The sequence below is a fragment of the Triticum aestivum genome, chromosome 2D (genome assembly GCF_018294505.1).
Source record: "Triticum aestivum cultivar Chinese Spring chromosome 2D, IWGSC CS RefSeq v2.1, whole genome shotgun sequence".
Classification (NCBI taxonomy): domain Eukaryota; kingdom Viridiplantae; phylum Streptophyta; class Magnoliopsida; order Poales; family Poaceae; genus Triticum; species Triticum aestivum.
The window spans coordinates 559,252,302-559,324,390 of NC_057799.1; the positions used below are offsets into that span (position 1 = coordinate 559,252,302).

General features: G+C 43.6%; 2 protein-coding genes across 5 annotated transcripts; one reads left to right on the forward strand and one right to left on the reverse strand.

The window, feature by feature from the left end:
* Positions 1-7,022: 7,022 nt before the first annotated feature.
* LOC123054496 (uncharacterized) lies at positions 7,023-33,327 on the forward strand. 4 transcript variants are annotated; one of them, XM_044478275.1, is made up of 5 exons: positions 7,023-7,554; positions 8,876-9,039; positions 9,170-9,315; positions 32,224-32,399; positions 32,592-33,327. In XM_044478275.1, the coding sequence occupies exons 1-4, from the start codon at positions 7,242-7,244 to the stop codon at positions 32,285-32,287; spliced, it is 687 nt and encodes a 228-aa protein (XP_044334210.1). In that variant the 5' UTR covers positions 7,023-7,241; the 3' UTR covers positions 32,288-32,399; positions 32,592-33,327. The 4 variants fall into 4 exon arrangements, 2 of the variants coding, with proteins under 2 accessions (XP_044334210.1, XP_044334211.1); XM_044478276.1 differs by having other exon boundaries at positions 8,879-9,039; XR_006426200.1 differs by having other exon boundaries at positions 8,856-9,315.
* On the reverse strand, positions 32,015-32,974 carry LOC123054498 (norbelladine synthase). Its single transcript, XM_044478277.1, has 2 exons — positions 32,685-32,974; positions 32,015-32,602 (listed from the first exon to the last, which is right to left on the reverse strand). Exons 1-2 carry the CDS (start codon positions 32,872-32,874, stop codon positions 32,301-32,303), a joined length of 492 nt encoding a protein of 163 aa, XP_044334212.1. The 5' UTR covers positions 32,875-32,974; the 3' UTR covers positions 32,015-32,300.
* Positions 33,328-72,089: the final 38,762 nt, after the last annotated feature.

The following is a 72,089-nucleotide window of genomic DNA, read 5'->3' on the forward strand; positions in this document are numbered from 1 at the left end:
TAAACCGCTCCTAGTGCCTCTCAGCTAGCGAGGTGGGACTAAAAAACTGCTTAGCTAGTAAGAAACTCTAGTACCGGTTCGTGCCACGAACAGGTACTAAAGGTGCTCGTGGGGCCACAGCCTCATTAGTACCGGTTCGTGGCACCAACAGGGACCAAAGGGTGGAATTGGTCCCGGTTCGTGCCACCAACCGGGACCAATGGCCTTGCACAGCGGCGTGGTGGTGAGTTTAGTCCCACCTCGCTAGCTAAGAGAGAGCCGCACCTGTTTATAAGGTGCGGTGCGCCTGAGCTGTCGAGCTCCTCTCTAAAGCAGGCTTACGGGCCTAACCTCTCTGTACATGCCTGTGGGCCTACTGGGCCTTCTGCGGGCCTGAATCCTGGCCCATGGATGGGTTTCTAATCGTATTCAGGCCGTGGTGGCCCAGTAGGTGGCATAATTTTTAATTTTTGGCCTGTTATTTTTCATGCATTTACTAATTATTTTGAGCTATAAGACCCTAAAATTGAAAAGCATTTCAAATGAACTCTGAAAAGGTTGAAAGTTGGCATGGTATCATCATTTCATCCACATAGCATGTGCAAGAAAGTTGAGAGGGTTACGGCAAAAACTAGATGCACTTCTTGTACAAAACGGACAATGGTATCATACTCGTCTATTACAAAGTTGGCATGGTATCATCATAATAGTTGCGGGAGAAAGTCTTCACTTTTTCTTCGCTTGTGTCATTTGCTTATTGCGCCGTAACCATGGATAATCTTCATCGTTTATCAGGATGCTTGGGTCAGCCTTGACTTTGAAGGGAGGAATTTCATGAAACTTTTCATAATCTTCAGACATGTCTGTCTTGCCCTCCACTCCCACAATGTCCCTTTTTCCTGAAAGAACTATGTGCCGCTTTGGCTCATCGTATGATGTATTCGCTTCCTTATCTTTTCTTTTCCTCGGTCTGGTAGACATGTCCTTCACATAGATAACCTGTGCCACATCATTGGCTAGGACGAACGGTTCGTCAGTGTACCCAAGATTGTTCAGATCCACTGTTGTCATTCCGTACTGTGGGTCTACCTGTACCCCGCCTCCTGACAGATTGACCCATTTGCACTTAAACAAAGGGACCTTAAAATCATGTCCGTAGTCAAGTTCCCATATGTCCATTATGTAACCATAATATGTGTCCTTTCCCCTCTCGGTTGCTGCATCAAAGCGGACACCGCTGTTTTGGTTGGTGCTCTTTTGATCTTGGGCGATCGTGTAAAATGTATTCCCATTTATCTCGTATCCTTTGTAAGTCAATACAGTCGAAGATGGTCCCCTGGACAACGAGTACAACTCATCACAAACAGTGGTGTCACCTCTGAGACGTGTTTCCAACCAACTGCTGAAAGTCCTGATGTGTTCACATGTAATCCAGTCGTCACACTGCTCCGGGTGTTTGGAGCGCAGACTGTTCTTGTGTTCATCGACATACGGGGTCACCAAGGTAGAGTTCTGTAGAACTGTGTAGTGTGCTTGAGACCAAGAATATCCGTCCCTGCATATTATTGAGTCCCCCCTCCAAGCGTGCCTTTTCCAGTCAGTCTCCCCTCATACCGCGATTTAGGGAGACCTATCTTCTTAAGGCCAGGAATGAAGTCAACACAAAACCCAATGACATCCTCTGTTTGATGGCCCATGGAGATGCTTCCTTCTGGCCTAGCGCGGTTACGGACATATTTCTTTAGGACTCCCATGAACCTCTCAAAGGGGAACATATTGTGTAGAAATACGGGCCCCAGAATGACAATCTCGTCGACTAGATGAACTAGGACGTGCGTCATGATATTGAAGAAGGATGGTGGGAACACCAGCTCGAAACTGACAAGACATTGCGCCACATCACTCCTTAGCCTTGGTATGATTTCTGGATCGATCACCTTCTGAGAGATTGCATTGAGGAATGCACATAGCTTCACAATGGCTAATCGGACGTTTTCCGGTAGAAGCCCCCTCAATGCAACCGGAAGCAGTTGCGTCATAATCACGTGGCAGTCATGAGACTTTAGGTTCTGGAACTTTTTCTCTGGCATATTTATTATTCCCTTTATATTCGACGAGAAGCCAGTCGGGACCTTCATACTGAGCAGGCATTCAAAGAAGATTTCTTTCTCTTCTTTCGTAAGAGCGTAGCTGGCAGGACCTTCATACTGCTTCGGAGGCATGCCGTCTTTTTCGTGCAAACGTTGCAGGTCCTCCCGTGCCTCAGGTGTATCTTTTGTCTTCCCATACACGCCCAAGAAGCCTAGCAGGTTCACGCAAAGGTTCTTCGTCACGTGCATCACGTCGATTGAAGAGCGGACCTCTAGCTCTTTCCAGTAGGGTAGGTCCCAAAATATAGATTTCTTCTTCCACATGGGTGCGTGTCCCTCAGCGTCATTCGGAACAGCTAGTCCGCCGGGACCCTTTCCAAAGATTACGTGTAAATCATTGACCATAGCAAGTACGTGATCACCGGTACGCATGGCGGGCTTCTTCCGGTGATCTGCCTCGCCTTTGAAATGCTTGCCTTTCTTTCGACATTGATGGTTGGTCGGAAGAAATCGACGATGGCCCAGGTACACATTCTTCCTGCTTTTGTCCAGGTATATACTTTCAGTGTCATCTAAACAGTGCGTGCATGCGTGGTATCCCTTGTTTGTCTGTCCTGAAAGGTTACTGAGAGCGGGCCAATCGTTGATGGTTACAAACAGCAACGCGTGCAGGTTAAATTCCTCCTGTTTGTGCTCATCCCACGTACGTACACCGTTTCCATTCCACAGCTGTAAAAGTTCTTCAACTAATGGCCTTAGGTACACATCAATGTCGTTGCCGGGTTGCTTAGGGCCTTGGATGAGAACTGGCATCATAATGAACTTCCGCTTCATGCACATCCAAGGAGGAAGGTTATACATACATAGAGTCACGGGCCAGGTGCTGTGATTGCTGCTCTGCTCCCCGAAAGGATTAATGCCATCCGCGCTTAAACCAAACCATACGTTCCTTGGGTCAGCTGCAAACTCAGCCCAGTACTTTCTCTCGATTTTTCTCCACTGCGACCCGTCAGCGGGTGCTCTCAACTTCCCGTCTTTCTTACGGTCCTCACTGTGCCATCGCATCAACTTGGCATGCTCTTCGTTTCTGAACAGACGTTTCAACCGTGGTATTATAGGAGCATACCACATCACCTTCGCAGGAACCCTCTTCCTGGGGGGCTCGCCGTCAACATCACCAGGGTCATCTCGTCTGATCTTATACCGCAATGCACCGCATACCGGGCATGCGTTCAGATCCTTGTACGCACCGCGGTAGAGGATGCAGTCATTAGGGCATGCATGTATCTTCTGCACCTCCAATCCTAGAGGGCATACGACCTTCTTTGCTGCGTATGTACTGTCGGGCAATTCGTTATCCTTTGGAAGCTTCTTCTTCAATATTTTCAATAGCTTCTCAAATCCTTTGTCAGGCACAGCATTCTCTGCCTTCCACTGCAGCAATTCCAGTACGGTACCGAGCTTTGTGTTGCCATCTTCGCAATTGGGGTACAACCCTTTTTTGTGATCCTCTAACATGCGATCGAACTTCAGCTTCTCCTTTTGACTTTCGCATTGCGTCCTTGCATCGACTATGACCCGGCGGAGATCATCATCATCGGGCACTGGTTCCTCTTGATCTTCAGCAGCTTCCCCCCTTGCAGCATCATTGGGCACATCGTCTGGTTCCTCTTGATCTTCAGCAGCTTCCCCCGTTGCAGCATCACCGTATTCAGGGGGCACATAGTTGTCATCGTCCTCTTCTTCTTCGCCGTCTTCCATCATAACCCCCATTTCTCCGTGCCTCGTCCAAACATTATAGTGTGGCATGAAACCCTTGTAAAGCAGGTGGGCGTGAAGGATTTTCCGGTCAGAGTAAGACTTCGTATTCCCACATATAGGGCATGGACAACACATAAAACCATTCTGCTTGTTTGCCTCAGCCACTTCGAGAAAATCATGCACGCCCTTAATGTACTCGGAGGTGTGTCTGTCACCGTACATCCATTGCCGGTTCATCTGCGTGCATTATATATAATTAAGTGTGTCAAAAACCATTACAGAACATCATGAATAGATAATTAAGTGACCAAATTAATAGAAGTTCATCATCACATTAGAACCAAAGTACATACATAGTTCTCATCTAACAACATATATATAGCTCTCCAGAGCATCTAATTAATTAAACCATACATTGAAACTATGTAAAACATTTCAATGCGAAAACAAATGCGATCATAATCGCAACCAAGGTAACAATTGATCCAACGGCATAATGATACCAAGCCTCGGTATGAATGGCATATTTTCTAATCTTTCTAATCTTCAAGCGCATTGCATCCATCTTGATCTTGTGATCATCGACGACATCCGCAACATGCAACTCCAATATCATCTTCTCCTCCTCAATTTTTTTATTTTTTCCTTCAAGTAATTGTTTTCTTCTTCAACTAAATTTAACCTCTCGACAATAGGGTCGGTTAGAATTTCCGGTTCAACCACCTCCTAGATAAATAAAATCTATGTCACGTTGGTCGGTATATTTGTCATAAACAATAAATGAATCAAATAGTTATAAAAAGATAATATATACCACATCCGAATCATAGACAGGACGAGGGCCGACGGGGGCGGATACCAAAACCATCGCACTATGTAATAAGAAGGAATAAAATAGTAAGAAAATTAGACAAGTATCTATCTAAAGTAAGAATTTTTTTCTTTCAAAAAGAAGATAAGAACAAGAGGCTCACCACGGTGGTGCCGGCGACGAGATCGGCGCGGGCGGTCGACGGCGGTGAAGACGGGAATGGGACGTGACGGGCCGCTAAACCTAGACAAATCTCGAGGAAAATGGAGCTTTGAGGTCGAGCTTCGAGAGGACAAAGCTTAACTAGTGTGGCTCGGGCATTTCATCGAACACCTCATGTGCATAGGAGGTGAGCTAGAGCACCACAAAGCCCTCCCCTCGCCGGCCAGAGAAAAACAGAGCACTGGAGTGCTCTGCTCGCGGGCGAGGGGTATATATAGGCACCTCATTGGTCCCGGTTCGTGGCATGAACCGGTACTAAATCCGGGCCTTCTGTCCCGGTTCATGCCAAGAACCGGGACCAATGGTTGTGGGCCAGGAGCGAGGCCCATTAGTCCCTGTTCGTGCCTCGAACCGGGACAAATGGTTCCATACGAACCGGGACCAATGCCCACGAGGCCCCGGCCGGCCCCCTGGGCTCACGAACCGGGACGAATGCCCCCATGGGTCCCGGTTCGTGACTGAACCGGGACTAATGGGCTTGCCATGCCCGAACGAAAGCCCTGTTTTCTACTAGTGCTATGAGCACCTCCGAAAGACTGAGCCGGCATATCATATTGAAATTTACGAAGTCACCGTAGGCACCTCGTCGTCGACGGGAACGTCTCCTCCCACTAAAAGCGCATCGCAGGAAATCCTGAAATAAATTCATGAATAAATGCGAGCACCAGGATTTGAACCCTTGTGGGCTGAGGATACCACAATCCCTCTAGCCATCTAACCACATGTTGGTTCGCAACATGCATGCATGTTGACAGGTTCTTTTTCTGTTTTTAATAGTTTGGATTTATTTTTGAGATTAATTGTTTGGATCCTTGACGCATCAATAAAAATCTTCGAGTTAGGGATGGCACCCGCAGGGTATGGGTACGGGTGGAGCTACCCCATACCCTTACCCGTCCATCGTGAGTTTACCCATCACCCATACCCATACCCGTCAAGGGTACAATTTTTTCCCATACCCGTCACCCGACAGGGTATATGGGTACCCGCGGTAAAAATACCCGCGTTTGCAACACATCAGTTGAGTAGAAAATAGTTGTAAAAAGCAACATATAATCGTAAATTATTAATAGCAACACATCTTAAACAACAATGTACAACAACATATTCTCATAAACAAAAGTACTTGCCTATAAAGTGACATATAAAAATGTTAAACAACAACACATAATCATAAATAACAACATATATGCATACACTTTAAGTTCGCGAAATCATGATAAATTATAGAGATAATTTGAATACACATTAGAGTTTTTACCTAGCGTGATTAGGAGGGGAAATGAATACATTGGGATATTAACGGAAACCCACCTGTCAACATTTTAGATGGTTACATGGTACGCGGGCATGGGTTATACGATCCCATACCCGTACCCTCTCTACCCGATGGGTATGATATTTTCCCATTTAAGTACCCATGGGTAATTTTTTGTCCCATACCCTTACCCTAATAGGGTTTTTACCCACAGGGTACACGGGTAATGGGTACCCATTGCTATCCCTACTTCGAGTCTGTAACGTGAACTGGTTAGTGTGTGCACATGCCTTTGTTGTCCGAACTATGCATATATTGGGTTTCTGTTTTAAGGTTGAATTTGACTCGTCTCAACAAAAAGTTAAATTTGACTCTATTTATGTCCATCACGAACTCATACTGACGGGCTACTAGGACACGAAAACTAACTGGAAACAAACACCATACCACTGACGGAGCTAGACTGAAGAATTTTTCTGGAGGTGCTTAATTAGAAAACGTATAGTCTTTGGCCCCCTCAGAATGTGTTATAGTTTCCTTTCGCCCCTCCATGGACAAGGATTGGGTAATGTTGGACTACCATATATACACATATTATGACACACACAGCGAAAACATATATCACATCTAGTAAAGTAAATATAAAATAATTTGTCTTCAAGCGATATTGATCCCGGTAGTCAATATCGAAACACAGGGCATGGGTATGTGTTTTTTCCCGTTGCAACACACGGGCAGTTTTCCTAGTAAAATAAAAAAGAAAAAGGAAAACGAAAGGAAAACCAGTCATGGAGGATTAACAAAAAAGAAGGAAACCAGAAAGAATCGTGAAGAAAAAAAAATTACGTTTTCTAGCTATTTGGGCTGGCCCATATGCGGTCTGTTCGGCTAGTAGGAAAACCCTATTTGCCGTTCGAGCAGAGCAAGGGATTCGTCAGGCGGCGGCGGCTCGCGAGTACGAGCTCGACGGCGGCTGACCATCGTCGGGTTCGGGAGTTGGAGACTCGCAAGTACGAGTACCCACGTGGGTCTGTAGATCGAGAGAGCAGTCAGGCGGCGGCGACTCGCGAGTACGAGCTCGACGGCGGGTGAGCATCGTCGGGTTCGGGAGTTGGAGAGGATGAGGGGGAGGCGGCGGCGCGGCGGGCGCCTGGGGTCTCGGCATCCGACCTCAGGTCCAAGCTGCCGACGGAGGCTGTTGCGCCGCGAGCACGCTGAGCCTGAGGTAGCTGGACGACGGCCAGAGCGATGCACGAGGAGGCGAGCCCGAGGGCGTCTTCGTCCAGATCTCCTCACGCCGGTGCGCATGGCGCCTCCTGCCGCTGGTTCCGCCTGCCGATCGCGACGCGGTAAACGAACAGAGCATGTGCTCGCGGCGGAGGATGCTCTCTCGCTCCCGCGGAACGCTCGCCTCGCCCGCCACCACGGACAAGGTAGACACCCTCCAACAGCGTTATCTTGTTGCTTCCCAGCTGTTTGCCGCGTGATGCTCTGCTGCTGCTACTGCTGCTAATTTGCCCCGCTGGAACTCACAAGGAAGATATAAATTTTGTGACTAAAGCATATTTGATCAGCTGTCCTGTTACAAAACATAGATTTTTTCTAGCATCAGGCAAAGAATCATAATGTGCACTCAGTTCACACAGCACACACTCTTTTTCTTTAGGGAAACATATACGTAAGTTGTGATTTGAAAGGACTATCAATCTACATAAATCATGGCAAAGTTTCCTACATTTTTCGGAGCGGGTTCGTTGACGAGATTCAAGATACAACCTGCTGCTGCTAATTTGCTGTAGTGCTGTTTTAAAGATGATGATGACAGATTACCACCATCAAGCATTGCTAATGACGAGGTAGAATTTTTTTTAAGTTGGTAGCCAATGGAAAAAGCAAATCAGCAAGAGTTCTACTTCTGATTAGATAAATGCCAGAAATGGATTATTTCTTTAGATTATGAACTTAGCACGTTGAGAAATACAACAATGTGTAGAATGTGAAGTTCAAAGAATGGCTGAAGATCATTATGGACAGGCTCAGCTTGCACCATGTCACTTGATTCGTCTATTTAGGTGGTGATGTCAGAAGAAGGTAAATTGTTAAGTTTTCAAGTAGATTCTCATACGGTGTCTACCTGGGTATAGTTAGTGACATGTGTTATCAGTAGATTCTCATACGGTGGCCAACTATCTGTTCCTGAACGGTTTGTGGCAAGATAGTGGGAAAACACATCAGTTGTTCCAGCACTTATGATGAATGTTGCCCTCCTGAGAAGTTGAGCAGCTCTTCTTGGTCCGACTAATCTTTGGAGGTTTCTTCTGTTACGCCATAGGTCCTCGACTTGATTGGAAAATGATAGTGTATTCTATCATGGAGAAAAAAACAAAAACACAGCTAGCTAATTAGTACGTAAAATACTGGCACTGAATAATCGGAATAGCTTGATTTATTGACTAGCTATCCACTCTTTTGTGATCTTGCAACTAATTGAATTTGGTGAATGTTATTTCTGTATGTAATTGGCATGTGCTAGTAGAATGTTACTCCCTTCACATATATAAGATGTTCTACCTTTTTTTCTGATTCAGATGTATATAGATGCATTTTAGTGTGTTTGTTCATTCATTTCAGTCCGTATGTTGTCCATATTGAAATATCCAAAACATCTTATATTTGTGAACAGAGGGAGTATTTCTTTATGTAATTGGCAAGTTCTGGTGGAAAGTGACAACAGAAATTTTCTTGCTATTGCAGCAGGCAACAAAATGGAGCATATTCCAGAAGGATTTATTTTGCACATAAAAGTGATGGCTTGGGCCTTCGGCACCATGGTGGCATCAGTTTGCACGTTGTCGCTCCACTTGTATTGCTGGTTGCACAGCAACTTGCTTCCAGTACAAAACACAAATTTGGATGAGGTTTGTTCAGTGCAACCTGCTTCTAATTCCTTAGCATTAATGCTTCTATTGATATTGCAGATAGTGAAAATTTCCCTAGCGTTGTGCGACTGCTGCTGTTGCATTTAAATCGGTTTGTCCAAATCGACAGTCCAAGGCTCCAACCGATGCAGTCGCGACCCCACCTCTATATCAGCTCACCACCCAACCAGTTACACTCAGTTATGTGACAGTTTTGATTCATTCTACAGAATTATTGGAACTCTGGAATGACCAAATCCCTATTCTGCTTCAAAGGTAATGATTCTGTTTTATCAACCACACTAAATTTATCCACAAGTGATGTTTACGACATGGTTATCTATTTCACACATTCTTATTCTATGTATATTGTGATTATATTTTCTTTTCCTTAGTTGTGTTGCTGTTCAGTTGACTGTTAGGTTTACGGTTATTTCCCTCGCAAAAAAAAGGTTATGGTTATTTATTCCAAAAGAGAAAAGCATGTTTCTTTGTAGGAGACTATCTGCTATATAGACTTGAATTTGTAATGTTTCTTTTACAAACATACGATGTTATATAGTGTAGACACGGGCCTAGACATCTAGCCAAACCTACCTATAGCATTTCTAAAACGATATAATTATAATGGTTACATGTAAATTACGTGTGTAGATTTATCCCTTTTTTTTCATACGCCTTACTTGGTAGATTATGAAAATATGGTGTGATGTATAAAAGTTTATGGTCAACGCTAGTTTAGTGTTTGGGTCAAATTATTATTTGAAAGTAGGGGTTAAAGTTTGCTAAGAAAAAAGCAGATTATTATTTGAGATTGATTGAGTATGACTATATCCCACTTGGTCTTGTTTCCATCAAAAGTGTGTCCCCACTTCGTTGAAGAATACAGCTACCATTTTGGTAGTGGGCCTAACTCATCTCAGCGGTTTTGTTTGGGCCTCATTCCCTAATACGCTAGTAATCGTTTCATTTCCCATATTTCCCTTAGTCTCGCTCCCAATCACTTCACAATCCAAGGAAGGGAATGCCAGCAGCCATGGCGGCAGTGTCCCCTTCGGCCATTCATGCCACTTGAGAGGATGAAGACTTCGACGACATCACGCGAGAGACATCGGTGCAAGCGAGGTTGCCACCATCCTTGTTGCGACGACAATGCCACAACGGAGGGTAGAACGGGATGGTGGGTGACGGCATTGCGGAAGGAGGTGCCGACTACTCATCTGACCCAGGGAAGCAACAATAATGTGTAATGTTTTAGTCCCGTACTGCTACTAAATAAGGATCTCGGCCGAGAGAATCTAGAGTATGGTGTATGGTCTAGAAAAGGAGCAAGAGTGCACTCGAGCATGTTTAGGGGGAGGTATGTTCGGGGCGGAGGCCACAGGGGGGAGCTATGCCCGGCTGGATGACCATAAAGGGTGAGGGCGAATTCCTTCTTTTAAGTATAAAAATATACTCTCGTTGTTCACTAATACGAAATGTTTTGGATATTTTAATATGAACTACGTACAGAAATGAGTGAACAAAACACACTAAAACGTGTCTATATACACCTGATTCAGAAAAAGTTAGAACATCTTATAATAGTTAATGGACGGAGTACTAGAGAATAAAATCCTTCCCTAGCTAATGGTGCATCAACAACACCGAGTTTGAAGAGATAGAGGAATTATTTGATCCTGCACATTGGAGCATATGAAGGAAGCATCGACACCAATATGCTTGGCGAGCTATGTTGCACGGGGTCATGCACAATACTGATAGCACCTGTACTCTCTGACAACAGAGGAGTAGGTGTAGTGATAGAAACAAAAAAAATCCTTAAGCAACCATCATATGCATTTGTTGTCAAAAGAGCCATTGTTTGCAACTCAGCCTTTGCACTAGAAGGGAAAAGCGCAATCTGTTTCTTTATCTTCTAGGCAATGAGAAACCATCAAGAAAACACAGTAAGTAGAAAGAGACGAGCGAACTTGAGCATAGGAAGAAGAGAGACGGTGAGAGATATTTCCACGAAGATATTGTAGAATGGGGTGGGGGGGGGGGGTGGGGGGTGACTCAAGTGGATAAAAGTGGGAGCAAAGACGAAGTGACTTAGAATGAGAACATGATATGAAATGTCTAGACGAGTGACATCTAAATAGACAAGACTCCCAACAAGATGATGATAGCGCGTCAGATCAAACAAAGGTGGATGTTGAGCTCCATGGGAGTTTCATGCCACTTGAGAGGATGAAGGCTCTAGCAACATCGTGCGAGAGGCATCGACGCTAGCGAGTTTGCCACCATCCTAGCCACGACGACAATGCCGCAGAGCATATAGTAGGAAAGTGGAGCGACGACGCCGCGGGAGGAGGTGCACTCGAACGGGGGGCACTGCACTGCAGTTTGTTTCTTCTTTCGGGCAAGTGCCAGGCAGATAAACAAGGCTTGCAACAAAATGTCGATAAAGCGCCAGATCGGACAATAGGTCAACATCACTAGCAGGGAGGTGAACATTGAGCTCCATGGGAGTCTCAACATGCGCTCATTAGTAAGAGTAGTGCTAGTAAGAAGATCCGAAATTATTACTTTTGAGCAAGAAGGGACCTCAATCCCAAGAAAGTAGTAGAGAGGGCCAAGACAAGACATAAGAAACTGCATACTAAACATGCCTTAACAAAGGCAAATATACTCATGGTCTGTGTCAGTGATGATCATGTCATCAACATATAGAAGAAGAGTCCTACCAGGAGCAGAAAGGAGGACAAACAACGTCGGATCATGAGCACTCGATGAAAACCAGCAGCAACCACCATAGAGGCAAAACGCTCAAACCAGGTGTGAGGGGCTTGCTTAGAGCCATAGTGAGAGCGATGAAGACGACAAAGCATGTCGTAAGGAGTAGAATACCCAGTGGTGGCTGTATGTAAACCTCCTCATGCAACTCACCATTAAGAAATGCATTCTTAACATCAAGCCTAGACACAGATCAGTGGCGAACAGAGGCCACAATAAGAAGTGTGCGAACAGTGGTCAACGAAAGTCTCATCGTAATCAGGACCATGCTCCTGCTGAAAGCCATGACCCACAACACGAGCTTTGTAACGCCCAAGAGAACCATCAGAGTGAGTCCTAACCTTGTAGACCCACAAAGTGATGGGACGAACACGAGGAGGAACATAAACAATATCCCACGTGCGGATGCGCTCAAGAGCAGTAGTCTCCTCTGCCATCACAAGGTGCCATTTGGTATGAACAACATCACAGTAAGAAGTTGGCTCAAGAACAGCATCGCCAACGCTTGGAAGACACTGACGGTTAACATGCCAAAGCAGACGAGGACGCAAGCCATAAGTAGGCTGAGACGGGGAAGATGGCACATCGGTAGACGCATCCACAACACGTAGACGTCCTGTATAGAAGTTAGGAAAAGATGGAAGAATACGAGCTGGAATCATCAGGATAAACTTAGGTGATGGAGACAAGGAAGCCACCAGTGATGAAGGTGTAGAATCATGTGATAAGTGAGGGAGGAAATCATAGGAGATGTTGGCGTTGGTTCTACAATAATCAGAGAAGAGTGTCGGGAAAATTGTGGAAAGAGATATACTCCACTTAAAAGGCCGAAGATGGACTCAACAAAAGTCAAATCCCGAGAAATAGGCATCCGACGACCAACAAGATCCCAACAACAATATCCCTTATGCTCATCGTTGTATCCTAAGAAGACACACTCAACAGACTGACAAGTCAGTTTGGTGCGTTCACGAGGGGCAAGAAGGACATAGCAAACACTACCAAACAATTGAAGCGTTGAATAAACGATCAAATAGACGCTCGAAAAGGCGTCACCCTGCAGAGCAGTGGATTGTTAAAGGTTGATGAGATAGATGGAAGTGGAGACAGACTCAACTCAAAAGTGCGGCGGAAGAGAGGCGGTGACCATCAACGGACGAGTCGTCTCAAGAAGGTGACGATGCTTGCGCTCAACCACGCCATTCTGAGCATGAGCACCGGGATAAGAGAACCAAAGTCTGCTCAGAAAGGATTCCACCAGAGCCATCATAGAACACACGAATAGGCGTAGAGAACTGAGTGTGAACCATGGCAGCAAAAAGTTTATAAGACCTCACTACAAGAAGAAATAAAGTATATCCAGGTGTGTCGAGAGAAGTTACTACCGGAGGCAAAGGGAGATGGACCCCTGAGATCATATTGAACAAGGTTGAAAGGACGCCGAGACACTGTCTCGCTATGAGTATAAAGTAACTAGACCATGGACTAAAGACATCATTGGAGACAGATCCAAGAAGACCACGTCGAACTAAGGATGAGAGATCACAAGTGACCCAAGGGGATGATGCCAATCCTGAAAATAACTGGTAGACAAGGCAACAAAGGCAGATACTGGTGGCGGTGGCAGCAGAGGGACTTGATCCAGCATCCACGTGCCTGTGCACTCTTCGTACCCCATCGATCTGGCTTGGCGCTCTTTTCCTGTTTGCGGGTTGTGGGTCACGCACTTGATTAAGCACCCCAAGTTCTCCTACTGCGCCCTTGGCCTCGACTTTAGGTAGCGCCTGTCCTCGGCTCGTCCCGTGCATAATCCGGGTACGCGTCGACTGTCCGAGCTCCTGCTCACCATTGGTGGTGCTCGAGCGTGCGGTTATGGTGTCGCACACAAAGGGAACACGGGATGTGGGATTGAGACAGTACTCATAGCAACTCGCAGCAAGGCAAAGAATGCCCATCCAGACTAGCAGGGAGCAAAAGTGGGCAGAAAGGTGGACGTTGACTCTGTAGGAGTGAGTCTCAACAGTGTGCTCATCAGTAAGAGCGGCACGAGCAAGAAGATTCTGGATATACTTCTCTTAGGAAATAAGGAACAATCTCAAGGAAGTAGCGAAGAGGACCAAGATTCAGAAGTGACCTTATCACTAAGAGCAGCACGAGCAAGAAGATCCTGAATGTACTTCTCTTGGGAAATAAAGAAGAGGTAGAAGAAACCTCAGTTCCAAGTAGTGAAAGGGACCAAGATCAGACATTAAATCTATTCACTAAGACGAGCCTTCAAAAAGGCAATGCACTCAAAGTTGTTGGTAGTGATGATCATGTCATCGACATATAGGAGCAAAGCTCGACCACGAGCTTAAAGATGGATATAAAGTGAAGGATCATGAGCATTTAGCAGAAACTAGTCGCAGTCATCGTTGAGACAAAAAACCTCAAACCATGCACGAGGGCTAAAGGCATAGAGAGAGTGACGAATATGGCAGATCATGCCATCAGGGAAAAATATCTATGTGGTGGCTACATGTAGAGCTTCTCAAGCAACTCACCATTAAGAAAGACATTCTTGACATCAAGCTAAGAGACAGACCAGTGGCGAGCAAACACCACAACGAGAAGTGTGCGAAGAGTGGTCATGTGGGCCATATGAGAAAATGTCTTGTCGTAGTCATAGCCATGTTCCTATTGAAAGCCACAAGTCACAAGACGAGCTTTGTAAGGCAAGGGAACCATCAGAGTCTAAATCTTGTAGATCAATTTACAATATACAAGTGATGGGTTGAGCATGAGGAGGAAGGGAAATGAGATCCCACGTGTCAGTGCGTTCAAGAGCAGCAATCTCCTCTGCCATCGCATGCCGCCATTTGGGTGAACATGGTGTCACAGTAAGTTGTATTGAGAAGAGCAGCTCCAGAACACCCATAGTGATCAATAGGTGGAAGCGGGCAAGTGCAAAAGCTAGGTTGAGCTGGAGGCAGTGCGTTTCCAATAGAAGGAGATATAGTAATGGGGGTAGATGGCTCATCGAAAGATGAAGCATCAGAAGAATCCACAAGATGCAGACAACTAGTGTAGTAAAGAAGAGGATGCGGGGGAATCACCAGGGAAGTCTTAGGGGACGAATGAGGTGGGGAAGCCGCAGGTGACGATGGCGTGGGGTCTACAACAGTAGTACAGGGAGACACATTGGAATGGATGTAGGAGGGCAAAACATGAGTGATAGGTGTATCGGAAAGCGTTACGAAAGAAATATCCTCAATGGGAGAGGCCGAAGGAGAGGATGTACGTGGATAGAAAGAACGGGACTTGTCAAAAGTCACACCCTGAGTAATGCGCATTCACCGTTTGATAGGATCCCAACACTCATAGCTCTTGTGCTCATCAACGTAACTAAGAAGACACATTCCATAGACTAAGCAGTCAGTTTGGCGCGTTGGGGGGGGGGGCAAGAAGAACGTAGTAAACGCAACAAAACAAATGAAGCGCTCAGTAGCCATGAGAACGACCAAACAGACACTCGATAGGAATGTCACCTTGCAAAGCAAGGAAGGCTGACTGTTGACGGGGTAGGTGGAAGTAGAAACAACTTCAACCCAAAAGTGAGGTGAAAGAGAGGTGTTGATCTTCGATGCATAAGCCGCCTCAAGAAGTTGACGATGCTTACACTCAGCAAACCATTCTGAGCATCAGGACCACAATATGAGAACTGAGAAAGTGTGCCCTGCTCAGCAAGGAATCCGCACAACAAATGATAGATGAACTCACAAGCAAAATCTTCATGGAAGACACAATTAGGAGTGGAAAACCCGGTATGAAGCATGGGGACGAACTTCTTACTGATAGATAAGACCTCACTACAAGAAAATCATACAATATATCCATGTGTGTCGAGAGAAAACATCTATAAAGATAATATAGTGGCGATGGCCTCTTTTTGAGGCAAAGGGAGCTGGACCCCAAACATCAAAATGAACAAGATAGAAAGGACGAGACACAATCTCGCTATGAAGATAAAGTAATTGAACCTGTTTGCCAAGCCGACAAACCTAACAGTCTAAAGACACCGCTAGAGACCGATCCAAGAAGACCACTTTGAACTAAGGATGAGAAACAAGAACCACACAAGTGACAAAGATGATGATGCCACAAAGAGACAGTAAACGAAGTAACCAAGGCGGAGAGACTGTCGACGGTGGCAGCAAAGTGACCAATCAAGCTCCCAGAGGACCTTGGAGTTACAACGACGTTGGCCAACACAAGTAAAGCATCCATCTGAGGATCCTAATCAGAACAATAGTTAAACTAAAGAATGACTGTACAACCAAAGTCGACAATCTGACCACCTAAAATGAGCTGCATGGGCCAAGGAATATGAGCGAAAAAATTAACATGAAAAGACCACTTCGAACTAAGGATGAGAAACAAGAACCACACAAGTGACACAGGCGATGATGCCACAAAGAGACAGTAAAAGAAGTAACCGAAGCGGAGAGACTGGAGACATTGGCAGCAAAGGGACCACCTGGGAGTTACAACGACGATGGCCAACACCAAGTAAAGCATCCATCTGAGGTTACTAATCGAAACAAGAGTTAAACTAAAGAATGACTGTACAACCAAAGTCGACAATTTGACCACCTAAAATGAGCTGCATGGGCAAGGAATATGAGCAAAAGAATTAACATGAAAAGACGAAGTAGTAAGAGTGCCTCAACTGTCGACTTGGAGGGAAGTTCCATCAGTAGTAAGAACATGAACATGAGAATCTGAAGGTCAAATAGCTGACAAACTCGAAGAATCATAAACTATTTGAAAATACGTCCAGTACCAAGGATTCATAGAGATGTACTTGGTTGTGTAAAAGTGGTCACTCGGTACTAGAAAAATCAATAGCAAAACTTGTTGATGGATAACCCAAAGAATCAGCTAGTAGACATGGAAGTCGCCTAATCTCCAGTGTAGTCACTGTCTCAACTGAAGAGGTTGCCGGAGAAATATTGTGCGACGAAGCTAGAAGTAGCAAGTAGGTGTTCTGTTAAAGATCAAACACCCAAAAGTATTTCTCTTTTTTTCTTTGTTTAGTTAGTTTGGTTTTTTTATTGTTTTCTTTTGTGTTCCTTTGTTTTTTTGCTCCCTATTGTTTTTTTGTTTGTTTGTTGTTTGCTTTTAAAAGAAAGCCTCCTTTCGTTCTTTTGGTGTTTTTAAGTTCTTTCAAGAAACAACAAAAATATTTCTTCGTTCTCTTTGCTTTTTCTTTGGAAGTTTATTTGATTGCCTCTTTGTTCAAACTTTGGAAATCTTTTATCTTTGCGTTCTTTTTTGCCTTTGATAAAAACCAAATATTCTAAATTACTTTTGTTGTGTTTCTCTGGGTTCTTTGCATTTTATGTTTCAAAAAATTCAAAAATATTTCTCTTTCGTCGTTCTTTTGTTTTCTATTGGTTGTTCTTTTTGACTTTTCTTTATTGTTTCTTTAAGTTGCAAAACCCAAAATTTCCAAAAAGATTTTTCGTTTGCATCTTATTGAGTCCCAAGTGTTTGTTGTGTTTTTTTACTTCCTATTGTTTGTGTGTTATTTTCTTTTGAAAGAAACCCAAAAAGATTTATTTTTTCCTTTCGTTCTTTTGAAGTTCTTTGAGAAAACAACAAAGATATTTCTTCGTTCTTTTTGCTTTTTCTTTGGTAGTTTATTTGATTTCGTCTTTGCTGAAACTTCGAAAATCTTCTTTTTGCGCTCTTATTTGCCTTCTTTGAGAAAAGAAAAAAAATCCAAAAATATTTCTGAAGTGTTTTTTTGAGTTCTTTTTTGCCTTTTATGTTTCAAAAAATCCAAAAATATTTCTTTTTCTTTGTTCTTCTGTTTTCCATTGTTTTCTTTAGGTTGTTCTTTTTGGCTTTTCTCTGTTGTTTTCTTTTTGTCGTTTCTTTCGTCTTTGTATTTAAATTGCAAAACCCAAACATTCCAAAAAGATTTCTCGATTGCGTCTTATTGAGTCCTAATTGTTTCCATTGTCTTTTGGTTATTCTTTTGGGCTTTTCTTTGTTGTTTTCTTTTTGTCGTTTCTTTCGTCTTTGTGTCTAATTGTAAAACCCAAATATTCCAGAATGATTCTTGTTTTCATCATATGGAGTCTTAATTGTTTGAAATTTTTTTTGCTTCCTATTTTTTTCTTTTGTTTGTTTGTTGTTTGCTATTAAAAGAAACCCAAAAAGATTTGATTTCTTTATCTTTTTATTCTTTTGATGTTATTTGATAAAACCACAAAAATATTTCCTCGTTCTTTTTTTCTTTTTTTTGGATGTTTATTTGATTGCCTCTTTGTTTATCTTTGAGAAAAGCCGAAAATTCCAAAATCATTTCTATGTGTTTCTCTTAGTTCTTCTTTGCCTTTTATTTGTTAGAAAATCCAAAAATAAAATATTTTCTTTTGTTGATCTTTTGTTTTCTTTTGAGTGTTCTTGGCATTTTTTGATGTTTTCTTTTTGATGTTTCTTTCGTATTTGTGTTTAAGTTGCACACGTTCAAAAAAAGTTGCAAAACCCAAAAATTCCACAATGATTTCTTGTTTGAGTCTCAAGTGTTTGTAGTGTTTTTTTGCTTCCTATTGCTTCTTTTGTTTTTTGTTCTTTGCTTTTAGAAGAAACCCAAAAAGACTTCTTTGTCCTTTTGTAGTTTTGTTCTTTTGAAGTTCTTTGAGAAAATAATAAAATATTTCTCCGTTCTTTTTGCTTTTCTTTTGGATGTTTATTTGATTTCCTCTTTGTTGAAACTTTGGAAATCTTTTATCTTTGCTTCTCTTTGCATTCCTGTTTGCCTTATTTGAGAAAAAACAAAAATTTCAAATTATTTTTGTTATGTTTCTTTGAGTTCTTTGCCTTTTATGATTTAGAAAATCCAAAAATATTTCTCTTTCGTTGTTCTTTTGTTTTCCTTTATTTTTTTGGCTGTTCTTTTTGGCTTTTCTCTGTTGTTTTCTTTTTGTCGTTTCTTTCGTCTTTGCGTTTATTTATGTTGCAAACTTACAAATTCATTAAAGATTTCTCGTTTATGTCTTATTGAGTCTTAAGTGTTGAAGTGAACCAAAAATATTTCTGATTGGCTGTTATGTGCTTTATTGTTGAACTAATGAAAAGACCAAAAATATTTCGCTTGTCTTCTCTTTTATACAAATTGTCCAGTAGTAAAACCTGCAAAACCTATCGATGGAGAACCAAAAGAAGCAGCTAGCAGACACTGAAGTCGCGTAATCTCGAGTGTAGTGAGGAGCTCAACTGAAGAGGTTGACGAAGAAGCACAAGGCTATGAGTAAAAAAAACCTAAAAGAAGTAGGTGTCGAAGTCGTGCAATCTCTGTTCCTCGTCGATCCGGTTTGGCGTCCTTCCCCTGGTTGCAGGTTCTGTGCCACGGACTTGATGTTGCATCCCATGTTCCCTTTGGTGGCCCTTGGCCTCGGTGACAGGTAGCGTCGTGCACACATCCTGCGGGATAAGAGTAATGTTGAGGAAATCACTATCTGGTAACTGCTCGCACAACTTGGGAGTAGTGATTAATCGTTGAATCGGCCTATTAACTGGATTAACCGGTCAACCACTAATTAGTGGAATTTTCAACTCAATAGAAGCAAATTTTGTATGGAGGGAAAATCTACATTGCAAATAGGAGGCAAATGGCACCGTTTTCTTTTCTCAATAGACCACAAACATGTATACAGCAACAATCATCCATGTGGGCATCAAAAGTCATCAACAAACATGTATACAACACCATTTTTTGCTAAATTCAGCCCGTGTCGCAACTCTAAGAGATGGTGGCCTCCGTTAAGGGCATCTGAACGGGTCGGTTGCCGTAGGTGGTACGTCACAAAGGTATGTCACGAAGGAGGGGAAGTAGCGGTGCGTAGAGGGAGAAGAGGAAGCGGCGACACACAGGGGAGGAGGGGAAGTGGTAGCACGCCGCGAGGACTTGGTCAGCCGCCATCTAGGTCGGGAGGGGATGAAAGGAGCAAGAGGGGTGACAGGAGGGCTAAACCCTAGCTATTTAGGAGCGGGAGGGTTTATCGGCCAAATAATTGGGCTTTGTTTGCCCACAAGTTAACATGCCAACAACGATTAATCAGCCTGACAATAGATTAGTCGGTCTAACCGACCATTTAATCGGTCTGGCAAGTTAACGCGATGAATATGTGTTATTCAAGTCGGCCACCCGATGAGTAGCGATTAACTGGCCAGTTAACCGATTAATCGGGTGAATTCTTAAACAGTTGGTTAGACATTGCGGTCCGGCTGCCCCTGCTCTTGCTTCGCCGATAGGTGGTGCTCGTGCATTCGGCTATGGCGCCCACCAGGGGAACACGGGTTGTGGGGTCGAGACAGCGACAGAGCAACCCGTAGCCAGACAAAGGATGCTCAACCGGATTGACTGGGAGTGGGGCGTGCACGAGGGGTGTGGTGGAGGGGTGAAAAAGCCGTCGGGAGCGGACCGCCGCCGCCATTTAGCTTTTGAACCTGGAGTTGAGCGGTGAGCGGATGGCGACAGGGGAAGCGAGGAAGGCCGGAAGAGGGCATCGGGAGGAGAAAGGCATCATCCACCCTACGTTTGCGTGTTAGCCGCGACGACGTGCGGTTGTGGGCAGATCCGGTGTCTGCACGTGGATCTACTACTCGGGATGACATGACATGCTTGTTGAGTGAGGTGTCACAACTATTGGGCCGTGTGGGTGGGTTTGGAGAGTCTGTGTTGTGCTCCAGTTAAGCCTTCATGAAGAAACAGACCAAGTGTAAATCAAAAGGCACATATTGAAGAGTAATAATATGACCCTGCACTCTGGAGTGCATGAAGGAGGCATCGACATTAATATGCTTGGTGAGCTCATGCTTCATATGGTGAAGTGCAATCCTGATAGCAAATATACTGTTTGGTGTGACAAGAAAGGAGTAATGTAGTGATAGAAACACCAAAATCCTCAAGGTCGTTAATGAACGACACCGGGTTTGGAGAGATGTGTCGTGCTTTGTCTGAGTCTTTGTGAAGAAACGAACCAAGCGTAAATCGAAAGGCACATACTAAAGAGCAATTATCTGATCCTGCACATTGGAGCACACAAAGGACATCAACACCAAAATCCTCATCGTCTGACAAGAAAGGCGTGGGTCTAGTGACAAAAACACCAAAATCCTCAAGCAACCATCGTAACCAAGTCACCTCTGTTGTCAATAGGGTTATAGCTTGCAACTCAGCCTCTGCACTCAAAAGGGAAAAACACAATCTGTTTCTTTGCCTTCCAGGCAATGAGAAAACCATTAAGAAAAACACAGTAAGTAGAAAGGGATGAGCGAACTTGAGCATAGGATTAAGGGAGAGACGGTGAGAGGTAGTTCCACAAAGATATCGTAGAACAGGGGGGGAGGTGACTCAAGTGGATGAAAGTGGGAATAGAGACAAATTGACTTAGAATGAGAATGTGATATGAAATGTCTGGACGAGTGACATCTAAATAGACAAGACTCCCAACAAGATGACGGTAGCGCGTCAGATACAACAAAGGCTCATTGTCGAAAGCACAAAGGTGGACGTTGAGCTCCATGGGAGTGTCAACAGTGACCTTATCTCTAAGATCATCACAAACAAGAAGATATTGAATGTACTTCTCTTTGGGAAATAAAGAAGCCATCAGAGGTAGAAGAAACCTCAATTCCAAGGAAGTAGCAAAGAGGACCAATATCAAAACATAAAAACTATTCACTAAGACGAACTTTCAAAAAGGCAATGCACTTAGAGTTGTTGGCAGTGATGGTCATGTCATCGACATATAGAAGCAACGTTCGACCTTGAGCTGAAAGATGGATATAAAGTGTAGATCATGAGCATTTGGCAAAAACTAGTCGCAGTCATTGCTGAAACAAAACACTCAAATCGGACGATACGGGCTAAAGGCATAGAGAGAGCGACGAAGACGCCAGATCGTGCCATCAGGAAAAAGATATCTAGGTGGTGGCTACATGTAGACCCTCTGATGCAACTCACAATTAAGAAAGACATTCTTAACATCAAGCTAAGAGACAGATCAATGGCGAACAAATATCACAGCGAGAAGTGTGAGAAGAGTGGTCATGTGGGCCATATGAGCAAATGTTTCATCTTAGTCATAGCCATGATCCTGTTGAAAGCCACGGGTCACAAGACGAGCTTTCTTATGCAAGAGAACCATCAGAGTCTAAATCTTGTAGACCCACTTACAAGATACAAGTGATGGGATGAGCATAGGGAGGAAGGGAAATGAGACCCCACGTGCCGGTGCGTTCAAGAGCAACAATCTCCTCTGCCATCGCATGTCGCCGTTCGGGATGAACATGGCGTCACGGTATGTCGTATTGAGAAGAGCAGCGCTAGAATACCCATAGCGATCAATATGCTGAAGCGGGCGAGCGCAGAAGCCATAAGTAGGTTGAGCTAGAGGCAGTGCATTGCTAACAGAAGGAGATATAATAGTCGAGGGAGATGGCTGATCGAAAGATGACACATTAGAAGAATCCACAAGATGTGGATGACTAGTGCAGTAAAGAAGAGGATTGGGGGGAATCACGGGGGAAGTCTTAGGGAATGAACGAGGTGGGGAAGCCGCAGGTGACGATACGTGAGTGATAGGACACATCAACACGATTATGGTTGGTGAGTTCATGCTTTTCAGAATAGCGCGCAATATTGATTGCATTTGTACTGTCTGACAAAGGAGGAGTAGGTCTAGTGACAAAAACATCAAAATCCTAAAGCAACCATCGTAACCAAGTCACCTCTGTTGTCAACAGAGGTATAGCTTGCAACTTAGCCTTTGCACGCAAAGGGAATAGCGCGGTCTGTTTCTTTGTCTTTCGGGCAATGAGAAAACCATCAAGAAAACACAGTAAGTACAATGGGACGAACAAACTTGTGCATAGGAATAAGAGAGAGACGGTGAGGTAGTTCCACAAAGTGGATTAAAGTGGGAGCAGAGACAAACTGACTTAGAATGAGAACGTGATTTGAAATGTCTGGACGAGTGACATCTAAATACAAGACTCCCAACAAGATGACGGTAGCGCGTCAGATCAAACAAAGGCTCATTGTCAGAAGCACAAAGGTGGACGTTGAGTTCCATGGCAGTGTCAATTAGCGATCAATAAGCGGAAGCGGGTGGGCGCAGAAGCCATAAGTAGGTTGAGCTGGAGGAGGTGCGTTGTCAACAGAAGGAGACATAGTAGTCGAGGGAGATAGCTCATTGAAAGATGACACATCAGAAGAATCCAAAAGATGTGGACGACTAGTGTAGTAAAGAAGAGGATGAGGATGAATCACCGGGGAAGCCTTAGGGGACAAATGAGGTGGGGAAGCCGTAGGTGATGATGACGTGGGGTCTACAATAGTCGTATAGGAAGACACATTGGAATGGATGCACAAGGGCAATATATGAGTGATAGGTGTATTGGCAAAAGCTAGGAAAGAAATATCCTCAATGAGAGAGGCCAAAGGAGAGAATCGACGTGGATAGAAAGGACGAGGCTCATCAAAAGTCGCACCCCGAGGAATGCTTAATCCGCCGATCGATATGATCCCAACACTGATAGCCCTTGTGCTCATCAGTAACCTAAGAAGACACATTCAATATACTAAGTAGTCCTTTTGAGGGGCAAGAAGAACGTATTAAACACAACAAAACAAATGAAGCACTAAGTAGCCACAAGAACGACCAAAAAGACACTTGAGAGGAATATCGCCCTGCAAAGCAAGGAAGGCTGACTGTTGATGAGGTAGGTGGATGTACAAACAACCTCAACCCAAAAGTGAGGTGGAAGACATGCGTTGATCTTCAATGCATAAGCTGCCTCAAGAAGGTGACGATGCTTAGCAAACAATTCTTAGCATCAGGACCATGACAAGAGAACTAAGGAAGTGTGCCCTGCTCAGCAAGGAATCCGCGCAACAAATGATTGATAAACTCGCAAGCAAAATCTGCATGGAAGGCATAGATAGGAGTGGAAAATTGGGTATGAAGCATGGCGGCAAACTTCTTACTGATAGATAAGACCTCACTAGAAGAAAAGCATAAAATATATCCATGTGTGTCTAGAGAAATCATCTATAAAGATAATATAGTAGCGATGTCCTCCTTTTGAGGCAAAGGGACCTGGACCCCAAACATGGAAGTGAACAAGATCGAAAGGACGATGAAACACAATCTCGCTATGAGGATAATGTAACTTAACCTGTTTGCTAAGCCGACAAACCGACAGCCTAAAGACACACCGCCAGAGACAGATCCAAGAAGACCACGTCGAACTAAGGATGGGAGACTAGAGCCACACAAGTGACCAAGACGATGATGCCAAAAGAGCCGGTAAATGAAGTAACCAAGGCAGAGAGACTGGCGGCGGTGGCAACAAAGGGAAGGTTAAGCCAGATAAGCTCCCAGAGGACCTGGGAATTACAATGTTGAGGGCCAACACCAAGTAGAGAGGATTCTAATCAGAACATGAACATGACAATCTGGACGTCGAATGGCTGACAAACTGGAAGAATCATAAGTTATATGAAAATTCTTCTAGTACCAGGGATCCATGGAGATGTACCTGGTTGTGTAAAAAGTGGTCACTCGGTACAAGAAAAATTAGTAGCAAAACCTGTTGATGTTGAACCAAAAGAAGCCGCTAGTAGATACTGAAGTCGCCTAACCTCTGGTGTAGTCAGGGTCTCAACTGGAGAAGTTGACAAAGAAGTACCGGGCAATGCAACTAGAAGTAGGAAGTAGGTGTTCTGTTAAAGATAAAAAACCCAAAAGTATTTCTCGTTCTTCTTGTTTGGTTTCATTTGGTTTTTTTATCTCTTTCTTTTGTGTTCTTTATGGTTTTTTTCCTCCTTATTGTTTCTTTTGTTTATTTGTTTGCTTTTACAAGAAACCACAAAACATTTCTTTCTCGCTTTTTTCTTTTGAAGTTCTTTGAGAAAACAACAAAAATATTTCTTCGTTCTTTTTTTACTTTTTCTTTGGAAGTTTATCTGATTGCCTCTTTGTTGAAACTTGGAAAATCTTTTATCTTTGCGTTATTGCTTGCCTTCTTTGAGAAAACCAAAAATTTCAAAAATATTTCTGTGTAGTTCTTTACCTTTTATATTTCAAGAAATCCAAAAACATTTCTCTTCCATTTTTCTTTTGTTTTCTTTTGATTGTTCTTTTTGGCTTTTCGTGCTGTTTATTTTTTTCTTTTGTCTTTGTGTTTAAGTTCCAAAACCCAAAAATTGCAAAAAGATTTCTGTTGTGTTTCGAGTGTTTAAAGTGTTCTTTTTGTTCTTTTTTCTTCCTATTTTTTCTTTTGTATGTTTGTTTGCTGTTTTCTAGAAACCCCAAAAGATTTCTTTGTGCTTTTGTTCTTTTGATGTTCTTGGAGAAAACAACAAAAATACTTTCTCGCTCGTTTTGCTTTTTCTCTGGAAGTGTATTTGATTGCCTCTTTGTTGAAACTTTGAATATGTTTTACCTTTGCTTGTCTTTACGTTCTTGTTTGCCTTCTTTAAGAAAAAACAAAAGTTCCAAAAATATTTCTGTTGTGTTTCTTTAAGTTCTTCTTTGCCTTTTATGTTTCCAAAAATCCAAAAACATTTCTCTTTCGTTGTTCGTTTGTTTTCCTTGTTTTCTTTTGGTCGTTCTTTTGGCTTTTCTTTGCTATTTTTCTTTTCATCATTTCTTTTGTCTTTGTGTTTAAGTTGCAAAACCCAAAAATTCGAAAAGATTTCTCATTTGCTCTTATTGAGTGTCAACTGTTTGAGGTGTTCTTTTTGTTTTTTTCTTCCTATTTTTTCATTTGGATGTTTGTTTGTTGTTTGCTTCTAAAAGTAACCCCAAAAGATTTCTTTGTCCTTTTGTTCTTTCGAAGTTCTTTGAGGAAACAAAAAAAACATTTCCTCGTTCGTTTTGCCTTTTCTTTGAAAGTTTATTTGATTGCCTCTTTGTTGAAACTTTGAAAATCTTTGATCTTTGCTTCTTTGTACACTCTTGTTTGTCTTATTTGAGAAAAAAAATTCCAAAAATATTTCTGTTGTGTTTCTTTAAGTTCTTTTTTGCCTTTTATGTTTCCAAAAATCCAAAAAATATTTCTCCTCCGGTGTTCTTTTGGTTGTTCTTTTTGGCTTTTCTTTGTTGTTTTCTTTTTGTCGTTTCTTTCGTCTTTGTGTTTAAGTTGCAAAACCCAAGAATTCCAAAAGATTTCTCGTCTGCTTCTTATTGAGTCTCAAGTGTTTGAAGTGTTCTTTTTGTTTTTTTCTTCCTATTTTTTTCTTTTGTTTGTTTGGTTGTTTGTTGTTTGCTTTTAAAATAAACCCAAAAATATATCTTTGTCCTTTTGTTCTTTTGAAGTACTTCGAGAAAACAACAAAAATATTTCCTCATTCATTTTGCTTTTTCTTTGGAAGTTTATTTGATTGCCTCTTTTTTGAAACTTTGAAAATATTTTATCTTTGCTTCTCTTTAAGTTCGTTTTCCTTCTTTGAGGAAAAACCAGAACTCCAAAAAATATTTCTATTGTGTTTCTTTAAAGTTTTCTTTGTCTTTTATGTTTCCGGAAATCCAAAAATATTTCTCTTCCATTGTTTTGTTTTCTTTTGGTTGTTCCTTTTGGCTTTTCTTTGTTTTCTTTTTGTCGTTTTTTTGTCTTTGTGTTTAAATTGCAAAAAACCCAAAAAATCCAAAAAGATTTCTCCTTTGCTTCTTACTGAGCGTTAAGTGTTTGAAGTGTTCATTTTGATTTTTTTTCTTTCCTATTTTTTTGTTTGTTGTTTGCTTTTAAAGGAAACCCCAAAAGATTTCTTTGTCCTTTTGTTCTTTTGAAGTTCTTTGAGAAAGTAAAACAAAATTCTCTCTTTTTCTTTGAAAGTTTATTTGATTGCCTCTTTGTTGAAACTTTGAAAATCCTTTATATTTGCTTCTCTCTGCGTTCTTGTTTGCCTTCTTTGAGAAAAAAAACAAAAGTTCTGAAAATATTTCTGTTGTGTTTCTTTGAGTTCATCTTTGCCTTTTATGTTTCAAAAATCTGAAAATATTTCTCTTTCCGTTGTTCTTTTGTTCTCTTTTGGTTGTTCTTTTTTTTTTCTTTGTTGTTTTCTTTTTATCGTTTCTTTCGTCTTTGTGTTTAAGTTGCAAAACCCAAAATTTAAAAAAAGATTTCATGTTTGCGTCTTATTTAGTTGAACTGTTGTTTGGATCACTCATCGAACTTCCTCACTGTTTGGATGTTAATCCCCTCTTGATTATTTCTTTGTTTTTATCAAATTTTAGTCCTTGATGATTCTCACTTGGATTATTTGAGGTTCTCTAGAGACTAAGATTATCACATATGTTTAAGCATTAGCAACTTATCTGTTTATCAATCTTCATTTGTATGATCTCTCCTTCTATTTAGTTTCTTCTTCATGTACGTTTTCAACAATTCTGGTTTGCATTTGTGTCCTTTTGCCTAGAAATTTGGATTATACATCTTAACGGGAGCGTCTTCATGATGAGTTAGGATTATAGTTATCCTATTTCATTTCTTTGTCTTCAGGGTTTAACTTTGTCATGAATTCTAATTTGGATTTGTTGGTGTTCTTTGAAAATTGGAATTATAAGGGTTGGTAGACTTCGATGATCTCGTTTTGGTATGTATGTATGTTTTCTTTGGATGCCACAGAAACGGAGGGTAGTAGTCACGTAGAGATGAACCAATGGTTGGAGAGGTTTTGTTTTTGTTAATGGCTAGTTTGACTTTGATGATCTCATTTTGGTATGTATGTCATCTTTGGATGCCAGAGAAACGGAGGGTAGTAGTTCCGTAGAGATGAATCAATGGCTGGAGTGGTTTTATTTTTGTTAATGGCTAAAATTTGATTTGTCATGGTTCAACGTTTTTTTTATTTGGTCAGATCTTGGATGATGTTTTGGTGTTGAACTAGTTTGATTATTTGGATTATAATCCCTTTTGATTACTTGTTTGCATAGTATAATTTAGTCCCTTATGATTCTTACTTGGATTATTGGTGGTTCTAAATACGGCTTGGCGGGAGCAACTTATTTGTTAATCTATTTTGGATGAACTAATGTTTATTTAATTTGTTCTCAGCTTTCACCTTGTATGTATCCCTTGCATATGTAGGGTTGGGTACTCTCCGATATGCATAGAGATCAGGTTCTTCAAGGCCATCATCATATTCTTCACCTTCTAAAGATTCATCTTCCTCCTTGTTGCCGCCATCGTCATTTTCCTCCTCTTCAGGCGGTGCGGCGGTCTTCCCCTTGGTAGGAGCGCGGCGAGCCGCAGTCACCTTCACTAGCTCTAGCTCGAGCAGTGCTGCCATCGCTGGGCTCAGAGCTTGCCCAAGCAGCAAAGGTATGGATAGGAAGGCGGCGAAAGCCGCGAACTACTGCAAACATCAACAAGTCAAGGCAGGATGAAGAAGAGAAGAAAAGCCACTATGAATCTTAAGGCCACACGGCCCCGGGCTCGAGAACACTTACGTCACTTGAGGGTTGGCAGCGCTAAAAGGCTCCATTGCGACAGTGAGCGGAATTTTGTTTGACCCTAGATCTTTTAGGGTGTCGATGCGGGCTCGCAGCTCGTCGTTGCCGAGGTCTTGTGCCGTTGCCTGAGTCGGATTTTAAGGCCCCATGTAAAGATACATGGGGTGAGTCCGAGTGGCTGGACTCGCCGCTCGAGATACGTCTCCAAGACTTGCTCCTCGGTTAGCCCGCGGTCGATCAGGCTCTCCACCGCGTTGTTCAGCCCCCGGGCATTGCTGGATGTCTTCTTCATCGGCTTCCAAGATCTCTCAGATGCTTGGGTGGCTCATTGATGAAAGGCAGCAGATCTCCCGCGAGCCCCGAAGCATAGAACCCTTATGCCAGTTGTAGACTGACTTTGCCAAAGCAATCTTGAAGTAGTTCGATTCAAGCTGGAGCTGGAGGTTTGGCGCCTTCACCAGGTCGCGGATATCATCGCCATTCCTCTAGACCTTCACCAGGAAGTAGTATCAAAATAACTCGAAGTTTGGGTTCGTCCCGAGGAAGCATTCGCAAAGGGTGATGAAGTTGGCGATTGGAGAATGGTGTTGGGTGTCAAATGATGCAACTGACACCCGTAGGAGAACAGAAGCCCGCACACAAAGCTGTGCAGCGGGAAAGCCAAACCTCGACAAAAGAACTGCTAGTGCAACACTCGCTTGTGCCGACCGGTGCCAGGATGGCCTCGGCCCCCGCCGTCCTCCATTGAAGTACCTCCCAAGGCAGCTGAAAGTCGTCTTGAACCAACGCAGTGGAGAAGAACCACTTGTCTGTGGTCTCGCCCGCCTCCTCGTTGGCGGAAGCGTTGTCCTTCCACTCGTCAGCGGTGGTGGCCTTCGGAACGCTCCGGCCACGACCTCGACCGCGGTCTCCCTCGACTCGCACCATCAGCGGCTCGCTTGGGTGGAGAAGGAAAGAAAGGGAGGGCTCGAGGAGCAAGAGCTTGCGACAATGGCGGTTCCGACGGGGGAGGGAGAAGCAGTAGCGGAATCTACGAGATGAACAGAGGAAGTGGGGAAATCTCTCTCTCCCCCCTCTTTGTATCCCACCGGGAAACCCAAGCAACGGCTTTGGTAGGTCGACAAGTGCCCCATTTCCTTTGCGGTTTTCCACTACGCAGGATGTGGGCGCGGAGATCCAGGCATTATCATCATGATACAACGGCCAGAGCGGAACCGACTGGCCATCTCCCTATCTTTACGACAGTGATGACGGGATGTGACAAAGCGAGTGGCAGCGACGCCTAGGTTCCTATGGCTAGCAATAAATGATTTGAAGAAGACTGGACACTGGAGGCCGCGCAACCATGAAGCTGTGAAGACGCGACCCCGGAGGCCGTGCAACCGTGAAGCCGCAAATTGCAAAGACGCAGACCGTGAAGCCATGAAGGTGAAAGATGTAAAACCGCTAGATCGCGGCACCACAAAATCAGGAGCTACGAAGCCATAGAGATGCGTCGCAGGAGGCCGCGTGATACGTAGATTTTGAGGTCGGGCTACCGGGAGATAGGCTGTCTCCATCACTAAGAAAGAGCCTGCCTGGATTTCGTTCTCAAGGCAGCAAGACTCCACAACTCCAGACAAGCTCGGGCGCTACCGACGGTACAATATACCGAGGGTGGACCGTCCGCCGGGAAGCTCGAGACTTGGCTGGCTTCAGGGCCCAAGAGGCCTAGCGGCAGCCTTACCCAGCGATCGGTCCAGGGGTCCAGGCTTGCAGATAAAATTTATCCTTGGCGTGCAAGCCAAGAAGCTCTCACAGTGAGGTCGCTTAGGATCCCTAGCAACCCTAGCTCTCATCCCCTTTATAAGGCGAGGCTAGGGGTTGTTCGAGGCATCTGTTCCATTGCCCAGACCTCGGTAGCATTCATTATCCTCCACTTGTAACTCCCTCGCATGAGGTGCTCCCACATCAATCCAAAACAAAGCAGGAGTAGGGTATTACCTCGATCATGAGGCCCCAAACCTGGGTAAAAACCGCGTGTGAACTCCCTTTACTTCCGACTACGGTCTCCACCCTAACGGGGGCACTGACGGTTTTCTGCACCATCACTGGTACTCTGGTAGTGAGTTGGAATCTGTTTAAATCGTTTGGTTAGCAATCTATCTCTCGAGGTTCGGTCCATTATATATTTATATGTACCCTTGATCCCCGTGTTCGTCTTCTGCGCCTGTCGGTTGCATGATATATTTAGGAAGTTAGAGTTATGGATACAAACCTTGGAATGCTTAGTAGAACTAAAACCGAGTACATAATGTGCGGTTTCAGTACTACTAGGTGTGAGGAGGAGGAGGTTAGCCTTGATGGGCAGGTGGTGCCTCAGAAGGACTTTCGATATTTGAGGTCAATGCTACAGGAGGATGGGGGTATTGATGAAGATGTGAACCATCGAATCAAAGCCGGATGGATGAAGTGGCGCCAAGCTTTTGGCATTCTCTATGACAAGAGAGTGCCACAAAAGCTAAAAGGCAAGTTCTACAAGACGGCGGTTCGACCCACAATGTTGTATGGCGTTGAGTGTTGGCCGACTAAAAGGCGACATGTTCAACAGTTAGGTGTGAGGGAAATGCGTATGTTGAGATGGATGTGTGGCCACATGAGGAAGGATCTAGTCCGGAATGATGATATACGAGATAGAGTTGGGGTAGCACCTATTGAAGAGAAGCTTGTCCAACATCGTCTGAGATGGTTTGGGCGTATTCAGCGCAGGCCTCTAGAAGCTCCAGTGCATAGCGGTCGGTTAAAGCGTGCGCAGAATGTCAAAAGAGGTCGGGGTAGACCGAATTTGACATGGGAGGAGTTCGTTAAGAGAGACCTGAAGGATTGGAGTATCACTAAAGAACTAGCTATGGACAGGGGTGCGTGGAAGCTTGCTATCCATGTGCCAGAGCCATGAGTTGGTTGCGAAATCTTGTGGGTTTCACATCTAGCCTACCCCAACTTGTTTGGGACTAAAGGCTTTGTTGTTGTTGTTGTTGTTGTTGTTGTTGGTCTCGTGGGCAAAACTTTGCTCCGTAACTGAGTCAGGTCAGTGCCTTTTCGATGGTTTGTTCGATTCATTTGTGTTGGCCTCCATGCGTTGGTTGCAAGACTGAATCGGGTATGTGGAGATCATGTCCAAGGGGGTTTGAGGAAGGTCTGATTTGAAGGGCCATCGCCCTGTGGTCTTCTGTTCATGAGTTCCATCATTCATCATTTAATAGGAGGTGGATTCAGTGTCCTGATTGATTCTTATTGTAGCAGTTGATCTTGCTTTTGGTATGTGTGTATGTTCTCCTTTACTTGCAGCAGAAGCAGGAGGGTAGTAGTTCTGCAGAGATGAATCAAAGGCTGGCGAGGTTTGGTTTCTGTTCATGGCTGATTTGATTCGTTACGGTCAACTGTTATTTTCATTTGGTCAGATCTTCTCGAATGTGGTGTTGAACTACTCATCAACCTAGAACTTCGTGATTGTTTGGATGATATAATCCCCTCTCGATTCAGCTTCTTCATTTGCACAGTACAATTTAGTCCATCTTGCCATCAATCTGAGTCATATATATCTTGTGTTTATCCGGCTTAACTGGTCATAACTGCAAAATGCATATGCGTGAGAATATTTTCCAAAATTCCAAGTATGTGATGATACATAATGAAATCCGTGGTACTTTTGTAATCAAACCTTCATTAACCAAAACAAGTTAAGGTACATTTCTTCGAGAAAAGGAGCATCAAGGCTCCCAACTTCATTTTCATGAAACTAATAAAGTTAAGGTACATGGACCGTGAAATATCTATATATCAACTATGTGATATTCATATGATCAAACATACTATCCTAATATGTTTGATCATTGGTCATTTATTTTTTCAGGGAAAACACACAACGTGGAATCAGACATTATTTTTCTCAAAGCATTGATACACTTTTGCTCTGAGCTGTTGCAAGAATTAACTGCTCTGAGCGATCTTCTGCTCCTTGAGGTACCCTGCAAATTTCTCAGCAGTTGCAGCCAGAGGTCCGGTGCTGACCATAGCTTCAAGCCCGGGGTGAGTTTCATAATTTATCTCATACACAATGGTCGATCTTATCACTGAAGAACTGGGTCCTTTGGCGATGATCTCGAACCTGACCATGTAATAGAGGAACCCGAGCTTCAGGATGTCTCCGTCAATCGTCTGCGCTTCCTTGATGTAGTTCTCATTGTCGACCTTGATGAATTTCTCCCTGTATGTCTCCAGGCCAGGGATCCCTAGCAAAAGCAGCAAACCGTTACTCGGTCAGTATACACGTGGAGGACTTCAGGATTGAAGGGTGGTTTCTGGATATCTCACCTGGAGCGAATGTGAGCTCCAAGATGGTGCCGACGTCGCCGTCGCCGCTCACGAGCTGTATCTTGGCGAGCACCTGCGGGAGAAGCTCGGGCAGCAGCTCCGCTGCACGGAGCGTGCCATAGAGCCCCCATAGGTCGGCGGCGGGCACATCGGCCTCGAACTCGTGAACCTTGTTCTTCCTCATCGCCATGGACTTAATGGACTGTGAGAAGGGAAGTGTCTGTGAACCAACAAGAACAAGCTGAAGCAGTTCAGTGTGTGTGACTGTGCGTACAACTGATTAACTGTATATATAGGCAAGTCGGGTATGAGTTATGACAAGTGAACACGGCTTAAAGTCTTCGCTCGGAATCTCGAAGGTTGAGATGCCACGGTGACAACGAGGGGCGCTCTTTTGGCTGGAGTTATCCTGGCATTGTTTTGCCTGAAGTTAAATATTGGGTGGTTTCCCTTGGAGGCAAATAAAGTATTTGCGTGGTTTGCAGGCCTGAAGTTTACTATATTATATTATGCATTTTGGCCTGCCAGGACCAGTGGACAAAGCGATTCTCTTCCTGTAAGCCCCTTTTTTATTCTTTCTTATTTTGGAGAACTGATTCCCATGTAAGCACTTGGTTCTTGCCAACATGTCTGATTTATTATCTGTCTCCATCGTTTGCCGATTTGTTTACTGTTGCTTTGTTATCATGGAAACCAATCATTTGTGCGTCACTGTGATCCTCATGTGCTGGCCGGCTGCCGTTCATGTGATTTTGTTAGCCAATCCTGGCGCCATCATTTGCTCCTAATGTCAGCTCCTCATCTTACTAAATGTAGCACGGTACGATACTATGCTGTGCAGGCTGGACTTGCGGTACGGCAATGCGAAAAATATTTGGTTGATTCGCCGCGGCGATCTGGGGCCTTCTTTTTCATTGATTCTAGAGAGATTTGAACCAAGGGTAAGGTAATATAGTGTTTGAGGCCCTGCCCTTAATTGCTCCATCACGAATGCTTGGCGCCGAAAGCAAATTCCCTTGCCCACTCTAATTCCATGGTCTCAAAATTGAGCATCTCCCAGAGGCTAGCAGAGTGCTCCATTCACCGCTAGCGCTCCTTTCACCGCTGGTGGCATGCCGTTGATGGTGGCGGCAGCCGGTGAGGAAGATGGAGCCAGCAGCCGGCGATCACCATCACGGGAATTTTTTTTGACGGGAAGGCATATTTTATTCATCAAATAATAGTTACATAGTCTGCTAACAATTTCATGATAAAGTTTGGAGGAGAGTCATCCCAAACAAAGGGTTTATTTGCCCGTCCCCATCCAGCGTCATCCCAAACAAAAGGGTTATTCGCCCGTCCACATCTAGCTAACTCATGAGCTACATAATTTGATTCTCTAATACAATGCTCAATAGTAACCTTTCCGAAGTCTACTAAAATACTACGGCAATCTTCTAGCACCGGCGCTGCCACCATGGAATGTCCTGTATTTTGATTAAGAGCATCCACCACCATAATATTATCCGTTCTCATCACCAAATTAGAGCATCCAGTATTATGAGCTAATTTGAGTCCCTCGAGTAGCGCCGCTGCCTCGGCTGAGACGACATCAGCTACATGTTCTAACCTTGCTGTTGAAGCTCTTATGAAAGTTCCCCTTTGATCATAGATAACTGCTCCACATGCACCGATATATTCGCCCACTGAAAAAGATGCATCGACATTCAATACCTGCTGTCCTGCATGGAAAATCGGCCACTATTGTTTTCTGGAATGACCTTGCTTGTCCCTGTTGCACGAGCATAGTTAAGGGCCAACGCAATAACAGCAGGAGCTGTTCTTTCTGCAGTTTGTACATCCTCGCCTCTGAGTAGCTACCTTCTTTGCCACCAAAGATACCAACAGACAGTTGCGACAAGTTCTGGTAATTCTACCGGTCCAGTGTATGTTCGCTGGTACCAGTCGTCACACAATATAAACTCCAGCATAGCTGCTCCAGACCTATCTCATAGTGGCAAAAGAAACATCCGCTAAAATCCCAAACAAGTCCCAAACTTTCTTCGATCTTTCACACGTGAGCAAAAGATGTGCTATGCCCTCCGCCCCATGTTGATAAATTGGGCACTGTGATATATTCCGCACATGACGATTTGCTATTACATTAAAGCATGGGATGGAATTATGTAAGCATCGCCATAAGAAAATTTTGATTTTTGCCGGTACCATTAAATTCCACAATTTCTTACACACCGGACGAGGTGTCGAGGAAAAGTTCATCCACCCCATATTATTTGGATCATAATTTGCTTCCCACTGTTTGTAATATGCTGAATGTACCGTGAATGTTCCACTCTTCGTTAAATGCCATGAAATATAATCCTCTGTATCCTCATGGAATAAGGGTATTTGCAAGATGTGCTCCTCATCAATATTCCAGAAGTTTCCCCGCACTAGCATCTCATCCCATTCTCCTGTTATTGGATCTATTAACTCACATACTCTGGTGAGCAGATTACCACACACTGTAATGACTTTCCAGCATGCACTATTTGGAATCCAACAATCATCCCAAATATTTATTTTATTTCCATCTCCTACTCTCTAGATGTAAGCTATTTTGAATGTTTGAATGCCAGCCCAGATACTTTGCCATACATAAGAGGAACCCATCTTCCGCTCACAGTTTTATATAACACACGAGCACAAAGGGACCCATAATTATCAATCAATCTCCAACATTGTTTGGCCAACATTGCCAAATTGAAACTATGAATATTCGAAAACCTATGCCTCCTCTCTCTTTAGGAACACACATCTTTCACCAAGCAAACCAACACATCATTCGTTGGTTCTCCTCGTCTCCCCATCAATATTGCAACATTGCATCTGTGATCCCATTGCAAATTTTCTTTGGGAATTTAATACACTCATCGCATATGTTGGAATGGCTTGGGTCACCGCTTTCAACAAGGCCTCCTTTCCTCCATAGGAGAGAGTTCTCTCCTTCCATCCATTCACCGGCACGGGATTTGTTGCTGCACGCTATGGTTATGTATTTAGTTTTTATTTTGGGGGGAAGGGATTTATCCATGGTTTGTTTACAAAACCATAGATGTTCTTACAGAATATGTAAAACGAAAACAATTCTGGAAACCATCTGTTTCAACAGTGGGGCAATATATATCTGGTATCCCACGTATATGAACATCTCCTTTTAGGGAGATGAAAGTTTCATTTCACCTACAATTAATGCATGAAAAATATTTAAAATTACATGAACATCTTGTTTGAAAGACATGAACAATTTTTGAAACTACAAAACATTTCTTTTTCAAGTACATGAACATTTTTTCAACTCGAAAAGAGTACATGATTTTTTTAAATGTATGTCAATGTTTTTAAATTAACTGCATTCTAAAAGAATACTCACATTTTTTCGAATTTCATGAAAAAAAGTAGAATACACTAATCTTTTCCAAAAGTTCATAAATATGTTATTTCAGTATGGAAGAATATATTTTCTAGCACAAGAATATATTTGATTATTTCCATGATTTAAACCTATTCTAGTTTATTTATTTTTATCCAAATTCTAAAATAAAAATGGACCCCGATAGCATTTCATTCCGAACAGTTTTTCATGGCAATTTTAGTTGATGCGAGGTGGCAACTATAGTTGTGAAGACATGGCAACTTTGTCCCCGTTCATTCTTTTGTCAGAAATTTCCATGTTCACCAACCTCGCGTGAACTAAAGTTGCCATGAAAAACGTTCGGGTTGCCATACTTAAAATCCAAACGTTCCAGATTTATCATTTTCGATAAAAATAACTATTTTCTAACGGGTCACACCAATTGTGGTCCATTAAACTGGGCTGCCGGTGATGGGGCGTTAATTCCCACACAAAGTGGTATATAGCGGGCACATCTATATAATGTCGCGGCGTCTATTTCTCGCATTAAGCGAGACTACTGGTAACTCTCGCATTGAGCGGTAGTGTTTAAAAAAGCTGGGCTGCCGGTAATGGGACGTTAATTCCAGCACAAAGCAGTATACGACGGGCGCGTCTATATAATGTCGCGGCGTCTATTTCTCGCATTAAGCGAGACTACTGGTAACTCTCGCATTGAGCGGTAGTGTTTAAAAAAGCTGGGCTGCCGGTAATGGGACGTTAATTCCAGCACAAAGCAGTATACGACGGGCGCGTCTATATAATGTCGCGATGTCTATTTCTCGCATTAAGCGAGACTACTGGTAACACTCGCGTCGAGCGGTAGTGTTTAAAAAAAGATAGAAGAAAATGAGGCACCCCAATTTCGATCCCAGGTCTCTAAAGCGTTGTCCAGTGCTCCTGGCCACTAGGCTACACTCAACCTCATGTTAAAGTAGTTGGGCTTGGGTGGATTGTACTTGAGCCATAAAGTAGCTGGTCGCTGTAGGAACGAAGTATGTCTACAAGAGGGGGCGGTGAAAGGGAGTTTTAAAATTTCTTCGGAAATATCAAAACTCTCGGAACCCAGCAACAGAGCGAATGTAAACATAGTACAGTGAGCGAATACAAACTAACGAATGTAAACTAAAAGCATGCATCGAGACAAATCACATGAGTGAAACAGTTCGAATGTAAATGGGTGAAGCAAAGGTAACCAGTGATGCTCAATGGCGACAAGGAATTTGGTAGACCAGTTCGCCCTTTTGCACAAGGACTACGTCTGGTTGGAGGGGTTGTGATTTAACACAGAAGATAAACTCGCTTCGCCTTATTCTCCTCGACAATTGGTTCGTCAACCAATGCCGATCACTCGTGGTAGATACTTGAGGCGATCTCCGAACCTTTACATACTTCTTATTCGAGAACCACAATTACTCTTGGTCTCTAAAGAAATTGACACCTAACCGTCTAGAGAGTTTGCAGCTCTCAAGAGTAATAGGCGGAGCATACTAGACTTAGATTCGAGTGATGTTGAACCACTATCTAAGTTTTCGGCTCTAGGGGTTTTCTCTCGGTGGATTTTAAACTCAAATCACTTTGGAGAGGGGGGTTGCTCAACAATCTTCTCACAATCAACGGAGCAGCCATCGGACAACGCCGGTGCGGGGTGGCTATTTATAGCCGCAGCCTTCCCTGGTGGGAAATGACCATTTTAGACACTCGGTCCAGCCAATGGACAACCGACACGTTTACAACGGGCGGATTTCAAGAGCAACGTTAACATTACTTGAGGACTAAGTAATGCTAACTCCTCGGTCAGAGACAAATCTCTCGCAGTGAAGAAGATCACAATTTCTTGCTGTCAAGTATTTGCTCGGAACACAAAGAGATTTCTCTCGCAACTTTCATAGGATTTGGGTTTAGCATCAGAGAATCAAAGCTTCGAACGCTATAGCTACACCCCTCTTAGTAGAACGGTGGTCCTGTGACTCAATAAAGAGAAGAGAAACAACGAAATATAGGCTACATCTTCACTTCGTCTTCAATCTTCTCGGTCGCAGTCACTTCCTTCGGACGGGCACCGAACCATTTGTTTTGGGTCAACAATTTTTGAGGGGTCACTCTTGTCATCATAATCTTCGGTGATAACCTTCACTGCCACGCAGGGGATTATCTTCGTCGTTTGAATCAAACTCCTCTTGACTCTAGGGACCTGTTACTCTGTGTGCACTAGCAAACACATAAGTCCTATATTGTTTATGTCAACAAACTTCAAAACATAAGGAGGCAAATTATTACACCAATAAAATTATTAGGTTTTTCTTGTCCTATATTGTTTACTTGTCTTTCTCCATTTTCTTTTAAGTTATTAGGTTTTTCTTGCTTTTTTTCGCTATTTTGTTCTTTTTTTCTTCTTGATTTTTTCATAGTTTTTTGATTTGTTTCTTCGGTTTTAATTGTTTTCATGTTTTATTTTGTTTCTTTTACACTTTCTTCTCCGGTTTAGTTTAGTTTTCATTTTTTTTAATTTTATTTACATTTGTTTCTTTTTTTTTCATTTTTTGTTTGGTTTCCCTTTTTCTTCTCCATTTTCTGTTTATCTATTGTGTTTTCTTACGTTTGTCTTCTTTTCCACTGTACATTTTCGTACATGTCAAAAACATTTTTCGTAACAAGTGATCAACATTTTTTGTATACAAGTTCAACATTGTCCGAACGCTATTTCAACATTTTTCAAATACTTCTTTAACATTTTAATAGTTATTCAACATTTTTTAAAATATTTTTTCAACATTTTTAATACTTATTCAACATTTTCCAATACTTCTTCCACAATTTTCATATACTCATTCAACATTTTTCAATACCAATTGAACATTTTTAATACTTGTTCAACATTTTCAAATACTTATTCAATATTTTCAAATACTTGTTCAACATTTTTCACACACCCCTTCAACCTTTTTAATACCTATTCAACATTTTTGAAATACTTGTTCAACATTTTTAATACTCATTCAACATTTTTGAAATACTTGTTCAACATTTTTTAAATTCTTGTTCGTATTTTTTAATACTTATTCAACATATTTTCACATGCTATTTTGAAGAGCTTTTTTGTAATATATACACAAAAATAACAAAAAATTTGAACAAAAAAGAAAAAAAAACAGGCTGTGGCTCCCGCGCAGCTGAGCCGTTGCCTGTTCTAAGGCACCTGAAAAAGACGCACCGGGAGGAATCGTACTCAGGATCCCTGCACTCCTAGGTGACAGCTGGAACCACTACGCCAGCAACTCTTACTTTTCTAAGTTGTTTTTTCAATTCTTTTATTATTACCTTCGTCATGTTTTTATTCTTTTTCTTTTTTCTTGTTCTTTTTCTTTGTTCTTTCCTTTTTTTTATTAAATGTGCAGATTATGTTTTAAATTCTAATTTGATGAACTTTTTTGCAAATTCGATGAACATTTTTTCTGACCGGTGAAATTTTTTCAAATTCGATGAACTTTTTTCAAATTCGGTGAACTAATTGTCCAATTTGATGAACTTTTTTCAAATTTGTGAATTTTTTTTAAAATGATGAACTCTTTTTCGAAACGATGAACTTTTTAAACTTTTTCATGGAGTTTTTTTCCAAATTTGGTGAACTTTTTTAAGTTTGTAAACTTTTCTTCAAAAATGGTGAACTATTTCTCAAAATCGATGAACTTTTTTTAAGTTTGTGAACTTTTGTCTCAAAATCGATGTACGTTTTCAAATTCACAATTTTATAAAAGTAAAATAAAATAAATGATAAATAAATCTCGCGGTCATATTAGTTCATGTATAGTTCGCGCAATGAAAATCACAAGTGAACAATTGGTGTGGTGGTGAGTTAAGCTTGAACAAGCCTTGCCTTCTCGATTGATCTCTGTTTGATTCCTGAACAACCACGTTTTTTTCTGCTTTTTTCTGATTTCTTTTCGCTACCTTTCCCATCGCGGGCCGGCCCATCAAGGCGCTGCAGCGGGTGCCAGGAATCTGTTCGGGCACTTAAGGCATCGAACAGGAGCTCCCTACTTCTCGCTTTAAACAAGAACAAGGGGCAGCCTCGCGTCAGGAGGAGTCTAGATTGGCCGGCCCATGCACGAGTGAGGCCTACCCTGTTTTTTTGTTTTTTACCTTTTCTAGTTTCTTTTTTGTTTTATTTTAAACTTTTGTTTATACTATAAAAATTATATATATCAATATATATTAAAAAAATTACAAAACACATTTGGAAAATCTTGAATAGGTATACGAAAAACGTTGAACAAATATTTCAAAAATGTTATCAAGCTTTCAAAAAGAAATATTGTATAAGTATTTAAAAAATGTTAATGTAGCATTCAGAGAAATGTTGAGCAAGTATTTAAAAAATATTGGTCAAACATTAAAAAAATATTGAGAAAGTATTTGGAAAATATTGAACAAGCATTTTGAAAAATCTTGAACAAGTATTTGAAGAAATGTTGAACAAGTATTTGAAAATTGTTAATCAAGTGTTCAAAAAATGTTGAACATGTATTTGAAAATGTTGAACAAGGACTTAAAAAATTAATCAATCATTCGGAAAATATTGAAAAGTATTTAAAAAATATTGAACAAATATTTTAAAAAATGTTAACATGTACATAAAAACGTTGACCATGTATTTGGAAAGTGTTGTACAAGTACTTGAAAAATATTGATTATGTATATTAGAATGTAGAATGAAAAACAAAAAAGAACAAAGAAAAACCCAAAAACAAAAACAGAAAATGAAGTAGAAAAGAGAAACACAAACAAAAAAATGGAGAAAAAAAAAGAAACAAAATGAAAAAAAAGAAACTTAAGAAAATGAAAAAAGCCTTGAAAACTAAGAAAGAAAAAAAATCAAAGAAAAACAAGAAGGGAAATGTGTAAAGCCGACTCTGTACCTTCAAAAAGGTCATGCCTTATCTATTGGAGTACATGGACTTCTGAAAATAAAAATTTAGTGTACATGAACTCGAGCCTTGCGCAGTTGTTAGTGATGCCGTTGGTCAACGAGGAGATCGCACTATCGATCCCTCACGCGGGCACTGATTTTTAACTCGCGTTTTTCACAAATATGCCCCAGTGGGCCGGCCCATACTGTAGCGCTCGACGCGAGACTTAGTATGCAGCATCGCTTGATCGAAATCACTAGTTGAGGAGTACTCGTTACAAAGATTAGTCCAACTCCCTAGGTTGCGACAAGTGGTGCACATGCAGCTTGCCACTTGTCGCAACCTGGGAGTTTTCTCTTTTTTCGTAGATTCGTTTATTCAAAACGTTTTATCTTTTAAAACGTGCGTCCAAATCTCAAACCGCTTTCACCATTGGATTTCTCACGTCGAGATCTTCAAAACTAGATCCCATGTTGATAGGTTTTGACGAACTTTTTTTTCATAAAAAAAACCGGCCGAAAAAACCGGATGAAAAACCGAACCGGGAGCACGGGGTTTTTCCTTTCTGAAAGAGGCACGCCCGTGCCTCTCACGAAATCACAACTGTGCCTCTCGCGGAAGCAAAACTGTGACTCTCGCGGAAGGGAAAAAAAAGAGAAAACGCGTTTTTTTGTTTCCGAAGAGGCACGGCCGTGACTCTCGCGAAAGCACACCCGTGCCTCTCGCGGAAGCAAAATCATGACTCTCGCGAAAAGAAAGAAAAACAGAAAACGAGTTTTTTTCCGTTTCCGAGAGGCACGACTGTGACTCTCGCGGAAGCAAAACCGTGACTCTCGCGAAAGAAAAAAACAGAAAACGCGTTTGCTTTCCGTTTCCGAGAGGAATGGCCGTGACTCTCGCGAAAACACAACCGTGCCTCTCGCGGAAGCAAAACCGTGACTCTCGCGAAAGGAAAAAACAAAAAATGCGTTTTTTTTTCGTTTCCGAGAGGTACGGCCGTGACTCTCGCGAAAGCAAAACCGTGCCTCTCGCGGAAGGAAAACCGTCACTCTCAAGAAAGGGGAAAAACGCGTTTTTTAGCGCAATTTTTTCGAATTTTTTTTGTTGAAAAGCTAAGGAAGACCGATGGTAAACCAAAACCTTGAAAAAAACCGTTTAAATAGCCGAAAACGCGCGCGGAAAAATAAAAAAACAAAATCCGGAAGGAGCACCCAGAGCGCGACACGTGGCGAATGGCTAGGCTCCCGAAGGAGCGCTCGTTAACTATATGATATAGCGTCGCCTGATGAGACGGTACTGGGCCGGCCCAGTAACCACGGGGTCTCATCATGCTGATGTCTTGCTTGTTATTTTATTTCTTCATTTTTTCTAAAAAATACATATATTATTAAAACTAAATTAGTCAATATTTTTTCAAAGTGTTCATCGCAAATTCACTCACGTTTAAACAAAAAATTTGTAGCATTAGAAAAATGTATGTGACATTACAATAGTGTTCACGCGTTTAAAAAAATGTACATGAACTTTTCTTAGAATGTGGTATAATTTTTTTAAAAATGTTTGTGTAATTCAAATATTTTTTAAGTGTATACGAAAAATGTACAATTTGTATAAAAATGTAGATATCAAAACATATGTTTAAGAGGGTTTAGGGTTTAGGTTTTTGTATTTAAATATTTTTAAACATCTGTAGAAAAATGTCGTAAAAAAGTGAATATGTATGTAAAATAGACATCTATACTTAGTCATGTATTTGAAAAATATTAAACATGTATAAAAAATATTCCTGCTGTATACAAAATATGTGCAATATGTATGAAAAAGGTACTCCCTCTGTAAACTAATATAAGATCGTTTAGAGAGAGAGAGTACACATGTAATGGATTTTTTAAGAAATAAAAAGAAATTAAGAAAACCAAGAAAGAAACAAAGGAAAATGTGGAATACCGAGAAAGAAACAAAGAAAAATAAAGAAAACCAAGAAAGTGGATGTCAAGAAACAAAGAAAATTAAAAAGGTAATCCCACTTCCACAGGCCATGATGTAGATGAGTAGATCTTCAAGAGGGAGGGATGGATGCTTGTGGAAGTGGCGGTCACTCTCTGGACATTTTTGATAGCCAGGCAAAAAGCTAACGAGAAAATCTTCCAAAGTCCTCTTTGGATGTTTTCATCACTAGCTTCTCTCTGACCTACGGATAATGCATTCGCCGACGAGTAATCGTAACCAATCTACAATTGATCTGGCCACTCGGTTGATCCCCAGGCATCTGGAAGTATGAAAATCAATGTTGATGGGGGTTGTTGCCAAAGCAAGCGGGTGTCGTGGAGCTGTAGCTGCACAATGGCGGAGCTAGGCAAAAGGTTTGGGGGGGGGGGGGGGGGGGGGCTAAAGGCAAATCATTAAAATATGAGGGGGCAAACGACTATTTTTCTCTGAATCTATGCCTCCTTGGAAAAAAATTCTTCGCAAATATCTCAAAGTTGGGGGGGGGGGGGCGCTGCCCCCCTTCCCCTAGCCATCAACATGAAGGAAATATGCCCTAGAGGCAATAATAAAGTATTATTTATTTCCTTGTATCATGATAAATGTTTACTATTCATGCTAGAATTGTATTAACCGGAAACATAATACATGTGTGAATATATAGACAAACAGAGTGTCACTTATATGCCTCTACTTGACTAGCTCGTAATCAAAGATGGTTATGTTTCCTAGCCATAGACATAAGTTGTCATTTGATTAACGAGATCACCTCATTAGGAGAATGACGTGATTGACTTGACCCATTCCGTTAGCTTAGCACTCGATCATTTAGTATGTTGCTATTGCTTTCTTCATGACTTATACATGTTCCTATGACTATGAGATTATGCAACTCCCGTTTACCGGAGGAACACTTTGTGTGCTACCAAACGTCACAACGTAAATGGGTGATTATAAATGTGCTCTACAGGTGTCTCCAAAGGTACTTGTTGGGTTGGCGTATTTCGAGATTAGGATTTGTCACTCCAATTGTCGGAGAGGTATCTCTGGGCCCACTCGGTAATGCACATCACTATAAGCCTTGCAAGCATTGTGACTAATGAGTTAGTTGCGGGATGATGTGTTACGGAACGAGTAAAGAGACTTGCCGGTAATGAGATTGAACTAGGTATCGAGATACCGACGATCAAATCTCGGGCAAGTAACATACCGGTGACAAAGGGAACAACGTATGTTGTTATGCGGTCTGACCGATAAAGATCTTCGTAGAATATGTGGGAGCCCATATGGGCATCTAGGTCCCGCTATTGGTTATTGACCGGAGACGTGTCTCGGTCATGTCTACATAGTTCTCGAACCCGTAGGGTCCGCACGCTTAACGTTACGATGACAGTTTTATTGAGTTTTGATGTACCGAAGGAGTTCGGAGTCCCGGATGAGATCGGGGATACGACGAGGAGTCTCGAAATGGTCGAGACGTAAAGATCGATATATTGGACGACTATATTCGGACTTCGGAAAGGTTCCGAGTGATTCGGGAATTTTTCGGAGTACCGGAGAGTTACGGGAATTCGTATTGGGCCTTAATGGGCCATACGGGAAAGGAGAGAAAGGCCTCAAAAGGTGGCCGCACCCCTCCCCATGGTCTGGTCCGAATTGGACTAGGGAAGGGGGGCGCACCCTTCCTTCTTTCTCCTTCCCCCTTCCCTTCTCCTACTTCCACAAGGAAAGGAGGAGTCCTACTCCCGGTGGGAGTAGGACTCCCCCTATGGCGCGCCTCTCCCCTTGGCCGGCTGCCTCCCCCTTGCTCCTTTATATACGGGGGGGGGGGGGGCACCCCAGAGACACAACACTTGATCCTTGAGATCTCTTAGCCGTGTGCGGTGCCCCCCTCCACCATATTACACCTCGATAATACCATTGCGGAGCTTAGGCGAAGCCCTGCGTCGGTGGAATATCATCATCGTCACCACGCCGTCATGCTGACGAAACTCTCCCTCAACACTCGGCTGGATCGGAGTTCGAGGGACGTCATCGAGCTGAACGTGTGTAGAACTCGGAGGTGCCGTACGTTCGGTACTTGATCGGTCGGATCGTGAAGACGTACGACTACATCAACCGCGTTGTGATAACGCTTCCGCTGTCGGTCTACGAGGGTACGTGGACAACACTCTCCCCTCTCGTTGCTATGCATCACCATGATCTTGCGTGTGCGTAGGAATTTTTTTGAAATTACTACGTCCCCCAACACAACATAGCTCCACCATTGGCTGCAATATGTTGAAGCAAAGATGGGATGTTCATGGTCGCGCCAGCACTTAAAATCGTCATGGGGTAGTGTACCAACCTTCTGCTCCTATGCAAGCTACTGCTGGCCCTTCAATGCCACCTCCGACTCGGGTGCACGTCCCAGCCTCTTCATCAATAGTGGCTGCGGTTCATGGACAGGTTGTACCAGCTCATTTGGGTGCCCAGTCTCATCAGCCACTGGCTCTGTCGTCTGGCACATCCGAGGTTGCAGCAGCACCCAAAAAGCTATGGAGTTCTAAATGTCAGTCGGCAGGACACTTATCTGATGATTGCGACACGCAACAGTACTGCTTTATTTGTAACAAGACGAACCATCCTATGACCATGCGTCGGTGTCCCGCTCTCAAGTTACCGAAGCCGACGGTGATGCTTCGTGGCTATGGAACTGAAAGCATGGCCTTTTTTCAGATGCCCGATAATGTTTGTAGGGAGGATCTCTCACCTTAGGTTTCACCAACTGCGCTCGTATCGTTTTCTGGCAGCTCTATTTATCCCAATATCATGGAGGCAGAGGTGGCCAAGATTGCTAAGTTTCAGTAGCAGTGGACCTGGGAGGCTATACCGTATGGCAAGGATGCATTTCTCATGTCTTTTCCAGGTGAGGAGGTCTTACAGTGGGTGATTGGGTTTGCAGTTTTTATCAAGTCTCATAACGTCACTATTGAGTTCAAGCCTTGGAAGGAGGACGAACAACCCCGTCTTGAGTTATTGCCTATCTGGGTGCACGCGCACGGTGTGCCGCATGCTCTTCGTCACTTCCTGGGTCTTTGGGCGGTTGGCTCGGTGATTGGTGCTACCCTAGACGTTGACCTCCTCTATTTGCATCATCGTGGAATTGTTCACATTCAGGTGGCGGTGCTGAATCTTGACGCTTTCAAGAGGAGCACAGTTAATTCTCTCTCGTCTGACGTCGTTGTCCAGAGGAAGGGGTATGAGTTTCAATACAGCCTGGAAGAACCGGACTTCCCTGTTGATGCTGATTTTGTGCCTAGAGTCTGGGAGCACGAAGATGATCCAGGCGGCGACATGGGCCATGACAGGGAGGGCACAACGGGGGGTAACGAAAGTAAGAGGCCCAAACCCTGCACGTCTTCCAACGAGTCTTCTGTGGCCCTTACATCCAGAGGTGTCATGCCCATGCAGTTGTCCATGTCTTCTGGGAGGTCTTCGCTGCCAGATAAGACTCTATCCCTTGCTGTCACGCCGCCGAACCCGCTTCAACATTCGCCGCCTAAGGCCGTTTCTTCACCACCCGCGAGGTCTTCTTCACCGGCCAAGACACTACCAGCTTCATCGACCAAGGCGCCCTTGATTGCCACACCACTAGCATCTTCGACGACTTCGACACCACGGCCTGCGACGATGCCAGCTTCGCTAGAGCTGACGACACCCTATCGCCTCGACGAGGGGTCACAGGCGTGGCCTCATCTCTAGGGGGAGACAACCACAGTGGCCTCCCCATGCGTTTCATTGCCAACGCCGTTGCTGACCACTCCGCGACAGGGAGTGGTATTCTCTCCTGCGGTTTAGGTGGATCCTGACTCGGCGATGGCAGAGCTGCGTGCTTTGTCTTCTACTCCTTCATCGCCAGGTGAGGTGACAGTGTCCACGGCCTCGACGCCGCCCACACTGTCTCCTCCGCTCGAGGTCGCAGAGGGCGAGGTGCGACCCTCTGGGCCCTCTTCATCTTCGCTGCATTCGCATGCTCTCCCGCTCGGGGACGTCGGGCGGGTCGCTACTACCGACTTCACCCCCTCGCCACTAAGACGCAGCGGGTGTCACTTTATTGGTGCCGATGGTACGACAGCGACTGACAGGACTCTCTGACGAGGGCCATGCGTAGGGTGGTAGTCCGCAACCTCGACTACGAAGGTACATCCTCCCGTAAATCTTTTTTGTCTTTCGATAACTCTAGAGTTTCTGCAAATATTGCTAGCTTGGGTGTTTCGTTAGGACGTAATGAGAAAGAGGTTCAAGTTTTTGTTAAGGCCCTTAAACAAATGGAGTTCGACCGGCTTACGGTTGCTCCTAGGTTGCCCACTTTTCTGAATCTCTTGTCTCGGGTGAGGAGGATGAGGATGCTGATGCCGATCATGATGGAAAGCTTATCTCCCATCTGGTTAATGACACGACTGAAGTAGATTTGGAGGATATTGTACGTGACACCATGCTATGTGAGCTTGTCGCGTTGGTACAAAAAAAAACAAGTCTACTTCAGCAAATAAAAGAGGGCGCCTTTCTAAGAGGGCAAACATACCTAAACATAAATATGGTTCATCATGAGAGACATGTTTTGAAATAGCAAAGGTCTTGGTGACTTGGCTAAACATAAACATATTGCCGATTGTGTAAAGGATCATGCCTTGGACTTTGTGGCCATCACTGAGTCGGGTAAACATGATTTTCAGACATGTGATCTTGACCACTTTTCATGTGGTTATGACTATGAATGGCATGTTTTACCCCCATTCGGGAGGTCAGGTGGAATCTTGCTTGGCATCGACTCGACATACTTGGAACTTTTATCCATGTCGAAGGGTGAATATCACATCAAATTTCACCTTTGAAACAAGTCTGACAACTTCCTCTGGAGTCTGGTGGTTGTATATGGCGCCGCACAAGAGGAGTTTAAGTCCGCTTTTCTTAAAGAGCTTGCTAATACCTATCGGTACAATTCCCATCCCATGTTAATTGGTGGGGTTTCAATATCCTTAGATATCGGCAGGAAAAAAACAATGACCGGTTTGACACTAGGTGGCCTTTCCTCTTCTATGCTGTCATTGACAGCCTTGACCTGCAGGAGCTCGCTTTGTCTGGTCGCCAGTACACATGGGCCAATAACCGATCAATCCCTACTTATGAAAAGCTTGACTGGGTGCTAGTGACCACCGACTGGGAATATAAATATCCCCTGCATCGGTACACGTACAGGAAGAATCGAGGCCCTATCGGATCATGCTCCTTTGCTAACCGATTTTAGGCAAACAACTCCGAGCTCTAACCTGAAGGAAATATGCCCTAGAGGCAATAATAAAGTTGTTATTTATATATCCTTATATCATGATAAATGTTTATTATTCATGCTAGAATTGTATTAACCGGAAACTTGATACATGTGTGGATACATAGACAAAACACAGTGTCCCTAGTAAGCCTCTACAAGACTAGCTCGTTAATCAAAGATGGTTAAGTTTCCTAACCATAGACATGTGTTGTCATTTGATTAACAAGATCACATCATTAGGAGAATGATGTGATGGACAAGACCCATCCGTTAGCTTAGCATAATGATCGTTAAGTTTTATTGCTATTGCTTTCTTCATGGCATATACATATTCCTTTGACTATGAGATTATGCAACTCTCGGATACCGGAGGAATATCTTGTGTGCTATCAAACGTCACAACATAACTGGGTGATTATAAAGATGCCCTACAGGTATCTCCGAAGGTGTTTGTTGGGCCGACATAGATCGCGATTAGGATTTGTCACTCCGAGTATCGGAGAGGTATCTCTGGGACCTCTCGGTAATACACATCATAAGAAGCGTTGCAAGCAATGTGACTAATGTGTTAGTTGCAGGATGATGTATTACCGAACGAGTAAAGAGACTTTCCTTTAACGAGATTGAACTAGGTATGAAGATACCGATGATCGAATCTCGGGCATAACATACCGATGACAAAGGGAATAACGTATGTTGTCATTACGGTACGACCGACAAAGATCTTTGTAGAATATGTGGGAACCAATATGAGCATCCAGGTTCCACTATTGTTTATTGACCGGAGAGGTGTCTCGGTCATGTCTACATAGTTCTCGAACCTGTAGGGTCCGCACGCTTAACGTTCGATGACGATTTTGTATTATATGAGTTATGTGATTTCTTGACCGAATGTTGTTTGGAGTCCCGGATGAGATCACGGATATGACGAGGAGTCTCGAAATGGTTGAGAGGTAAAGATTCATATATAGGACGATAGTATTCGAACACCGGAAGTGTTCCGGGGGCATCGGGTACGTATCGGGTCACCGGAAGGGGTTCCGGGCATCCCCCGACAAACTATATGGGCCTAATGGGCCAAGAGGGGAAACGCAGCAGCCCGTAGGGGCTGCTATGCCCCCATATGGGCCGCACCTGAGGGAAAGGAAAGGGGAGAAGAGAGAAGGAAGGGGGGGGGATTCGGCCTCCCCCTTCCTGCCCTCCTCCCTCCTCTTTCCTTCCCCATCCGATGTATATGGTAAGGGGGGAGGCCGAATTGGGAGGCGCCCAAGTAGGATTCCTCCTACTTGGGGCACCCCTTGGCTGCCTCTTCTCCCCTCCCACCAATATATACGTGGGGAGGGGGCGCCTAGAACACACAACAACATCTCTTAGCCGTGTGCGGCGCCTCCCTCCACAGATTACACCCTCGGTCATATTCTCGTAGTGCTTAGGCAAAGCCCTGCGCGGATCACTTCACCATCACTGTCACCACACCGCCGTGCTGACGGAACTCATCTACTTCCTCGACACTTTGCTGGATCAAGAGTTCGAGGGACGTCATCGAGCTGAACGTGTGCAGAACTCGGAGGTGCCGTACGTTCGGTGCTTGATCGGTCAAAACGAGAAGAAGTTCGACTACATCAACCGCGTTGTCAAACGCTTCCGATTTCGGTCTACGAGGGTACGTAGAAACACTCTCTCCCTCTCGTTGCTATGCATCTCCTAGATAGATCTTGCGTGAGCGTAGGAAATTTTTAAAATTGCATGCTACATTTCCCAACAGTGGTATCAGAGCCAGGTTTATGCGTAGATGATATGCACGAGTAGAACACAAAGAGTTGTGGGCGGTGATCATCATACTGCTTACCACCAATGTCTTATTTTGATTCGGCGTATTGTTGGATGAAGCGGCCCGGACCAACCTTACATGACCATGTTCATGAGACCGGTTCCACCGACAGACATGCAACTAGTTTTGCATAAAGGTGGCTGGCGGGTGTCTGTTTCTCCAACCTTAGTTGAATCGAATTTGACTGCGGCCGGTCCTTGTTGAAGGTTAAAATAGAAAACTTGATAAATCACCGTTGTGGTTTTGATGCGTACGTAAGAACGGTTCTTGCTAGAAGCCCGTAGCAGCCACGTAAAACTTGCAATAACTAAGTAGAGGACGTCTAACTTGTTTTTGCAGGGCATGTTGTGATGTGATATGGTCAAGACATGATGTGATATACGTTGATGTATGAGATGATCATGTTTTGTAAAAGTTATCGGCAACTGGCAGGAGCCTTATGGTTGTCGCTTTATTGTATGAAGTGCAAACGCCATGTAATTGCTTTACTTTATCACTTTGCGTTAGCGATAGTTGTAGAAGCAATAGTTGGCGAGACGACCACGATGCTACGATGGAGATCAAGGTGTCAAACCGGTGACGATGGAGATCATGACGGTCCTTTGGAGATGGAGATCAAAGGCACAAGATGATGATGGCCATATCATGTCACATATTTTTGATTGCATGTGATGTTTATCTTTTATGCATCTTATTTTGCTTAGTACGGTGGTATCGTTATAAGATGACCCCTTACTAAAATTTCAAGGTATAAGTGTTCTCCCTGAGTATGCACCATTGCGACAGTTCTTCGTGCTGAGACACCACGTGATGATCGGGTGTGATAAGCTCTACGTTCACATACAACAGGTGCAAGACAGTTTTGCACATGCGGAATACTCGGGTTAAACTTGACGAGCCTAGCATGTACATGCATGGCCTCGGAACACTTGAGACCGAAAGGTTGAACGTGAATCAAATAGTAGATATGATCAACATAGAGATGTCACCATTGAAGACTACTCCATCTCACGTGATGATCGGACATGATTTAGTTGATTTGGATCACGTAATTATTTAGATGACTTGAGGGATGTCTATGTAAGTGGGAGTTCTTAAGTAATATGACTAATTGAACTTAATTTATCATGAACTTAGTCCTGATAGTATTTGCATATCTATGTTGTAGATCAATAGCTCGCGTATAGCTCCCCTGTTTTATTTTTGATATGTTCCTAGAGAAAACTAAGTTGAAAGATGATAGTAGCAATGATGCGGACTGGATCCGTGATCTGAGGATTATCCTCATTGCTGCATAGAAGAATTATGTCCTTGATGCACCACTAGGTGACGAACCTGTTGCAGGAGCAGATGCAAACGTTATGAACGTTTTACAAGCTCGGTATGATGACTACTTGATAGTTTAGTGCACCATGCTTTACGGCTTAGAACCGGGACTTCAAAAATGTTTTAAATGCCATGGAGCATATGAGATGTTCCAAGAAGCTGAAAATGATATTTCAGATTCATGCCCGTGTTAAGAGGTATGAGACCTCTGACAAGTACTTTGCCTACAAGATGGAAGAGAATAGCTCAGCTAGTGAGCATGTGCTCAGAATGTCTGGATACTACAATCGCTTGAATCAAGTGAGAGTTAATCTTGCATATAAGATAGTGATTGACAGAGTTCTCTAGTCACTATCACCAAGTTACTAGAACTTCGTGATGAACTATAATATGCAAGGGATGACAAAAACAATTCCCAAGCTCTTCGTGATGCTGAAATCAGCGAAGGTAGAAATCAAGAAATATCATCAAGTGTTGATGGTTAACAAGACCACTAGTTTCAAGAGAAAGGGCAAGGGAAAGAAAAGGAAACTTCAAAAAGAATGGCAAGAAAGTTGCCACTCCCATGAAGAAGCCCAAAGCTAGACCCAAGCCTGAAACTAAGTGCTTCTACTGCAAAGGAAATGGTCACTGGAAGTGGAACTGCCCTAGATACTTGGCGGATAAGAAGGATGGGAAAGTGAACAAAGGTATATTTGATATACATGTTATTGATGTGTACTTTACTAGTGTTTATAGCAACCCCTCGGTATTTGATACTAGTTTCGCAACTCACGCCACCTGGAACACCACAGCGTAATGGTGTGTCCAAACGTCGTAATCGTACTTTATTAGATATGGTGCGTTCTATGATGTCTCTTACCGATTTGCCACGATCATTTTGGGGTTATGCATTAGAGACAACTGCATTCATGTTAAATAGGGCACCATCTAAATCCGTTGATACGACACCGTATGAACTATGGTTTGGCAAGGATCCTAAGCTGTCATTTCTTAAAGTTTGGGGTTGCGATGCTTATGTAAAATAGCTTCAGCCTGATAAGCTCGAACCCAAATCAGAGAAATGCATCTTCATAGGATACCCAAAGAAACTGTTGGGTACACCTTCTATCAAAGATCCGAAGGCAAGATCTTTGTTGCCAAGAAGGGATCCTTTCTAGAGAAGGAGTTTCTCTCGAAAGAAGTGAGTGGGAGGAAAGTAGAACTTGATGAGGTAATTGTACCTTCTCTCGAATTGGAAAGTAGCACATCAGAGAAATCTGTTCCCGTGATGCCTACACCAACTAGTGAGGAAGCTAATGATGATGATCATGAAACTTCAGATTAAGTTACTACTGTACCTCGTAGGTCAAACAGAGCACGTTCTGCACCAGAGTGGTACGATAATCCTATCCTGAAAGTCATGTTACTAGACCATGACGAACCTATGAAATATGAAGAAGCTATGATGAGCCCAGATTCCGGCAAATGGCTTGAGGGCATGAAATCTGAGATAGGATCCATATATAAGAACAAAGTGTGGACAATGGTGGACTTGCCCGATGATCGGCAAGCTGTTGAGAATAAATGGATCTTCAAGAGGAAGACGGATGTTGATGGTAGTGTTACTATCTACAAAGCTCGAATTGTTGCAAAAAGTTTTTCGACAAGTTCAAGGTGTTGACTACGATGAGTTTTTCTCACTCGTATTGATGCTTAAGTCTGTCCGAATCATGTTAGCAATTGCCGCATTTTATGAAATCTAGCAAATGGATATCAAAACTACATTCCTTAATGGATTTATTAAAGAATAGTTGTATATGATGCAACCAGAAGGTTTTGTCAATCCTAAAGGTGCTAACAAAATGTGCAAGCTCCAGCGATCCATCTATGGACTGATGCAAGCATCTCAGAGTTGGAATATACGCTTTGATGAGTTGATCAAAGCATATAGTTTTATATAGACTTGCGCTGAAGCCTGTATTTACAAGAAAGTGAGTGGGAGCACTACAGCCTTTCTAATAAGTATATGTGAATGACATATTGTTGATCAGAAATGATGTAGAATTTTCTGGAAAGCATAAAGGTGTGTTTGAAAGGAGTTTTACAAAAAAAGACCTCGGTGAAGCTGCTTACGTATTGAGCATCAAGATCTATAGAGATAGATCAAGACGCTTGATAAGATTTTTCAATGAGTACATATCTTGACAAGATTTTGAAGTAGTTCAAAATGGAACAGTCAAAGAAGGAGTTCTTGCCTGTATTGCAAGGTGTAAAGTTGAGTAAGACTCAAAACCCGACCACGACAGAAAATAGAAAGGGAATGAAAGTCATTCCCTATGCCTCAGCCATAGGTTCTATAAAGTATGCTATGCTGTGTACCAGACCTATTGTGTACCTTGCCATGAGTTTGGCAAGGGGGTACGATAGTGATCGAGGAAGTGGATCACTGGACATCGGTCAAAGTTATCCTTAGTTACCTAAGTGAACTAAGGAAATATTTCTCGGTTATGGAGGTGATAAAGAGTTCGTCGTAAAGAGTTACGTCGATGCAAGCTTTTACACCTATCCGGATGACTTTGAGTCTTAATCTGGATACATATTGAAAGTGGGAGCAATTAGCTAGAGTAGCTCCATGCAGAGCATTGTAGACATAGAAAATTTGCAAAATACATACGGCTCTGAATGTGGCAGACACGTTGACTAAACTTCTCTCACAAGCAAAGCATGAACACACCTTAGTACTCTTTGGGTGTTAATCACATAGCGATGTGAACTAGATTATTGACTCTAGTAAACCCTTTGGGTGTTAGTCACATGGCGATGTGAACTAATCACATAAGGATGTGAACTATTGGTATTAAATCACATGACGATGTGAACTAGATTATTGACTCTAGTGCAAGTGGGAGACTGAAGGAAATATGCCCTAGAGGCAATAATAAAGTTGTTATTTATATGTCCTTATATCATGATAAATGTTTATTATTCATGCTAGAATTTTATTATCCGGAAACTTGATACATGTGTGGATACATAGACAAAACACAGTGTCCCTAGTAAGCCTCTACTAGACTAGCTCGTTAATCAAAGATGGTTAAGTTTCCTAACCATAGACACGTGTTGTCATTTGATGAACGGGATCGCATCATTAGGAGAATGATGTGTTGGACAAGACCCATCCGTTAGCTTAGCATAATGATCGTTAAGTTTTATTGCGATTGCTTTCTTCATGGCATATACATAATCCTTTGACTATGAGATTATGCAACTCCCGGATACCGGAGGAATACCTTGTGTGCTATCAAATGTCACAACGTAACTGGGTGATTATAAAGATGCTCTACAGGTATCTCCGAAGGTGTTTGTTGGGTTGGCATAGATCGAGATTAGGATTTGTCACTCCGAGTATCGGAGAGGTATCTCTGGCCCTCTTTGTAATGCACATCATAAGAAGCCTTGCAAGCAATGTGACTAATGAGTTAGTTGTGGGATGATGTATTACCAAACGAGTACAGAGACTTGCCGTTAACAAGATTGAACTAGGTATGAAGATACTGACAATCGAATCTCGGGCAAGTAACATACCGATGACAAAGGGAATAACGTATGTTGTCATTACGGTACGACTGATAAAGATCTTCGTAGAATATGTGGGAACCAATGTGAGCATCCAAGTTCCGCTGTTGGTTATTGACTGGAGAGGTGTCTCGGTCATGTCTACATAGTTCTCGAACCCGTAGGGTCCGCACGCTTAACGTTCGATGACGATTTTGTATTATATGAGTTATGTGATTTGGTGACCGAATGTTGTTCAGAGTCCCGGATGAGATCACGGACATGACGAGGAGTCTCGAAATGGTCGAGAGGTAAAGATTCATATATAGCACGATAGTATTCAGACATCGGAAGTGTTCCGAGGGTACCGGGTACGTATCGGGTCACCGGAAGGGGTTCCGGGCATCCCCCGGCAAACTATATGGGCCTAATGGGCCAAGAGGGGGAACGCAGCAGCCAGCAGGGGCTGCTGTGCCCCCCATCTAGGCCACACCCGAGGGAAAGGAAAGGGGAGAAGAAAGAAGGAAGGGGAGGGATTCGCCCCCCCCTCCTTCCCTCCTCCCTCCTCTTTCCTTCCCCCTCCGGTGGATATGGTAAGGGGGGAGGCCGAATTGGGAGGCGCCCAAGTAGGATTCCTCCTACTTGGGGCGCCCCCTTGGCTGCCTCTCCTCCGATACACTACTGTAGGATGCTGCTGTTGGGGAACGCAGTAATTTCAAAAAATTTCCTACGCACACGCAAGATCATGGTGATGCATAGCAACGAGAGGGGAGAGTGTAGTCCACGTACCCTCGTAGACCATAAGCAGAAGCGTCAGACAACGCGGTTGATGTAGTTGTACGTCTTCACGATCCGACCGATCCTAGTACCGAAAGTACGGCACCTCCGCGATCTGCACACGTTCGGCTCGGTGACGTCCCACGAACTCACGATCCAGCAGAGTGTCAAGGGAGAGCTTTGTCAGCACGACGGCGTGATGATGGTGATGATGAAGCTACCGGCGCAGGCTTCGCCTAAGCACTGCAACGATATGACCGAGGTGGATTATGGTGGAGGGGGGCACCGCACACGGCTAAGACAATGTCTGTTGTTGTGTTCTAGGGTGCCCCTGGCCCCGTATATGAAGGAGCAAGGGGGAGGCCGGCCGGCCCTTGGGGCACGCCAAGGAGGGGGAGGAGTCCTCCTCCTAGTAGGAGTAGGACTCCCCCTTTCCTAGTCCAAATAGGAGGAGGAAGGGGGAAGGAAAGAGAGGGAGAGAGGAAGGGAAAGAGGGGCGCCCCCTCCTTGTCCAATTCAGACTCCTCAAGGGGGGGGGGGGGCGGCCAGCCCATGGCCCCCTCCTCTCTCTCTCACAAGGCCCATGTTGGCTCATTAGTTCTCCCGGGGGTTCCAATAACCCCCCGGCACTCCGATAATTATCCGTTGACCCCCGGAACTCATCCGGTGTGTGAATATAGTCATCCAATATATCAATCTTTATGTCTCGACCCTTTCGAGACTCCTCGTCATGTCCGTGATCACATCCAGGACTCCGAACTATCTTCGGTACATCAAAACACATAAACTCATAATACCAATCGTCACCGAATGTTAAGCGTGCGGACCCTACGGGTTCGAGAACTATGTAGACATGACCGAGACTCATCTCTGGTCAATAACCAACAGCGAAACCTGGATGTTGATATTGGCTCCTACATATTGTACGAAGATCTTTATCGGTCAAACCGCATAACAACATACGTTGTTCCCTTTGTCATCGGTATGTTACTTGCCCGAGATTCGATCGTCCCTATCTCAATACCTAGTTCAATCTCATTACCGGCAAGTCTCTTTACTCGTTCCATAATGCATCATCCCGCAACTAACTCATTAGTCACATTGCTTGCAAGGCTTATAGTGATGTGCATTACCGAGAGGGCCCAGAGATACCTCTTCGACAAGCGGAGTGACAAATCCTAATCTCGATCTATGCCAACTCAACAAGTACCATCGGAGACACCTGTAGAGCACCTTTAAAATCACCCAGTTACGTTGTGATGTTTGGTAGCACACAAAGTGTTCCTCCGGTATTCGGGAGTTGCATAATCTCATAGTCATAGGAACATGTATAAGTCATGAAGAAAGCAATAGCAATATACTAAACGATCAAGTGCTAAGATAACGGAATGGGTCAAGTCAATCACATCATTCTCTAATGAAGTGATCCCATTAATCAAATGACAACTCATGTCTATGGCTAGGAAACTTCACCATCTTTGATTCAACGAGGTAGTCAAATAGAGGCATACTAGTGACACTCTATTTGTCTATGTATTCACACATGTACTAAGTTCCGGTTAATACAATTCTAGCATGAATAATAAACATTTATCATGAAATAAGGAAATAAATAATAACTTTATTATTGCCTCTAGGGCATATTTCCTTCAGCTGCAAACGCGAAACTACGATTAGAGACCCTTCGACGAAACTGTGTGCGATGCCATAATCGCAAACGGTGGTGTAAAAAACCCGTCAAAAAAGGTGCAAAACTTTTGCGATGACGGATGCATCAAACACGGTTCAGATTTTAGTTGCGTGTGCGAAGCAGGGCATATGGTTGATCCACACGAACTGTTTGCGATTAGACAGAACAACAGAAATGGGCAGCCATTTTAATGCATGTGCAGTATACAGCATACGGTTCGCTCCGATGAACTATTTGCTATTAGGGAAAGCAACAGAAACGGTCAGCCAGATCAAGGTGTGTGTGATATACGGCATACGGTTCAGTCGAATGAACTGTTTTCGATTAGGGAAGAGAACATAAACGGTTCAACTTGACAAGATGTGCGTGATCGTACGCCGGCCCCAAACACTGGCAGCACAACTTATAAATTGATGGATGGAGTACTAGTTACAGTGGTGCATATAATTAAGCAAAGGGATCGCACATGTCTGTATTGACTAGAACGAGAATGCAATAGCACAATGAGAATTAAGGCCACGATGATGCGATCGCAGTGGTGGTTACAGGAGGCAAGAAGAAAGATGCATCCATCAACGTACGACCTCCTCCTCCTCAACTCAGTGCGCCGGGCCACCGTCCGGCGGCTAAGGCGCGGCGGCTTTTGTGGCGAGGTCAAGGTGCTTCTCAGCTAAGGCATCCAAGGCTTCCAGCCGGTTGAAGAAGGCCAACGTCGTAGCGTCCTCACTGGCCTTGTAGATACCTATGTATACGATTCGCTCGTACACATGGATGTGTAGGCCTATGGTTTCTTGCAGGGCGAGGCGCCTCACGGCAAGCACAACCTCTAGGTGGACATTCTTCGTGGCGTCGGCGGGCAGTCGCAGGGCCACCAGTGCTTGAAAGAGGTTCCGACCATGGAGGCCGATTAGGGTGGCAGACAATGAGGAGCCCGGGCGCGCCGACTGGAGGAGTACGGTGATGTCGTCCGCGAGCTTCTTGACGACGGTGAACCTGTTGGTGGTGCGAACGATCATCTGGTCGTATTGAGAGTCGTAGCTGGCGTCGACGGTGGCCATCCACCAGCCGGTCGCCAACACTGTGTGGAGACGATCCACGGTGCCATGCCGCAGGCCGGCGTCGTGGACCATCTGGCACAGCCGCTGGCTGCTCGCGCGCATCGCTGCCAAGGGTCTGGAGTGAGCACTTTTGCGCTTATTAGTGTAGGTGCTTAGGCAAATGCTTAGGTGCGTACGATGTGGTAGATGCATTGGAATGGAGGGGCGCCTTTATATGAGTGCAAACTGCGTTGCATTCACATCGTGCTGCCTCTTTTCCCGGTCCTCCTCCCATTACTTCCCTCATGCATTCACACGATGCTAATTGAAGGAGGATGCATCATTGGCCGTTCAACATTTCGTGAACCGCTACCCTCTCCCTCGTCTGCATTAAAGCCATATCGGGAACTGCGCCGTTCGCTGTCAAATTGAATAGTACTGCGCCGCCCGCTGCACGCCCGGCTGAACACGCCTCCTCGCCTCCATCTATGCTTAATTACTGAATTTTAGTTCCAAAAATTAGATACTACTAGTGATTTTTAGCTTCATAGTTTGACAAATCACAGTGTTACAAGGTTGGCAAATGGCAATGTTACTAGATCAACAAATGTCAATCTTTCTAGTTTGACAAATGGCAACATACCCAATATGTGTCAGGGCCGGATTTTCGGGATATAAATTTCCCAGAAAGCGGCCTTTGTGCTCACCAGCCCCAGGATTACTGTTAGCTGATAGGCACCAACTTGATACCAGAATTCCAAGCAAAGTACAAAATATGTAGTACAAGACCATTGTGGCCTAGGAGTACAACACTTGGTTTCTAGTGGTTGATGGCGGAAGCGGTTTGTGGTTCATATGCGTCTATGGGACTCCATTTCCCACAAGAACAGCTGACCAGGATAACTCCTATCTTCGCGAGGCTGCTATCACCTTTATAGGGGTTCCAGGGCTGTCGTCGTAACCTTCTGTCCACGCAAGAAATCTGGCCAAGACAATAGCCAGGGACAAGCCGGTGAGTACGTTTGAATGTACTCGCAAACATTAGGAACACGTGTATAATATAACTAGGGATAATCATGCTCCGAAATATTCATGATCATAACGTCTGCCACGAAAATCTGTGATGCACGCATGCAGAGAAAATATGAACATACAATACGGGAGAAAAAAATAGAATGCACCGACCGAGTGTCTGAAATGACTCCTCGAAAAGGTTGCAAATAAAATAACAATGCTGCAGTCGGGCGTCTGAGCGACACCACATAAAGGGCTTATGAATAATAAATAGATGATAAACATGCCGCAGTCGGGCGTCTGAGCGACGCCACATAAAGGGCTTATAAAGGATAAATAAATAACGAGCATGCCGCAGTCGGGCGTCTGAGCGACACCACATAAAGGGCTTATGAATAATAAATAGATGATAAACATGCCGCAGTCGGGCGTCTGAGCGACGCCACATAAAGGGCTTATAAAGGACAAATAAATAACGAGCATGCCGCAGTCGGGCGTCTGAGCGACGCCACATAAAGGGCTTATATAAGAATAATCACAGTGAATATCCAAGAGGTAGAACCGTCCCAGGGATACTCAATAAAATAAATAATGTAAATGGTTAGTCCAAGATAATAATAAACATAATCCTCATATGTCACAGGTCATAAACAATATCTAGTCTAGCCGTTTCTCCATCCGAAGACCGTCACTAGATTCTAGTTTAGCAGTTTCTCCATCCGAATACCGTTACTATGATCCAGTTTAGTCGTGTCTCCATCCGAAAACCGTCACTAGATTCCTCTCAGACTCTAGTCCTTACTCATGAACATGGCTATCCAAATAGATATGACCTCTGCAGAGGGTGTACTCTTTACCCACGAGTAACGGATTTATTTAGTCCATCGGGACTAATTCCGCCTACGGCCTTTTAATTGAAAACACGCCTGACCTGCACACACCAGCTTAACTTACCGGTGTCTGGAATCACCCACGACACCCGTCAAGCAAAACTCTAAGTGGGGAGGCTACAACCTCGACGTAGCATGGGATCAAATTTATATCGCGCGCTCTAAGGGGTGCCCCCCTCTCGGTCCCAACCGGAAACACCCATGCCCCCGGACCAGGTGGCATGCCTACCGGATGCATCCGGTATCTTCCACCATGGCCTCTCTGTACGGTGTGTGCTTTGGTAAGGGGTTGACAACTTACTGAACCGTACCCTACCCATGGCAGGGACAAGTGGTAGTACAAAACAAGTAAGGGAAGTTACTGAACAAGACTCGACCTACGACCGACTCAGGTGGTCCAAGTATTCTCCAACAATATTACCATTAACAGATAAACTCACCACTCATCAAGCCTCACCATACCATACCGGACATACTCGTCTCGACGAGGAACTAGGGACAAGCCCGTGTCTACCCAAGACCACGACTTTCCCGACTTCCTTCCGGTACGCATGAGAAGCTCACGAGGATGAACACTAACACCAGCATATCCATTACTAACAACAAAACATCTCCAATATGCACTCATGTGTGTGACTTTATCGTTACATAAAAACAACACATACTCCAAGTCAAAGTGGTGTTGTAACCGTATCAAAACACCTCACGAAAATACTATGCCAGAGTTCAGAATGCTTGCCTTCAAGAGTATGCAAAGGGTGCACTTTTTGAAAGCTTTCTTCTCTCTCCATTTCCTATTTTGAAAAAAAATATTCAAATAACAAATATTTCAAACACAGTACAAAAAGTTGTCTCAAATATTTTTGAAATAAATCTTAAAATAAACTAGATAAAATTTGAGAGAGGTAGGAAAAAGAATCAACTCATTTGAAGATTTATTTTAAAAGTTATAGCCAGTCAAAGCTGAGTCAAAGTTCTGTTTTAAATAAAAACCAGAAAAGGAAAACGTTTCGGGGGAGAATACGCTTTCGAAGCAGAGGAAACGTACTCAGGCGTTTACGCGACCACTTAAGCCAGCGTGGGTGGCGCGGGGGTCACTGACAGTGGGTCCAGAGGGCCCACTGGTCAGGTTTGACCATTCCCCCTCTCCCTCCTCTCCTCTGCCCGAACGGGAGCGGGTCTCCGGCGATCGCCGCCGGCGATTGGCGGCTCCTCGCGGGCTCCAGAGGGCAGGGATGGATCCGAGGCTCCAGGGCGGTCCTCTCGGTGGTCGTCGGGTCGACGGTGGTGGGAGGAGTCGCCGGCGGCGAGCTCCGCGGCGGAGGGGGCTACAGGAGTGAAGTGGGTTTTGGGCTCCGGTGGTTTCTGATCGAAGTTGAGGTGCTGGGCAGCTCCGCAGGAACGAGGGGAAGCGGTTGGTGGCGCTGGATGGGCGGGGGAGTGCCTGGTTGCGACGAATGGCACCGGACGGAAGCGGCGGCCGAACCGGCCGGAGTTGGGGAAGATGGCCTCTTCCGGTCAACCCACTGCTTGGGGGGGCTCTAGGGGGGAGGCTTGAGTTCGCCTGAGCGCTCGGAGGGGCTCGGGGTCTCCTTTTATAGGCGCTTGAGGCTGGTCCCGCGGTGGCCGTGGATAAGAATGCCGGCGATCGCGGTGCTGTAGCTGCAGGACGACGTGGCGGCGACGAGCGCGTGCAGACGAGCTTCAGGATAAGCTCGAGCTGTTCACAGGGGCAGCTGGCGCGCGCGGGTGGCTTGGGCGGCGCCGTCCATGGCAGGAGCTCGCTGCCGACGCCGGCGTGCCGCCAAAAGCTCTGACGGCGGCGCTGTAGGGCGCCAGAGGTGGCATGGAGAGTGGGCGAGTGTCTGCGCAGCTCTGTAGGCGAGACAGGGCCATGTGCGGGACGCGGCGGGGGCGGCAGTGCGACGCGGCGGCTCGGTGCGCGCGCGTGCAAAACGTGCACTCTGGGCGCGCCCAGAGCACGCACAGGACATGCTCGACGAAATGCCAGGGCAGCCTAGAGTGCGAGAGGGAGGTTGGCACTTAACAGGACTAGGATAGAGATAGCTAGGAGTTCAGTGGACAAGGTTGCTGGGTCAGTGGAACAAGATCATAGTGCAAACTAGGAAACATGCCCAAAACTGACTGTGCACACCAAGTGTTCGACAGAATGCTAAGTGCATCTAGGCAATTCTTGGAGTGGCCACAAACTCCAGATCAGGATCTCCCTGGATGTAGGTGATGATGGCAAGATCATTTGGGCAAAACCAGAAACTTGCTAGTGCAAGTTTTGCAAAACTACAGTTTTGGACAGAAAGAAAAAGGTCACATTGCATGCACTTAAAATCCTCCAAAGGGTCCACTCTCCTGTACTTAAGGGTTTTGCAGGGAGGGCTAAAGGTAGGAAAAAGCTCAGGGGCACTAGAGCAAAATAAGATAGGGTTGCAGTACAAATCACCAAACTGGACCAGAATGAAGATGAGGTTGATTCACTCAAATTTTCCAAAGATCATCACCGGGTTTTGGTATAAAGTTGAATTATATGCATCTACTGACATCTCCAAACACTTGGAAGAATTTTTGAAGGAATATCTAAATAGGTTGTAGTGCAAAAATGCCTACTGGACCAGATTTGAAAAGTTGATGTAGAGCTCAAAATCCCCAATAACCAACATATATTTTTGCATAAAAGTGATGTGGAAACATCACATGACATCCCCAAATTTTGGTGGAAATTTTAAATGCATTTGTCAAATGGTTGCAATGCAACAGAGACTCCAAATTGAAAAGAAATCATTTTAAAAGAATAAAGTTCAGAGAAAACAATCTTGCAATTAAATCCACTGATAAAGAATTGTTTCATAGAGAGAGTATAAAAATCCAATATTACTTTTGGAAAGTTTCCACTTGAGTTAAAAACCCATAATATCAAAAGGGTAAATCTTGACAAATGGAAAAGTTTAATTTCCTGGCAAAATTTTAATTAATAAAACAAGGTCAAAATTTTGGGGTGTCACAATATGACAGATGCAAATCGCACCAAATTGTTTGTAAGTGGTTCACACGGGTCATCCAAAAGAACTATTTGTGTTCAAGAGATGCACAAATCCTGCTCTCACTTTGCATACGGGTGTTCTATCTAAAATGTTTGCGATCAAGAGCCATTAAAACCTATAGCCATCAAAACCAAGACACGTGGCGTCACGTGAATGGTTAACATAACGCACACGGTTTGAATTATACAAATTTTGAGATATTAAAGTGGCAGCTATTTTTTTCAAAATGCCTTAGTTGGCTGTTAGTCGAGTGCGCCTTCTCTCAAAATGGACACGAAAAATACCACAGCATGTCGGGTGCCATTCCATTATAGCATGCCAAGTTTCATGAATTTCAGACGACTTTTGGATTTACTAGAATTTAAAAACAAAGTATCTCAACGTTTTGCCGGCAATCAACGGTGTCCTGGTGTTTGAAATTCATTCCCATTTCTTGCATTGGACCTAAGCATGCACCCAAGGACAAAGATTAGATTTTTCAACCAATTTATATGCACTGGAGCATGTGCATGTAGTTCAAATTTGAATTATGCAGATAAATGCATTGAGAACTCAGTTAATGCATAAAAATGTCCAAACGAACCCCGAAAAATCAAAAAAATAACACAACACTCCTGTTGTTCCATGTTGTCACGAGAAATTTTTTGAAAGCAATAAGAGACAATGGATATCGTTTCATCCCCAAAGGTGGGGCGTTCCCTACCGAAACCATCATGCTTGTGGTGAGAAGCTCTAGTTTGTGAGAAGCATATACCCAAACCTGCCCCAAATGGGACAAAAAATTTACCACGACATGTTGATGCCGCTCCATGATAGCATGCCAAGCTTCATGAATTTCAGACAAGTTTTGGATTTACTAGAATTTAAAAACCAGGTATCTCAATGTTTGCGGCCGAGTGACTGTGGCAGGGTGTTTGACATTCATTCCCATTTCTTGCATGGGACCTAAGCATGCACCCAAGGACAAAGATTTGTTTTTTCCAACCAATTTATATGCACTGGAGCATGTGCATGTAGTTCAAATTTAAATTATGCACATAAATGCATTGAAAACTCACTTAATGCATAAAAATGTCCAAACGAACCCCAAAAATCACAAAAAATAACACAACACTCCAGTTGTTCTATGTTGACACGAGAAATTTTTTGAAAGCAATAAGAGGCAATGGATATCATTTCGTCCCCAAAGGTGGGGCGTTCCCTACCGAAACCATCATGCTTGTTGTGAGGCGCTCTGGTTTGTGAGAAGCATATACCCAAACCTGCCACAAATGGGACAAAAAATTTACCACGGCATGTTGATGCCATTCCATGAAAGCATGCCAAGTTTCATGAATTTCAGACGAGTTTTGCATTTACTAGAATTTAAAAACAAAGTATCTCAACGTTTTGCCGGCAATCAACGTTGCCCTGGTGTTTGAAATTCATTCCCATTTCTTGCATGGGACCTAAGCATGCACCCCAAGGACACATATTTGATTTTTCAACCAATTTATATGCATTAGAGCATGTGCATGCAGTTCAAATTGGAATTATGCACATAAATTCATTGAAAACTCAATTGAATCATAAAAATGTCCAAGCGAACCCCGAAAAATCCCAAAAATTGACACAACACTCCTGTTGTTCTATGTTCACACGAGAATTTTTTTGAAAGCAATAAGAGGATATCGTTTCGTCCCCAAAGGTGGGACGTTCCCTACCGAAACCATCCAGCTTGTTGTGAGAAGCTCTGGTTTGTGAGAAGCATATCCCTAAACCTGCCACAAATGGGACAAAAAAATTACCACGACATGTTGATGCCGCTCCATGATGGCATGCCAAGTTTCATGAATTTCAGACGAGCTTTGGATTTACTAGAATTTAAAAATCAGGTATCTCAATGTTTGCGGCCGAGTGACTGTGGCAGGGTGTTTGACATTCATTCCCTTTTTCTTACATGGGACCTAAGCATGCAACCAAGGACACAGATTTGAATTTTCAACCAATTTATATGCAATAGAGCATGTGCATGTAGTTTAAATTTAAATTATGCACATAAATACATTGAAAACTCCGTTAATGCATAAAAATGTCCAAACAAACCTCAAAAAATCACAAAAAATAACACAACACTCCTGTTGTTCTATGTTGACATGAGAAAATTTTTCAAAGCAATAAGAGGCAATGGATATCGTTTCGTCCCCAAAGGTGGGGCGTTCCCTACCGAAACCATCATGCTTGTTGTGAGAAGCTCTGGTTTGTGAGAAGCATATACCCAAACCTGCCGCAAATGGGAATTTTTTTACCACGGCATGTTGATGCCGCTCCATGATAGCATGCCAAGTTTCATGAATTTCAGACGAGTTTTGGATTTACTAGAATTTAAAAACAAGGTATCTCAATGTTTGCGGCCGAGTGACGGTGGCAAGGTGTTTGACATTCATTCCCATTTCTTGCATGGGACCTAAGCATGCACCCAAGGACAAAGATTTGATTTTTCAACCAATTTATATGCACTGGAGCATGTGCATGTAGTTCAAATTTGAATTATGCACATAAATGCATTGAAAACTCAGTTAATGCATAAAAATGTCCAAACGAACCCTGAATAATTCCAATTCTTTTATGACACACATATAGTTGCATGTTCACTGCAGATAAAAGGTCTAGCAATTCAAACACCGTCCATGGCCGATGTGACCCCATTTTGTAATTCAAATCAAGACGAAAAATCAAGTAGATCCCACATAGTTTATTATAACCAACCGTGTGAGATGCAGCACAAAATATCTTGGAGCACCGTCGGAGTATTGTACGCATACGACTTACACGAGAAGGTGCGACGGCTACAGTCCACAGCCCGCTCTGAATAAGGGACCGTGTGTGATGACAATTTGCGCGTCAGTTTTTTCGCTGAAGCGATTCCAAATTTTCGGCTTCCGCAGAAATATCTACCTCCCCGCCCCCTCCCCCTTACCAAAAGACACATTTCCCCTGTTTCCGCCTTCCTTTCCAAGTTGAAATCTTCACTCCTTGCTTGCAGCGCTGCCTCCTCGCCGGCGACCCTCCTTCACGCTGCTCGTCCTCGCCTATCCAGGCAGGTAATCCACACCCGACCCCCATCCTCCTCCTCCTTCCACATCCCACATGCCCCGACCGCCAGTGCAAGCGCGACACCTTCCACCCAAATCACCGACCCCTCCACCAAATAAGCGCCGCCCTAAGCCATGGTGCACGCAGTACAACCAGGATCTCAAGGAGCATTTGGCAGCGGAGAAGCAAATCGCGATGGCTGCCATTCGTGCCGACCCCCAGATCTTGGAGGAGCACCTCGTCGTCGAGGCCACCGTTGACGCCTTGCGTGCCGACGCCGCGACACGGTTGGCTACTTTAAACGACAGTTCGTGGCCTTTTCTCGAGGCCACCGTCGGTGCCTTTGACGAAGACTACGATGTGTTTTCTCAGCGTGCACGTGCTTACCTCATCTCTAGAGCCAGCAGGTTGGTGCCCGGAGCGGCTCAGGCAACTCACCAATACAACGAGGGCACCCACGATGAGGAGGCCTCGCCCTCTTCCATGTCCAAGGAGCCAATCGTCATCGATATCTCCGACAATGAGGAGTAGCTTGTCTTATTAGCTCACTATAAGGACCCATGTTCAGTTTGCTAGCTACTGCCTTTCCTTAACAAATTCTAGTGAATTGTGCTATCTACTTTTACCATGCAATCTTCTGCTATAGTGTATATGTTCTATATGTCGTGCAATGTGGTGTTCAGTTAACTACTTGGTTCAATTATGCAAATGTGATGTTCAATTCTTCAGGGTGCAATATTTCCAAGTTGTTAAGCATGCTTGGTTTTCTTAACTGTCTGATCTTCTATTACGAGTATGTTATATTGTGCAATGTGGTGCTTAGTTAACGTTTGGTTCATTTGTTGTGGTGTTTAGTTAACTGCTTGGTTCAATTCTGCAATGCAATATTCAATTGTTGTGGCTGCATTCTGTTATTGTATACCATGTGAGGAATAAATCAAATTTGGCTGTACTAAATACATGAGAAACAAATACAATTGCTATATTTCCAAGTTGTTAAGCATGCTTGGTTTGGTTAACTGTCTGATCTTCTATTAGGAGTATGTTATATTGTGCAATGTGGTGCTCAGTTAACGTTTGGTTCATTTGTTGTGGTGTTTAGTTAACTGCTTGGTTCAATTCTGCAATGCGATGTTCAATTGTTGTGGCTGCATTCTGTTATTGTATACCATGTGAGGAATAAATCGAATTTGGCTGCACTTAATACATGAGAAACATATACAAGTGCTATATTTCCTAGTTCTTAATCATGCTTGGTTTGGATAAATGGGTTTTCCATGTGGCTTGAATTAATCTGATGAATCTGCAATGTGCTTATTTATCATCAACATATTTTACTGATAGCATGCGAACCCTTACTTAACCTGATGACTAACTACCTTATATGTGTTGCAGGGAAACAATGGGAAGCACTGAGGTTTACAAGATGGTACTAGCTATTATACCTTGCCTTTTTTTATTCCTTTGCCCCATTTCGAATATAGAGAAGATATTTATGCACATCCTTGTTTTCAGGTTCACTGATGATTACCTCTCAAACCACCTCTGTGGTCACGAGGCGAGGAAATTTTTCATACAACACCCACGGTTCAATATTGAAGTGTTCCTGAAGAGGTCGAAGGATGGACGGTCAATCATCCACAGGCACTGGCCTAAAGTTGCAAAGACCTTCAACATGAATGAAGGCTCGATATTCGCCTTCCGCTTCAGCAGTTTTCCAGATGAGATGCATCTCTCTATGTACCGTCTATGATGCTAATTTCGAAAGGTTCTAGATGTTGCATGTGAAACTTGCTGCTGGTGCAGTTATGTAATGGGCTAGCTGAGTGCTAAAGCTATATCATGTTGTACTCCGATGTATTTCAATTATGAAATCTTGCTTCCTTAATATGGAAATGGAATATATTATGTGCTTAATATGAATGTCAATTAGATTAGTAAATGGATTATTAATAATAGGTCAATTAGCCCGCTAATTGGCCAATTAGCGGTTTTCCTATTGCAAACGATTATTGAGAAAACACCTTGGGCAATGACCTCAGGCAACGCACACAGTTTTTAGGAATAAACCGTGTTGGATCAATGAACAATCACACACGACATTCTCTTGAAAACTATTTGCGTTACGCCACCTTGCGCAAACGTTTTCCTTGGAGTGACTGTGTGGGATGTATATACGAACGGAAACGTTTAGCGGTGACTGACTGTGTGGGATGTACTTACGACCGAAAATTATTTCGTCTATATAATTGTATTTTTTTGAGCACTACTGTACGTATTTCTGTATTTGAGTGCTCGCCGGTCGCACATGACCTCATTTTGCCGAGCGTGTGTGCCAGGAGGGCATATCCTCGATGGTTTCTGGGTCGTGTGGGAAGGACCCCCCTATTGCCCACACTCACTAGGTGACGGTTCCGAACACCATCACGGAAAGGGGTTAAAAACCGTTTGTATAGCACCGACGCGTACCAATGCTCCCACCTATATATACGTGGGGAGGGGGCGCCTAGAACAGACAACAACATCTGTTAGCCGTGTGCAGCGCCTCACTCCACAGATTACACCCTCGGTCATATTCTCGTAGTGCTTAGGCAAAGCCCTGCACGGATCACTTCACCATCACCGTCACCACGTCGTCGTGTTGACGGAACTTATCTACTTCCTCGACACTTTGCTGGATCAAGAGTTCGAGGGACGTCATCGAGCTGAACGTGTGCAGAACTCGGAGGTGCCGTACGTTCAGTGCTTGATCGGTCGAAACGATAAGAAGTTCGACTACATCAACCGTGTTGTCAAATGCTTCCGCTTTCGGTCAACGAGGGTACGTAGACACACTCTCCCCTCTCGTTGCTATGCATCTCCTAGATAGATCTTGCGTGAGCGTACAATTTTTTTGAAATTGCATGCTACGTTTCCCAACATAGCCATCCACAGTTTAAATTCAAACTGGGATGGCTCACTAGAGAGAGATACCATGACCTGGTTAAGAAAGTGTGGTCACATAAACCTCGGGGTAACACGCCCATTCAAAGATGGAACAATTAAATTTGCGCCTTGCGACGATTCCTTCGTGGATGGGCTAAGCACACCGCTGGCATATACAAAAAAGAAAAGTTGCGATTATATACCTTAATCGATGCTCTTGATAAAATTGCTGAGGTGAGGCCTCTCTTTGCTGCTAAGATTGACCAAAAAAGCCATCTAAATGAGCAGATTGCCCGCCTTTTACGCGAGAAAGAGATTAAATGGTACCAACTTTGCAAGGCCGACTCGCTTGTTCAGGGTGATGATAACATGAAGTACTTTCAAATGCTGGCCCGGCATAGAAAGAAACATATTTTCTCTCTTGACCAGGACGAAGGACGTATCGAGGGGGATGTACCGCTCAGAAATTACATTACTAAGTACTACAAAGAGCTTTTTGGACCTTCACCTGAAAGCCCTTTTACGCTGGACGAGTCTATTACTCATGACACACCTCAAGTTTTGGAGGCGAAAAATGAGTTTTTAACCTCTCCGTTCTCTGAAGAGGAAATTCGGACCGTGGTGTTCCAAATGAAACACAATAAGGCTCCAGGACCAGACGGTTTTCTGGCAGAGTTTTATCAATGTTTTTGGGATATGATTAAGGAGGATTTGGTTCAATTGTTTAATCAATTGCATGCCAAAAATCTTGATATCGCCAGATTAAACTTTGGGGAAATTATCCTTCTGCCCAAGACTAAGGAGGCTAGTCGTATTCAACAATACAGACCGATCTGCCTTTGAAATGTCAGCTTTAAGATATTCACAAAGGTGGCAACTAACCGGTTGAACGGGGTGGCTGACCACGTGGTCAAACCCACCCAAACAACGTTTATGCAAGGACGCAACATATTAGATGGAGTTTTTGTACTGCATGAAACTGTGCATGAGCTTCACCGTAAAAAGTCGAATGCAGTCATCTTCAAAATAGACTTTGAAAAATCATATGACAAAGTCAAATGACCCTTTCTCTTGCAAACTTTGCGAATGAAGGGGTTTTCACCAAAAGGGTGTCGATGGGTAGAGAGTTTTGTTTCTGGAGGTAGAGTGGCTATCAAAGTCAACGATGATGTTGGCAACTACTTTCCGACTAAGAAGGGGCTTCTCCAAGGGGACCCCGCATCCCCTATTTTGTTCAACCTTGTGGCCGATATGTTAGCTATCCTTGTTGAGCGGGCTAATGTGGCTGGTCAAATTAATGGCGTCATTCCACATTTGGTAGAAGGAGGTCTGTCTATTCTACAATATGCGGATGACACTATACTTTTTATGGATCATGATCTAGATAAAGTAAGAAACCTAAAATTTCTTTTATGTGCGTTTGAGGGGCTCTCTGGTCTCAAAATTAACTTCCATAAGAGCAAGCTTTTCTACTTCGGTGATGCTGTAGAGCTATCTGATCAATGATTTTTGGCTGTCAGCTCGGCCAGTTCTTGATTAGGTATCTAGGTATTCCGATTCACTAACTATCGCTTAGTGGAAGCACGTGGAAGAAAGACTTGAGAAACGTCTAGCCAGCTAAAAGTCCAAACTCTTGTCGTATGGGGGACGATTAGTTTTGATCAATTCCGTCCTCAGCAATATGGTTTTATACATGTTGTCATTCTTTCACTTACCGAAAGGAGTTCTTCAACATCTCGATTATTTTAGATCTAGATTTTTCTGGCAATGTGATAATGAATCCAAGAAATATCGGCTGGCTAGGTGGAGTGTATTATGCTGACCTAAAAGTCAAGGGGCCCTTGGAATCCAGGATCTTGAGATAAAAAACATTGCTGTTCTGAGTAAATGGTTATACAAACTACTCACTGAGAATGGAGTGTGGCAGGAAATCATTCGTAACAAGTTGTGGGGTCCAAAGCCATTTCTCAAGATCTTTGGAAGCCCAGTGACTCACATTTTTGGAGTGGCGTGATGAAGGTTAAGGAATTCTTTTTCCAATTTGGTAGTTTCTCGGTTAGGGATGGTTCTCAGATTCGATTCTGGGAAGACACCTGGCTGGGGCCACTCCACTTATGGTGCAACACCCTAGCTTGTATAGGATCGTCAAACATAAATTCGTCATGATCAAACAAGTATTGGGACAAGAAAAGCCTGATATTTCTTTTCGTAGGAACCTTTTTGGGCCACGCCTGGTAGCATGGAATGAGTTACTCATTCGTCTGGAGGCCATTCAGCTGTCAGGAGAACCAGACAAGTTTCGATGGAATTTGCATCAGAACGGTAGCTTTTCAGTCAAATCCTTGTATGATGCAATGGCTGACACTGATGTTCTGGTTGATAACAAGAAATTGCGAAAGCTCAAAATTCCTCTAAGAGTGAACATATTCCTCAGTTTTTTATGCAAATGGGTCATATTAACTAGAGATAATCTGGCTCGACGCAATTGACAAGGTAGTAAGACATGTGTCTTTTGCCACCATGACGAGTCCATTAAACACTTATTCTTTGAGTGTAATTTTGCTCGTGCAGTCTGGGTCATAGTTCAAGTAGCTTCAAATCCAT

Bases quoted from the DNA above. Each gene is read 5' to 3' on its own strand.
- LOC123054498 (XM_044478277.1), bottom strand. From the start codon at position 32,874: ATGGCGATGAGGAAGAACAAGGTTCACGAGTTCGAGGCCGATGTGCCC. The intron at 32,603-32,684 runs GTGAGATATCCA...TGCTTTTGCTAG, and splicing joins GGAGCTCACATTCGCTCCAG to GGATCCCTGGCCTGGAGACA.
- LOC123054496 (XM_044478275.1), top strand. From the start codon at position 7,242: ATGAGGGGGAGGCGGCGGCGCGGCGGGCGCCTGGGGTCTCGGCATCCG. The intron at 7,555-8,875 runs GTAGACACCCTC...TTGCTATTGCAG, and splicing joins CGCCCGCCACCACGGACAAG to CAGGCAACAAAATGGAGCAT. The intron at 9,316-32,223 runs GTAATGATTCTG...TTATTTTTTCAG, and splicing joins ATCCCTATTCTGCTTCAAAG to GGAAAACACACAACGTGGAA.